The sequence below is a fragment of the Schistocerca cancellata genome, chromosome 6 (genome assembly GCF_023864275.1).
Source record: "Schistocerca cancellata isolate TAMUIC-IGC-003103 chromosome 6, iqSchCanc2.1, whole genome shotgun sequence".
Classification (NCBI taxonomy): domain Eukaryota; kingdom Metazoa; phylum Arthropoda; class Insecta; order Orthoptera; family Acrididae; genus Schistocerca; species Schistocerca cancellata.
This window is the reverse complement of record NC_064631.1, coordinates 12,376,280-12,448,368: the sequence shown is the minus strand read 5'-3', so window position 1 is coordinate 12,448,368 and position 72,089 is coordinate 12,376,280.

Sequence of the window (72,089 nt, the reverse complement as noted above, 5' to 3'; positions counted from 1 at the left end):
TTCTTCTTGATTTATAGCATTCTGTGGGAAGACGTAATGATTAATCGTTTACGTGTAACTTGGGAGGAACCGCAGCGGCCAAGTCATCGGTCTAACTGATTGTATCGGGAATCATCTGAATTTTGGCCTTATCATCCTGCTGCTTGCCTGAAAGTACTGCCAGACGTAACTGGGTTGTTGCTCTCATTTTGTGGGGAACTTGGGGGTTTTTATGGTGCCTCCAGCCTCCAGCGAGGTACTGACTCTAGTGAGTGTCGTTGGATGTACAGATGCTAGCAAGTTACGACCGTATTTGCTCGGATTCTTAATACTGACTTTGCCCACAACCATATGAGCTGATCGTGTCCGTGACAGTTGTTTAAATTAAAACACGGTAGAGAGGAGTCATCGAAAGAGCAGCACATAACGAAACTGAGACTAGACTGACTATTAAAACTGGGGTGCCAAATTTCATTTAAGGAAATGTTGTGAGTCAATAATCGCTTCGCCTCAAGATGGAGAACATTCTTGGATTCTATAATTTTCAGAGACCACAGACGCGGTAGCACATAGGATTCTTAGTTCTCTTTTCCGTGCTACCTTATCATTTGTCGGGGAAATTCTAGTTTTGTTGCTTGCACTCGCACACAAGCTACGTTTAACTGTATTGGAACACATTAAGTTAAAATAAAGGAACCTACGTGCGTTGCAGGAAAATAAGCTAAAATAAAGTGTGTGTTAATTCTTCATTTCAGGAGATAGTACAATTCCTGATCTCTGTTCGAAATGTTTTGATACTACATACTAGACAAACGTATTTTAGTGACGGAGAAACACAATTACAAATTGTACTTTCGCCTAGGAAAGCTAAAGTCTCGATTATTGATGATTTAATTTCGTTGACGGTGGGATACACATATAGGAAAGTAATTGTCTAGATGTGGCTAATGTCAAGTAAGGAGTTCTCATATCTTTGGTCGGTGAAAGGTCAGTTGGTCGCATATTTGCTGCTATCATAACCAAAGCAGGGAAGAGAAGTTAATTTCCTACTTAACGATTAACTAAAAAACAAAAATGGTTAAAAGAAAAGAAATGAAATAAGTGCCAATTGGGACTTGAGTTTTGTTTACAAAGCAAACATTCGTTTATATGATTCTCTTCCGTAGTTACTGAAAGTGATCACAGGTGACCAGAGGTTGCATTATCGCTACGGCAGATTACGAACAGCTAAGGGTGATGCTCGTTTCGCAACAGTTCCCGCAAACATGACGTCATTTTGACGTCACGCGCAATATTTAGAGCGGCATGATCGGCTGTCGACGTTTGTTAGCGTTCGATACGTGCCTGTCAGAAGTCTTGATGTATGCGTACCGGAGATTTGCAAAAATACATTGTTCTTAGAATGATTTATCATAATTAATGTTATAATAAAATGTTACACAGTGATTTATGGACGGTTAATGGCTTCATATAAGAATGGTCTCTCAGGAGTGAGTTATCATCGTCAATAATTTACAAATTAACCATAAAACACACTTGTTTTATAATTTGCAGTATGTCGTTTCAAGGTAACGGAGCACTGAATATTTATCACAGACACGTCGCCATTATTATTAAATGTCATTTAACAACGCACGAACGATATAAGCCTTCAAGGGAAATACGATAACCGAGACAGGAGACAAACAACACATGGTTAAGTGCTAGCTTAGTTTCGCATCCCACCACATGCAAATATTTCTTTTCATGTTAGCGTTGTTAACACATTCTGGGACTTTCTTATGAATGTAATACAACTATGTTCTACAATATTCAATGTTATTTATATTCCGTCTCATTTGAGAACGAAGGAAATGGAAATGTCGTGTGGCTAGGGCCTCCCGTCGGGTAGACCGTTCGCCTGGTGCAGGTCTTTCGATTTGACGCCACTTCGGCGACCTGCGCGTCGATGGGGATGAAATGATGATGATTAGGACAACACAACACCCAGTCCCTGAGCGGAGAAAATCTCCGACCCAGCCGGGAATCGAACCCGGGCCCTTAGGATTGACAATCTGTCACGCTGACCACTCAGCTACCGGGGCGGACTGAACGAAGGATCAAATATGTATTTACAAATCCCGAGTGTGTCGTTAGGCAAGAACTTAAGAGGACAGGTTAAAGTGCTTCAACGATGAAATCGATATTCTATCTGTTCACAAATATTTGGCTCTTCATTTCCGTATATCTGGCGATTTAGGAGTGTGTGGTTAGGCGGGGATCTAAGAATCCTGCTTCAAATTCTCCGACTAAAACGAGCTGCAGTGAAATTGATATCCTGCCTTTTCACAAATATTGGGCTCTTTATTTCCGAACAAAGGCGATTTCCAAGTGTATTCTTAGGCAGGAACCTAAGAGGACAGCTTAAATTGCTGGGAGTGAATCGAGAAGCAATAACATCCATACTCTTCCTCGTGAAGAAGTCGACAGCTAAACATGCAGTTGTCGATATAGCACGTGACGTCAGAATGACGTCATATTTGCGGGAATTGTGAAACGAGAATCACCCACTAGTTAACGAATTCACACATATTCCGAATTAAAGACAGATATTTTTAAAACGAAAGAAAATATATCCCTACGATCTGAATTACATCGTATTATAAAGAAGAGAGAAATTTTTCTCATGCCAATATTAAGAGAAAAACAATACGTATAAAATTAAATGTCCAATATTCTGTAGCAGCTGACTATTATCTCAGTCGATATGCTCTAAGACATCATTCAAGACGATTTGGCCTCTGAACATTAGTCTGTGCTGAGCCGATTCATTAAATGTTCATTAGTCACAGGTAGGACGTTTGATAACTGAGTTGTTGACATTAAGTATCTTAAACCTGCGTTGAGTATTGTAACGTACGGCATATTTATATGTTTTTAGAGCCTAACTAACTCCTTGTTACAAGAAACAATATATGCAATTAGTAAAAGTGAATGGGATTATGTAGTAGGGTATTACTTACTTTTGAACAATCCTGCAACCTAACGTGAATAGTCAGGCACAACAGTTTACGAAATCTTCTGTTTTAGTTACAGTACACATTCCTGGCTTACTGAACGGCAGGTGTACCGGACTAGTAGCGCAACGGGGCGCTAGCTAGACCTAGTGTGACGTCTTGTACAGTGGCTGACTCTGTTGTGACATCATAAACGTGAATAAGACACGGCACACGCGGTGCTCCACATGTCGTAGCTCTGTGTGCGGGTACATGTCTTACTGCAAACAAGCAGACGCTGTGTGCAGACTTCAGGCACGCAGTGTGACTGTACGATGTCGTACGGTCTTTCATTTACTTTTTGGGCGCTAGTCGCTCGGAGCCCCTGTCCACATTACTGGCTGGGCCTCAGTCCACATGACCGGCTTTACGGGCGGGAGTTGATATTAGTGAGTGGGGCCCCGCCTAGTCCCGTATGTTCTACATTCGTATGACAGTTGTAGATTCCGACTAAAACGAGCAGCAAGATCGCGGATTTATGCAGTCTGGATAAGCTTCGACTATACTGCTGTCCACTTCTGACAAGTTTCAACGTTACGCGTATGCAGGCGAGCGGTTTGTCCGCCTGGATTTGATGCGACGGGAGTTGGAGTTGGTTGCGCGGCCTCAGGAGTGAGGGCGCTCCGGCTGGGCGAACCAGGTTCGAAGACGAGCAGTGTGGCCGAACGTGGATAAAAGTCCCAGTAAGGGGAATTCTGGCGGCTGGCGCTCACGTGGCCGTTATGATGGAGACGTACCAAGCATGGAAGAGGGCTAAGTTACAACTCTTACAGAATCTAAAATACAGGCTGTTTCGACATGAATATACGGGTTTTATCACTTCGTTGCATTTATTATGTTCAACTTACAACTATAAATTGTACATCAAATGCAAGAGCAACTCAGTTTTGTTTGTATATTTTTGCGTAAAGCGAAGAGTACGGAATAACCAAGAGTTACTGAAGAATGCGTTGAACGAGTGAGAGTCATTCACGAAGATACCCAGGAAACCCCTTCGGAAGGCTAGTCGTGAATTAGCAATTCCAGTGAGTCTGAGCGGAAACTTTTAACGACACGCTAAAACTAAGTCATTATCGTTTTCAGTTATTACAAGTTCAAAAGCCTACAGACGTTTTGTATGTTTCCCCAGCTCTACTTAGGCGAAGTGTCGGTTCATCACTTAAGACGACACGATCCAGAAGGTCTTCATCGTCATGCAGCAACATTTCGTTTGCAAAGTTGGCACGTAAACTATAGTCTGTAGGCTTTACAATTTGTAAGAACTCAAAACTGTAAGGACATTGTTTAAGTGTCTCGTTAAAAGTTTCCACACAGACTCACTTGAATTGCTAATTCACGACTAGCCTCCCGAAGGGGTTTCCTGGGTCTCCGCGTGAAAGACTCTCACTCTTTCAAGGCGTTCTTCAGTTACTCTTGATTATTCCATACTCTTCTCTTCGCGCAAGGATATACAAACAAAACTATCTGAGTTGCTCTTTCATTTGATGTACAATTTATAGTTGTAAGTTGAATATAACAAATGCTACAAAGTGATAAAACCCGTATATTCATTTTGAAACACCCTGTAATTCACGGTCAAGTATTAAAACAAATCTGAATACATCGGCAGTCTCAGACATAAGAGGCGCATCCAGTGACACAACAATATTTCAATATCTTTAAAACTATAGAAACCAATATTTCACAGTGGCTAACATTTACACAATGAACATTTGAATTAACAGCTGTTAAACACTTCATGCAATTTTAACAAACGATATCTCAGATGAAAATATTGCGATACAGCTACATAACTGTTTATAATTTATTTATTGACTTATAAAGTCTTTTATATCTTTTTATGACACAAATGTTTGCCAGAACATCTAATGATCCGGAATAACACAGCAGCATGAATATCTCATATGTTGTCTCACTCAAGCATTTATTTAATGAACAGTTTACTATTTTGCGAGTACATTTATTTTAATATTAATTACAACTGATAATTGAAATCACAGTAATTTACGAAGTGGACGACGCCTGGTTAGCTGACACTTCTATTAAAAAGATAAAAAGAGTTCAAAAGACGTTTCTCTTAGGCACGCATAAATAATTATTTAAACAATATTTATCAAAAATCTGTTTTCAGTTAATGTAAGTGAATTCGCGCAAGGGGGCTGGTTGTTTATGGGCAAACCCCTATTTACATTTATTGTAAATGATCAGAGTGTGACTGAATGTTTATAACAACTCTTTATTTAAATACTGTTGTAATACTGTTTATTTTTTAGCCCTTGGAGTGGACAATATGAGTCATATCATGTCTGGAACTTAAAAACTGTGTAATTTTGGCACTGGAAAAGCAGACGGTAGTGCAAGACTACAGGAGCCAAGTGGAGACTGAGACTTTTCGATAAGAGCTCGAGGTAGCGACTCGGGACACTTTTGGGTCACGTCCTGCAGAGGGCATTTTTACGTCGAGATCTGGTGGAAGGCAGACGTTCCTGTGCCAAAGAGTGATATACGGGTGTGTCAGTGATAAAATCTAGGCAGCGAAGGCCACCACGGTACTCCAGCTTTTGAAGGGACATTTATTTCGATAGATCTGAACGTGCTTCAGTGTAGAACTCAAACTATTCCGCTCGTATTGTGGATTTCAGAGCAGATGGAATACGAATTACTACTCTTTGTACTTTGTGTGTTTTCTAAACTGTAGTGACTAACTCTGAATTATCTTAGCTGAGCTGGTGAATATTTATTTTATTTTTTATTTATTTATTGTTTTATTTAACCTGGCAAGATTAGGGCCATCAGGTCCTCTCTTCCATCTAACCAGCCATTCTACATGTTTTACTTTCATATGTTTTAGTAGGCATGTTAAACTACATCTAGTACAAAAGTGAAATAAACAACTATAGATTCATAGTTATAAAAATACATACATATACAGTTTATATTCGTAGATGATATGTACTGCTATAATTAGACATTATGAAAGAGACAGATTTTAGATAGGAGTGCTAGCAGCAGAGAGTATGAGGGAGACTGGTGGTGAAGGAAGGAGAAGAATAGAGACATGATGAAACATAATTAAGGAAATATAAAGGAAAAGAAGATTGCGTGGCTAATAGAGATAGATGAAGAGAAAGGCATCTCAGGAGCAAGATAGGAAACGCTAGCTTTGCTATTTGACAGATGAGAGGATTGGCCTTGTACATTAATTTTGTGGAAAACGTTATGAGGACGATAGTAGGAAATGCTTCAACTTCTTCGTAAAAGCAGCACGGGATTGAATTTTGCGCAAGGCAAGGGGCAGTTTGTTCCAGAGGCGGACAGTGGCAACTGATAAAGAGTTTGCAAAAGTTTTTGTTTTGTGAGTGGGCACAGTTAATACACCAAGTAACAGTGACCTCGTGTTTCGATTATGATGGCGTGAAAGGTGTTTAATCTCTGAAGCGAGGTACTGGGCTGTTTGCGCGACGAGGAGTCGGTGAAGTAGACATAGAGTGTGGTAGTCACGCAATTTGTCCGGCCGCAACCACCCTAGCTGGGAGTATGAAGCACTAACATGATCATATCGGCGAATTTTGCAGGTGTAACGCACACAGGCATTTATGGTTAGTTCTAACCGTCTTTTGTTTTCACTTCTCATGCCTTGTTGAATAACATCACAATAGTGTAGGTTCCGTAGAACGAGTGCTTGCACTAGCTGTCGTTTCACGTCCTGTGGAAATACGTTCCGAAACTTTTTAAGAACATAGAGACAAGCGGATGTCTTCCGGCACACTGCGACTGTATTCTCTGCCCAGTTCAGATGCTCATCCAATGTTACACCCACGTTCTTAACTGTTTTCTGATATGGCATTGGAATACCGTCGAGCAGAACAGGAGGCAACCGTTCGCGGAAATCTGAACTTATTAATTTCTGATGGGCTATTAAGATTACTTGTGTCCTTTTTGCATTTAGTTTCAGCCCCAGGTTTTTCGTCCATGTCACTACTGAAGACATATCATCATCTGAGCGATTGCAGTGTTTATATCTTCAGGTCTGGCGCTTAAGTAGAGCTAGAGGTCGTCGGCATAGAAATGATATTTACAGGACAGAAAGTAGGAAATATCATTGACATATAAAGAAAACAAAAGTGGTCCTAAGACTGATCCTTGTGGCTCTCCTGAGGAGATGTGTTTCCAGGAAGATTTTTCATTTACACAGACAACACATTGCTGTCTGTCTTTTAAGTAGCTTTCAAACCGTCTCAATGCACTATCTGAGAAATTAATCTGTTGTATTTTTCTGAGCAATATGTCAAAGTTAACAGTGTCGAAAGCTTTGCTGAAGTCTAGTAGCGTCAATATTGTTGCCTTTCGGCTGTCATAGCATATTTCAGGACATCAGTTACTTTAATCAGAGCAGTGTTTGTGCTGTGGTGTTTATGGAAACCGGATTGAAATTTGCCATATAGGTTGAATTCATGCAGGTGTTCTGTGATTTGATCATGAATTGTATATTCAAGTGCTTTGTTTGGAAACAGCAGGCAGTATGCTAACTGGTCGGTAATCACTAGGCAGCTCCGGGTTTTCGGTCATAGGGAGGGGTCTAATTATTTTCCATGCAGTGGGGTATATTCCGTTCACGAGGGAAAAATTAAATATGTCATTTAAGACAGGTACTAAGATATCGGCAACACTCTTAATCATGGTTATACTGATGTCATTGCCTATCGCATCAGAAGAGATTCTCAGTATTGCTTTTCTTTCCGTACTTATTGTTAGGTGTCTTAGATGGAAGGTATCGTTGTTAGTTATCCAGTTAGGAGATTCTTGTGGACGGTAATTATCACCCGTATGGGTATTCAGAGGTACAGAGAAGAATTCGTGTTATTCGTTAGCTGAGACATGAAAAGCAGTATCCGATTTTGCCTTTCCGATCCCCAAGCTAAGGAAAATTTTCCATAGAGTCGTGGGCGTCAGACAGCTGCATACAAGGAAGAGAGCGTGCCTGATTTTAGCATTGCGAATGCATTGTTTCACTCTGTTCGGTAGCTTTATATATTCTTCGAAACGCCTGTGGGCAGCATCCCTATTATTCATCATTTGACGTAAATCAGCTGTCAGCCATGGAGTAAGAGATTTTCTTACACGGGTTGTGTAAGATGCGTGTTTGTCATAGAGGGCGGTGAGTTTATCACGAAGTTCATTAATTTTGCCATCGATTTTAGGTTCTCTGATTATTTGATGCCATGAGATTTCCGAGAGCTGTTAGAGCGTCAAGATCAATACGTTTCATGTTCGTACAAGTTATGCAACGCAATTTGATCTCTGGGGCCTGAACAGAGTAGGCCAGGAGTATTACATTACGTGCTAGGAGGCCTGGGGCCAAGGTCTTACCAACATATCTTACTCTGTCAGTCTTTTTCATTGCGATTACGTCTATAACAGACGTATGATGTGTAGGTTGCAATGGAAGAATGTTCTTGCTATTGCATCCAAACAGTTTCCTTGAGTGTATTGCGGGGGGAGTGTCTCTTGGCAGGTTTATGTTCATGTCTGCCATTACGATGACATGCTCGTATTGACACTGAAGTGAATGTAATTCTGACTGAAAGGAACTCATTGAGCTTATTTTTGGCGGCTTGTACACGACACCAGTCAAGCACTTCCGTATTTGTGTATTTATTTTAGTGAACATGAATTCAGCCTCTTTATCTGAAGCAGGGTTTGACGTACATAAGACTTTCGCTTTGAGATCTGTTCGTATATACGCGCCGACCCCGCCACCTCGCTTTTTTTATCTGTTGCCCTAAGAAATGTGTACCCTGGGAGATGAATAGATCCAGAGAATATGTGTGGTTTTAACCACGTTTCGGATAAGAGGATTACGTGGTAGTTTAGTTGGTTGAAGAGGAGGCAAAGTTATTCGTAATGTGCAGACAGAGACTGGATGTTGCAGTACGCTACTAAAAGCTCTGACGTGCTCCACTGAGCAGCCTGGAGTAGGGTGGCAGACTGGTTTGTCCCTTTCTTTGGCACTACCTGCCGCGAGGGGCACCGGCCGCTGCTTCCGCCAAGTGTCATTCCACAGGGATGTCCGAGATTTTGTTCGCCCTGTTTGCGACTCTGCGAATGCAGAAAGAAAGGCGATCGCAAGATATTTGCTGAGGTTGCAGGGAAATAGAAAATGGAGTAGTGGTATTCGGTGCAAGGAGAATATTACCATAACAGTCACGGCTGTGTGTCACTGTGTATCCTCTGTCGTAAGAGATGAATTGTAATTACTGCATTTGAAACAGCTTAGGGTGAAAATAAGGAAAAGGGGAGTGATTAAAAGGCCGATTCTGCCAGCTGAGAGAAGTAAGCTATCGTAGGAAGCTAGAATTAAACTGAAATTTACTAAAGTGATAGTGATTCTTGTTATGAACAGTTTAAAGAGATGGGTGATTAATGAACTAAAAGAGAGACTGATAATTGCAATGGTACTATTACAGAATGGAACAGAACAAACTGAGGAATTAAAATAGTATTAGCAGTAATTAAAATTAAGTAAACGTTAGAGCTACAGGTGCAATTTTTATGGTGCCTCCAGCGAGGTACTGACTCTAGTGAGTGTCGTTGTAAAGTTATAAAGTTAATACAATTACAAAAGCAGTTAGTTGAAGGTACAAATATGCGGATAATTAAAAAGTTAATACAATTACAAGACAGAATATCTGAGTATAGGCGATGTTACAATTTGCAAATGGTGTTAATTTTGCACTTTTGGCTCGAATAGCTTCACTTAATACTATTCAGTTCTGTCATGTTTGTGAATGTCTTCTTTCCAGTTGCTGTCTTGATGGCTACTCTGCCATCCTGAGTCCACATATTCTGAAGACCGAAATGGGATATGGCACTGTTTAAAATCTTTAGCCGTCCCACCCGATAGCTCCTGTCAATGTCTGCCTTAGTCACTTCAACGCCTAAATGTTCACGTGCAACCTGTATGAGCAGTTTGTCTATGTCTTCTTCCTTATTTTCTGCTACACCAAACAGTCGAAGACTATTTTGCCTTTGGTACTGTTCTAGCTCGTCTCTTGGATCAGGTAGTTTTACTTCCAACTCTCGTGCCTTTTTCTCGTATTCAGACACGGACTTTCTCAATGCTGTAAAAATATGGGTCTGATCACTATGGGACTTAACTGCTGCGGTCATTAGTCCCCTAGAACTTAGAACTACTTAAGCCTAACCAACCTAAGAACATCACACTCATCCACTCCCGAGGCAGGATTCGAACCTGCGACCGTAGCGGTCGCGCAGCTCCAGACTGTAGCGCCTAGAACCGCTCGGCTACCCCGGCCGGCAATGCTGTAATTTCGGCATTATTGGCCTCAACTGTTTCACGCATTTTGGCTAATACTGCTGCCGTTACTGTATCTGACACAGTGTCTGCTATCAGATCGAGATTGTCTTTATCACGAAGCGCAGCGTTTACCTCAGAGCGGACCAGCTCCTCTATACCGGGAGCAGCGGCCACACCTTCCGCCAAGAGCAGGCCCGCCGCACCTGCTGCTTCCCCGCTGCTGTTGACTCTCCTGTTTACCATTTTCTCCAGCTTAGATATTGGTGGAGCCCAGAAGAATTAGCACTACTGCACAGGACACTGTTGTTTACACAATTTCCACCGGTACTAGACAACAACACTTTCGAGAGCACCTTCGAATTCAACTAAATTTCGCGAGCCGAACTTAACACATGTTACACTGCAGTCGCCATCTTACATCTTTCGTGTATTCAGATCACGAAATGGACTTAGTTTTCACGTATTTTTGATGATCATTTTGTTTCGGAATTTCGCGACCATGCTCCTAACGCTATCAACGTAACTTCACTGCGTATGACAAGGGAATCTTCTGTCTATATTTTATCCAGATATGGTGGGGCCATTTTCCGTTTATATGAGATGTGGTTTCTTGAATAAATATTATTAAACATAATTATCTGTTGTCTACATCAGTTGCAAACGATAGAATGGAACCATTTTATTAAATCATTCATTTATTTTTATTTCATGTTTCTGAATATTGTTTTTTAATTCGCGATTCTAGTCAATGGATAGGCTTCTTGACTGCAGGATAACAGCTTCATGCTATTATTTGCAGCGAGTCAGCTGCTGGCCGTGAAAGCAGACATGTGGGGCTTCTCCGTATGACAACATTGAGCTATTCTTTTTAGACAGAGGCATGCATAGCCCAACTACGTAAGGTGGGAGCAACATTAAATAATGTCGCAACTGGTTTGCTCGTATGGGATGCTGTTAGTAACAGAAACTACTCAGCAGAAAACCGAAGTAGCGTAGCAGAATGCTGCTGGACGTCTCTCCTTCTTATAACAGGATTATAAAGATTTCCTCACAAACAACTATCATTCATTTTTAATGCTTGAGGTTTCCTCTCTGTCTAAGATTTGACAGCAGTAACATACATGACAAACTGTGTACTAAGTTATGGGACATATTTCAGATGCTGTCATATTAACTCACATGCATGTCATGGTTATAGAAGTGCGTAGTGTAAGTAGACTTAAATTGCTGTGACCATATAGGCCTATATAATTATCATTTTGTAGAAATCGATGTACATACAGCTGTTTGTTCCTTTATATCAGATGCCACTGATGACAGGATATAGACCCAAAACACGGTTTCGGCAAATAAAACATATCTAGTGTAGCCCATGCTGTATAGGTGTCCCACAACAGCCATCAGTTAAATGCTCCTGAGTAACTGTATTAATTTTCTTTGTTTCTACACAGAACGAGCGAACCAGCAATGCTTTACAATTGCTGAATATGATGAGGGCTGGATCTGAGTCCTAGTCTCCTTATATCTCTATTTCCATTCCCCCCACCCCCTGCCATTCAGCCAATCCCTCGCTTCAGGTCTTGTTTATGGTTGATGCAAACGAAACTGTGATTGCAAACTGAAGTCGCTTAAAATGAATGGATAAATAGTTTCAGACTGTTAGAAAAGGGAGAGCAACAGACGTAACCTACTGCTGGATCTTTGAGGACAGTGGCCTCTGTGACAACATTCTTCTCAGTTTTAATCAGCGAGTTGACAGCATTACAAAGTTACGAGCAATTCATATTCTGTAGTAATGTATTCTCATCATAAGCCTATAGGCCACAAATACTCGTACAGTTCTCCTGTATTGTACACACACAAAAAAAGTTGTGCATCACCCTGGTTAACTGAACTCCTGCAGATAGATGTTGACTGTGGATATTGTATCACAGACACAGTCCCTTTGACTGTTCAGAGCTGTCACTAAACCCGCCCAAAGACATAAACAACCATGAATGCGCAGCACCTAGTAGACGAAGTGGGTCCGACAGCCGATCAGTTCCAGTCATTTCACCAGGAAGGAGGTACACGGCTCGTGTTGTCTGTAGTTCAACCATGCCTAGGAGGTCAACAAAGCCGTTCGATAGCGTCCGCATTGTTATTTTACGCCAGGAAGGTCTCTCGACAAGGGAAGTGTCCAGGCGTCTCGGAGTGAACCAAAGCGATGTTGTTCGGACATGGAGAAGATACAGAGAGACAGGAACTGTCGATGACATGCCTCGCTCAGGCGGCCCAAGTGCTACTACTGCAGTAGATGACCGCTACCTACGGATTATGGGTCGGAGGAACCCTGACGGCAACGCCACGTTGTTGAATAATGCTTTTCGTGCAGACGCAGGATGTCGTGTTACAACTCAAACTGCGCTCAATAGGCTGCATGATGCGCAACTTCACTCCCGAAGTTCATGGTGAGGTCCATCTTTGCAACCACGACACCACGCAGCGCGGTACAGATGCGCCCAACAACATGCCGGATGGACCGCTCAGGATTGGCATCACATTCTCTTCATCGATGAGTGTATCCTATGCATTCAACCAGACAATCGTCGGTGACGTGTTTGGAGGCAAGCTGGTCAGGCTGAATGCCTTAGACCCAGTCTCCAGCGAGTGCAGCAAGGTGGAGGTCCCCTGCTGTTTTGGGGTGGCATTATGTGGGGCCTACGTACGTCGCTGGTGGTCATGGAAGGCAACGTAACGACTGTACGATACGTGAACGCCGTGCTGCGACCGATAGTGCAACCATATCGGCAGCATATTAGCGAGGCATTCGTCTTCATGGACGATAATTCTCGCCCCCATCGTGCACGTCTTTTGAATGACTTACTTCAGGATAACCACATCGCTTGACTAGAGCGGCCGCCATGTTCTCCAGACATGAGCCCTATCGAACATGCCTGGGATAGATTGAAAACGGCTGTTTGTGGACGACGTGACCAGCCAACTGAGGAATCTATGCCGAATCACCGTTGATTATTGGGACAATCTGGACCAACAGTGCCTTGTGAGCCTGTCTATAGTGTGCCACGAGGAATGCAGACATGCATCAATGCAAGGGGACGTGTTGTTGCGTATTAGGGGTGCAGGTGTGTACAGCAACCTGTGTCACAGCCTCTGAGAGTCTCGCTGTACGGCGGGGTACAGCTTGCAATAAAGGGGGCTGAAATGATGTTTATATTGATCTCTGTTCTAGTTTTCAGTACAGGTTTCGGAAACACATAGAACCGAGGTGATGCAAAACTTCTTGTGATGTGTGTATCAAAACGGACTGCGAGAAAGCAAACAAAACAACACATTTATGTGTATTCTTTCTAGTTTAAAATTATATATGAGGAGGAAGTATATGTATGGGAAAAAACGGTATGTCTGATTCTTTTAACCCCCTGTAATTGTAGTTAAAACATACTACAAGAAAGAAAACAAAACCACAAATTTCCACATCATAAATTTTTTTCTCGCAGTCGTCTTCAACAGAAAACCCATGCATTGTTGTTTAAAAATATATATATAGTTTGTGCCTTTGTGATTGTTTATTACAGTATAGTGTAAAAATTGCAAGTACATTGGTGAAGTACTTTTAGAGATTTTTGTTGGAACGATTCCCTTCATGTATAATATATTTACAGACCACATGTATTAGAACAATATAGCCTACAAAGACTAACTAGAGCATCATGTAAAAATCTTAGTGAAATGGTTAATAAATTTTTAAAAAGTTTGGAAACAACGTTCAAGAACATCTTGGTTTCATGTAGTAGGATTTACTCCAAATTACTTTGTGCATTTGTCCTAGAATGCTAATTACTTCCGTTTACTGCTTGGGGCAAATAAAAGTGGGCAGGAGAACGAGTTGTAGACACTTATAAGAAGCGACACTTGTGAGAAACTGGAATGTGGCGACACTTCCGGGATACTGAGGGACCAGCACAGGGTGTGTCGCAAATGCTGCGCCTCTACCTGCTCGGCCACCACCTTGTGTGACTGAGCGCTCGGCTTGTGCCGGCCCGGGCAGCTGCCGAGGGACATCCACACTCCTCCACTGCAGCCAGGCTACACTATTTCAGAATTTGTTTGAGCAAGGAAGAGTGGCCTTAGTCAAATTAGAAATCGGAGCTGATTTTGCCCACAGGATATCATGTCAACCATTAGTTGTAGCACAGTTATGCATAAGACCTTTTGGAATTTTTGTTCTGATTAGTCTTACATAGGGCATAATTTCCGCTCAACCCCATACTTAACGATGTATTTTACAGAAACTATAGAAACCGAAAATGTTTTCCATCTTTCAACCTCTCACCCAAAATTTAATATGATAGGAGTGGAATAAACTTCAATTTTCCCGTACCACGCAGGGAAGTGTACTGAGGTCTAATGTGAGTCCTGCTAGCAATTAGCGTTAAGGAATGCAATTTATGTATTGAAACAAGATATATTCATCGTCCACTAAAAAACAGACATCGTTTCTAAAATTCTCTACACAAAAATGCTGACTGTGATTGTTAAAGCTATGAATTTTCAGACTTCATTAGTGAATCTTTTACAATTTGCAAGAGACATTTAGCCGACTTTGTGTCGTTTCAAGGGAACACCACGAGGAGGTAGTCTCTCTTCGTCCCCCATTATATTTATTCATAATATTTACAGGATGATTATTTATTTACAATTTTTACAATAGGGCCATCGGCGTGAACTGAACTCTTTTCAATATTTACAAGTGTTGCTCTGGCTTCAGCCATTTCCATTTCATTGTAATTTCTTTGCATAGGCCACGCAAGTAGGAAATGATTTTATATTGCCGTCAACTTGGAGTCTGGCAAGGGCCTTAGAAACTATCTCATCTGTCTTAATTGCGGACTTCTTTCTTCTTTTCCCACCTATATTTAAAACTAGTCTGTCAAATTTGTGCCCATGATATTTTGCGTCTTCTCTGAGAATTTTTACTAAGGAGTAAAAATTTCGATGAGCCATCGAAATTAAGGTATTTAGCCTCCGATTCCATCCTTCTGAAGCATTGTTGGTGCGGTGACGCCTTCCTGCGCAGTTCCATATATCCCTTGGCATGTCTTCATTATCCAGCCATTGTTCAACAAAATAGTCGTAAAAATCCTGCAGTTTTTCATTATTTGGCGTGCTCTCCTGAATGCATAGCCACCCATCACCTAACATGTCCAGGGAAATGTGAGTTAAAGCGGAACACAATCTTATGTGAAAACGAAAATCTTCGTTTCCCTTGTAGGCAGCAACAAGGCCGCAATTCTGCACTTTCCTCCACAAGCACTGATTGAAATAGTAGTTTCAGTCATTAATCTTTGCATCAGGAAACAAATGTGTTACTGACTAGGTGATTGCAGGTTCAAAATCCATCATGATAGCTGTAGGATTCCATCCAGCTGTGAAAAAGCGATCGTACGTTTCTCGCTTTTTATTGGATAGCAAGGCGTATACGATTGGAACTGTGTTTGTTTCCTCCTCAGAACTAGAAATATGGGCATGAACAATAAATAACTGTCCAAACTGCTTCCTGGAGCTTTTGAATGTTCCATCGACAAAGAACGAATTTCAGTCTGTTAAACAGCATTTTCCCCTTCCGCTGGCGAACACCAATATCCTATCATTTGGTCCTCTGTTGTCATCTGGAAGTCAAAATTTGCTCCCAGCCTTCATTAGCAAATGATGTTCTTGCAGAAATATTCCTGCAGCATCGGTCGGATCTTGTGTAGATCCCATGCTTTTTTGCCTGATGCGTTGTAGCGATCGTTTTGCACTACTGTGGGACGGCAGTGATGTGACGATGTCGTATCCTTGATTGAACAGCTGCCCTACTTTTTCGGCGTAAAAAGAAGAAATTGAAGTGTCCGTTTCTTTTGCAGGCCTTTTAGCGTTTGCCACGCGTTTTCGCCGCGACGTCCGGAATACACGCATGACTGCCTTTGCCTAAAACTAAGTTGTTTCTGATGGATAATCTTCCTTTACACTTCTTGTTCACTTTCACGCACCGCCAATAACTTATACCTTCATTGCTGGTATATTCCACTATATACTAGTAACTGTTACAAATCACTAGAGGCTTCCCTTTCGTTGTCGTGGTGAATTCCATCTTTACAACAGGGGCAGTACTGAACTGCGGTGCGATACCTGTCCGGTGTCCACGGCAGTGCTGAACTGCGGTGTGCTACCTGTTTGGTGTCCCTGCAGACCGCCCGCTACCTGTTCGGCCGGGTCTCCTCACAAATGTCGCTCCTCACAACTGTTGCTCCTCACAAGTGTCCCAACCCCAGGAGAACAGAGTTCCAATATACAAACAAACTAAGTAGTGGAAAGGAAATACAGAACTAACCTGACTATAGCAGATGTTGAAAGTGACCATATTTATCTCTTGGCACATTTGGCCCATGGCCTGAAAGTTGCTGAAGGCGGATCGAATTGCTGCAGTCTCATCCGAAGTGTACTGCTGCAGTTCTTTAAGACTGGGAGGCTTTTCGTGATGTACCTTAGACACGAGGACTCCCTACACAAAGTAGTCGCACACTGACAGATCAGGTGACCTGTGTGGCCAGCTAGCGCGGCGACCAGGCTGACCTCTGCTGTCAGCTCTGTCAAGCGTGAACATTGTGTATACGCGTTCCAAGTTGGAAGTATCTGTTGGTCTTTTCCTCCTCCATTAACGCTGCCATAAACGGTTGCAAAATGTTCGCAATGTAACGCTCCAGAGTCAGCGTTTGATGAAAGAAGATGGGACCAGGCACAGCACACCAAACCCAAACGTTCAGATCATACGATGGTGTTCCGTAAACAGAGCCACGTCCATGACATCCAGTGTTATCTCAGTGAGTAGCCACTCACAAAACTGGAGGCGCTGAGGAGCATCTGATGGTTCTACTGCATGAGCAACAGACATTCGATAGGGATGATTCTGGAGGTCCAGGTGGAATATTTGACAGCATCATCGACGTGATATGCCAGTCTGTTGCGAGAGCCGTCGGATTGATTTGGTAGGATTCTGAAACATTTTTTGGTGAACTGCAGCCGTATGCTTTGGTATCTCAGCACGTTTTGGAATTCTTTTTGATTTGTTCGAAACAGATCCTGTCTGACGCCATTTTCGGATTAAGCGTTGCATGGCACTCTTTTCTGGCATTATGACGTCTCAGCAAACAACTGACACAACGCTTTCAAGACATCGTTGTTAAATAACTTTCCACCACGAACACCCGCTGCTCCACTGTACTATATTTACTGCTCCACTCACACTGACACAGCCCCCACTACGCTCTGAACCGGTGTCCATCATATGGCGGGCGCTCACACTGTGTGGTTACATGCGTAGATTCACGTCTAATCCTATTCACTCGTCTGAGCCACTGTTATTTGCCCCACCCTGTTCGAGCATGTAGCGCACTTCACGTAAATTTTGATGCCGCCTCAATGGTGCTGAAGTTTGAATGTCGCATTGCGTATTAAAACAAGGATGTTGCACGTCAGTAGAACTGTGCGTGACACGGGATCCTGGGGTCCCGTTCTCGGCGCTGCTGCGGCAGCAGTCTGCTGTCGCTGCCCGCCTCACGCCGCACGCAGCCGCCGCCCGCCTCGCAGACTCGCCAGCTGACAGCAGGGGGGCGGCCCTTCGGCTCACCAGATCGCAGGTAGCGCTACGCAGCCAATCAGAGAACAGATCCCTCTGTCCGAAGCAGAATTCTCCGCTCGAGATAGTCATCTTTGGAGGCAATGTTTCTCCCTTTCATCGCCCCTGTGTCACGTGCAGCATCCGTAGGGATTGATTGAAAATGTAGCCACATTTCCGGCGACTTCTGTTATCCGCAGGACGGAAAATGCCTGTAAACATGATACAACAGTTAAGACGTGGTCTGATTTACAAGAAGATAGCTATGTGTCTTTCTTTACGACACCCACAGGAATCTAATTAAAAACTTTTCAGGAAGTTAATTAATAAGGGCATTAAAGTGTATTACAGAGCACTGAAAGTCGATGTGCATTACCTCATGAAAAAAAAATAGAATGTAAGGATTGTAATACCTAGGAGACGTGCTGAAAAGTTACGTCTTCAATTTTTTTTTTTTTTTGTTCTCAATAGCAGTTCGGCTATTACATGTCGTGCATGGTAGTGAGTTTCACTGACGGAAGTTACAACCCTTCTGCCGCTAGAGGCAGAACTAGTGCGTGTTACGTGGAAATATGCAAGGTAACAATCTCGGCGCATGAAAGACGATCAGAAAACTGAAAGCGTGAATCCTGGGAGTTCGTCCACCCATGGAGCACCCCTTCCTTCAGCATGACAACACCAAACGACACACGATGGCTGCGGCGACACCAATCCGACGCCTTGGCTTCACAGTCATCGCTCATCCTCCACCGAATCCCGACTAGGTCCCATCTGATTTTCATCTGTTTCTAGAACATATTGAAGTATAGAACAACTTCGAAGGCTTCACTTTGGTAGCGTTGCATCGGAACAAGCAGAGGTGAGGTAGCGCCTCCGTCAGTAAAGTCAAACATTCTGCAGTGACAGTATTAACTAACTGATCAAACGGTTCAAATGGCTCTGAGCACTATGGGGCTTAACTTCTAAGGTCATCAGTCCCCTAGAACTTAGAACTACCTAAACCTAACTAACCTAAGGACATCACACACATCCATGCCCGAGACAGGATTCGAACCTGCGACCGTAGCGGTCGCGTGGTTCCAGACTGTAGCGCCCAAAACCGCTCGGCCACCACGGCCGGCAACTAACTGATCTCTTGTTGGGTGAAATGTGTTCTTCACCATTGTGACTATGTTGAGAAATAAATATATAGACATAAAGAATAAAGGTGCAGAATGTTAACAAATTTTGCTTTGTTTAAAAAGCTTCAAGAAATTTGACACAAAAAAGTTGGGAGGCATACTTCTCAGCACGCCCTCGTAAACATTAAATGAAATTTATTCGATTGCAGGCTTCCTCGGCGTATTTCAGCTACGAAGTCTTCACGGGTTATCAGCCGAGTGGCGTCGTATTCTAGTCGCAACGTCTTAATGGATTGCTTATCCATCATCTTCGCCTGAAGGTGATGGATACGCAATCCATAGAAACGTTGCGACTAGAAGACGACCCCGCTCGGATGATAACCCGTGAACATTTCATAGATTAAATTAAATTATTTCCTAATCAAAGATTTTTCTTATTGATTTTATCTCTCATGCTTTGAGGAATGGAAAAGCTACAAGGAGAAATTACATCAAAGCGTCCACTCTGGAACTGTAATCGTTACCCTATGTATGTATCGCATCGTATTAGGTGTAGGTGTATCAGTTGGTACATGCTTCACTACTTGAACGTTACCTTTTTTTTTTTCAATTTCTCGCAACCTATTAATGTAGAGTCCCCACGAGGCCAAAAGCGCACGTTCAAATGGCTCTGAGCACTATGGGACTTAACATCTGAGGTCATCAGTCCCCTAGAACTTAGAACTACTTAAACCTAACTAACCTAAGGGCATCACACACATCCATGCCCGAGGCAGGATTCGAACCTGCGACCGTAGAGATCGCGCGGTTCCAGACTGAAGCGCCTAGAACGCTCGGCCACACCGGCCGGCAAAGCGCACGTGTTTTGCCCTCTGAATATGTTTCTATTCATGTACCGAGTAAGGAGAAAATGTCAGTCCGTATTAAGTGCACGTGTCCCAATCTCTCCTATCCTATTTTTGTGATTCCTAGGAGATCCATACAGTTGTATCAGTAAAATAGTCGCACACTCTTCTTCGAAAAGAGGTTCTCTGAAGTAATCCCGTGCGCCTAAGCGTTAACAATTAGTAACTAGAGCTTTAATACCCCTTCTGATTGCAGAAGCACGTGGTGAAAATGAGCACTGGCTCTTCACGAGATTAAATTTTTCCACAAGTTCTAAATAGAGAGGAATTCGAATTTGTTACCTGGGTTTGCCCGTAGAATGAAGAAGTGGGATAGCGATGGTCCAGGCACTTTGTAATTCTGGATGAAATTTAGCATCTACTACCGTGGGTAAGACGGGTGATGACAGAAAAATCAAATCTCTTAACATTTATCGCACAATATCATTGCACAACATTTTGAAGTTAGAAAGGAATTTTTGTTTATTTATAGTGTAAATGGGGTGGGAGACACGGAAGTTCTACTTACTTTCTGTTTTTGTCTTTCCTCAGGCTGTAATATCTCAAACACAAATTTGTTTGCTTGATGTACATAGATAATTTAATATGTTTAATATGTTTTCAAACACTTCCAATGTCAGAAAGAAATAAAACATTTCGTTTCCCACATAGTCATCGCATATAGGAATTCTGCAGCCTACGAAGAATACATTTCACTCAAATACGGCATCTTCACACTACTTCACTACGAAAACAGGAAGTATATTAAAATTTCAGTGGTCCCACTAGCTTAATATTTAAAATAAGAATTATTTTATAGTATTATTTTTACCTTCGTATTTAGCAAATTGTATCATCTAACACTTCTATACCTCTTTCTTCTTGGCCAGTAATCGTCAAACAGAAAGTAACTTGCGGGTAGAGTTGCGAGCTCTCCAAAATAAAATAAATACACTGATCAGCCAGAACAATATGATCACCGACCTACTATCGATAAAAGCCCGCCCAGGCGATAACAGCATCAAGTGGCAAGTAATCACTGCTAGTCAATCACACGGACGGAGCATGCAGTATCAGTGAGCAGTGGGAAAGGCGCTCGATTTATCTGGGACTGCCCGAGGGCAGATTGTGATGGCCCGGAAGTGCTGCACGCACATTTCGTAAATTGCACGACTTGTCGAGTGCTCAGGGAGTTCTGTGGTCAGTTTCTTCAAAACGTCCAGACGTCGTGGGGGTGGGCTGCCACACCTCTTTACAGATGTCGGACATCGAAGGCTGGAAAGACTGGTGAAACACGAGAGGTGGCAAAATGTGGCGGAAGTAACATCGGACTTTAATTGAAGAGTACAATTGTGTCTCCGCACACAGTGCAACGAACGCTCCCAACGATGGGCCTCCGCAGCCGACTACACTTGCACCTACGAATGTTAACATTACGACATCGGCATCTACGACTGACATGGTCACGTGACCACAGGCACTGGACGTTGGCGCAATGGCAGGGCGTTGCATGGTTTCATCAATTCAGATACCTTCTCCATCATGTCGCAGGGAGGTTGCGACCCGTCGTCTGCCAGGGAAACTGCTCCTTGACACCCGCACTGCTCCAGCCGGGCTGGCGGCGGCTCCGTCATGATCTGGGGAACACATACATGGGCGTCCACGGGTCCAGAGGAAGTCGAGCAAGGGACCATGGGGGCCAACGAGTATCATCCACTGATTGCAGATCACGTGCATTTAGAGCACTAAATGAATGGAAAACGCGATTAAGACTGTTTTCTTAATACTGAGTCAATTTATAGCAATCGCTGTTTCTCCAAAACCATGTTGTCCAAATTTTACAAGAAGATGATGGTCATTGCCCCAAGGAGTGTGATGGAGTAGTTCGAGGAACACAGTGGCGAGTTCCAATTGATGTGATGGCCCCCCCCATTCACTAGAGTTGAAACCGATCCAACACATCTGGGATGCGACTGAACGTGGCGTCAGTGCTCACCACCCCCCTTCCCGGAATTTACGGTGGTTAGGTGACTTGTGTGGGCAGATGCGCTGCCAACTCTGTCCAGTGACCTACCGAGGCCTCATTGCTTTCGGGCCGTGACGTGTCGCCGCTGTTACCCGTGCCAAAGGTGGACATACCAGCTGTTAGATAGCTGGCCATAATGTTCACCTTGATCAGTGTATGAGTTCGCTACGTCATAAAAAAGCTGAAATAAAAAGAGGAGTGATACGTAAGGTTTTATTTTTGCAAAATTATACTGTGTGAGAGACTAGTACGAATTTATATTTATATTTATTTTCTTAACGAGCCGGTGCCTTCCTAACCCCCCTCCCCCCCCCCACCTCAATTCCGTCGCACAAAACAAGACTGATGAATCTCTTAAGGATTAGCGTGGTTTAGTCAAAACATTCAAGAAATCAATATTGAAGTGGAAAACGAAAAAATTAAGAGAAAAATGAGCTTATTAATAGATCTGAGGTGATCACACAAATTATACTACAGATTCTGCAATCCATCGCTTTCTATAATTATAAATATATCTTTGAGTTACACTAAATGTTATTATTTTTACATAAAGAAAAGCCTAATCTTCTAAAAAGCCATGCCTTAATTTTTATATATGAATTAGTGAATTTACTCATAGAATTTTTGTTGCTTGAGCCTGTGTCACATTCATAAATCAGATTAATAATTACATTAATTAACTTAATAACAATGAATCAGTAATAGTATTGGAACAAGGTGGGCACCAGCAAAATGTACCGTTATCTGAGATGGCGGAGATGATGCCATCCAAGATGGCGGAGATGATGTCAATCAAGTTGGCGGATTTTGGTAGGAAGTTTCAATTTTGGCAGGAAAGTGCCACGCACCTCTCACACAGAAAAATGGAGGGAAGTTCAAATTCCAACATGATAATACTCACTCCCCAGTTATCTATACTAAGCAAACAAAATGACGGGAAAAAGGACTTGTCTTTATTATTTAACACATTTCAAACAGGTGTGTTCTCCACTGGGTCTGGACTCGAACTGCCTTAGTTTATATCCGTGCCAGCAGAAGGCGCCACCGTGACGTCAGATCATGACGCAAGTACCGTCATTCAAGATGCCTGCACCCTGTGTATCCGCCACGAGCTCCAAAGCCCAACTGACTTAGTTCATATCATGGCCACCAGAGGGCGGAACCGTGAAGTCGGGAGGTGACAATCGTCTGCTCTCTCGAGCGCGGGGGTTATAAGCGGACACACGCCGTCTAAGCGGCCCACGAGCGACCACTTACATCACAGCCTCAAGCCCTCGCCTTTATACTATCACCCGACATAGTCTTCTGCAAATATGCTAACTAGAGTAACACCCAAATCTTGCATCTAAACTATCAATTACCTAAGTATTTACTTCCATTTCAATTTCAATCGTATTCAATACGTCAATTTATAAGTTAAATGTTAAATTATCAAATGAGAAGTTCCACATTTTCGAACTATCAGCATGGTGTTCATTCATGACCTAGCAACCGCCACCCCTAGAATGCTGCACTACTTTTGCTTACTGCGTTAGTCAAATGATTCGACTTTATAGAATCTAGGACTTTGAATCAATTTTCACTGATGCCTCACCCACCCTGACTTGGAATCAAATAGTTAAATTCTCACCCACAATTCTCAACCCAACACCACGCTGCCATACTGACCCATGTTAGTGGGCTAACATGCACTAAACTATACTAACACATACTAACATGCATTGCGCATGACGTCATCCAAGATGGTGGGGCGAAATGGTGCGAAAACAGTCTTTATTTCGCAGACGGTGTCTCCACCACGAGGTTTACTGTTGAGCTGACATAGTACACATTAATGCCATCCGATCGTACTGCCATCCCTCCTATGACCTAATCCCAGATGGTGGTCAGTAGGGGCGAGAATTATGCTAAAATTACTCAGGCTGCGCTAGCCTGCTGGTGAGAGTAAGGAAAGAGTCTACTCTATTTACTTTCGAACATTTTCTTTAGCGATCGAGTATATTTATCAAACTGAGGCAAAACACTCTCCATCTTATGCTTGCGCTCACAATACACAGTCTGCAGTCATGCAAACAACTCCTAATTTACGCAAATAATTCAAGTATAGACATTCCAACTCCTCCTAAATAATTCAGCACACTTACGTCTAGACACGCTCAGTAGTCGCAAACTGTCCAAATAACTCATAGCACAACCAACAAAAATGTTCGCAAAATAATTCAATCAACGTGTGCAAGCACCCTCCGCCAACCCTCTCCATTAGAGCGAACAGACAGCCCAACGCCGAGGCGCAGCCGTCATCTGTGAAACCACGCACAGACCCCCGACCGGGTCCCGCAAACATGAGGCGGCGAGATCTCATTGATACTTCATTCCTGAGAAATTTCTATCCAACTACATGTTCACCGAGACACACGTGCTGACGTGATCGGGCGGGAGCGCAGCCGAGAGCTGCAGCCGAACGTAGGTGAAAGTTGTATGTAGGCGCCATTGAAGGACAGGGCTGGGGCTTATTTACAGAGCGTGCACTCCAAGCAGGACCGCACGTGTGGGGCGCTCCTCGCCACCCTCACTCTTGGCGAAGACGCTGCAGAAATCCATTCCAGAACAGCAGAACATGCTTTCTCCTTAGCCATTCTAGCGGACCATAAGTAACGTTTGACTGAAGCCTCGCCGCGCGTAGTTACATATCATTGCAAACGCATCTAGCAATGTTGCCAATCTTGTACTCAAGTCACATTCCTATCTAAAATAATAACCAAGTCTAACTCTAGTAAATTCCATAGTCCCCACAGAAATAGTTAACATGCGCTTTTGTACTAATTTTCGTCTTCTCGCAGCTTTTATGCATGGATATTCTTGCCCTAACAGAACCTCTTCACGAAAATAACGCACAATAACGTCCAATGTAGTCTTCCTCGTACCTAACCCCATCACGTTATGCCAATCCTGCTCTCAACATACGCAAATGTTCGCACAGCTATGTAGAGGCTCCCATACCCCAGCACAAGCATGTTAATCAATGCAACATTATCATTTTCTCTTATCGAATTTACTCGCCGAATTACTGATGACGCCGGTATCTAAGCACCATCCACCACTTCTTTCTGGGACTTTCAGCGGTAAAATTATTTTCCACAGATTGCTAAAGTTCATTACAACTAAGCCCTTAAACTTGTCTATGGATCATCATGCCCATACCACAATCCCAACGATATTGGAAGCCAGGAACATATTTACCATTGAAAACACAATTAAATATTACTGTTCATGCTATAGTGTGACACCCATCAATGTACAGTTAATGTCACCTCTTGACTACTCTGTTTCAGGATCTATAGCGCATATAACTTTCCACGAAAAGTCAGACAGGCTATGTCACGATGCTCCCCAGTCCTAGGAAATCACCGTCCACCTTTTCTTTCTTTCTACAGACGTCACATTCAGCCGCAACAAACTATTTTATACTGATCACCATTTCGCACCGACAACTAAACCTCGCAAAATTGTCAACAGATCATCAAATACATACCAGACTCACAAGAATACTGGATCGTGAAACTGATCACCATCCCAGCAATACATCACCGAGTAACATATCGATCTAGTAAACATACTATTCATATCCCCCACCATACAAAATCACTGCTTTTACATCAGTGGGCCGAAGTCACTCTCAGAACTGTTCTACAAATACGCGATCGTTTCCCCTCTACACAAACGCGTTACTGTCTCTGCTTCCTTTGAGAGGCACCCACATGCCTTGCTCATACTGTGGCATCAAGCAGTCAGGCCTGCAAGATGAGTAGTCTGCCAAGCGAGTGGATTCATTCTTATTTATCGAGTAACATGAACTCTCGTACTCACAATTAAGTTACAAATTATCCTCCTGTATGAATAATACGCAACGGAAACACGCATCTGACTATCAGTAATTTATAGAACTCTGACTGTACACTACGCACTGGCAATACCACATTTTCTTTCCATTTTTATTTAACTGCTTTTGTCTACACGTGGCCACCGCACTGAATATGAATGGCACACACCTCATAAATTCGGGACATTATGGCAACATACAATTCAATGGAAAAGTCCACCAATCTTTTTATTTCACTATCTTATTTATTCCGATAAATTCTCTAACCTAAACACACAAAATCTATAACCTACAACAATAACACATGAGAAATTCCGCCCAGTTGGCATGGCTTTACAATGGTGAATCTCTATATTATGGTCTCGTAATTATTAAACGCTACAGTGCACTTTCTGGATAGGATGGTGGATCCTTTATTATTTCTCACACTTCGACTCTCACAATCATCATCACGAAACTTTCCTCCAGGCCGAGCGGTACAGAAGGAACAAGCATAACCCACTAATCTTTTGAAACTACCTCGCTACTCTCCCATGCAAACCACACATACCCAAATTACATGACATACACCACACTACAATATGAAATACAAGACAGTGAATAGTCACAACATTATCACTTTCAGCTTTCCCACTTCAATTAATATTTATCCCAGTTTCACACGACACTGCCCCACTTTGTAATTCTACTTTCCTACTATGAACTCTGGAGATATATGCACGTCTTCCTGTGCAATGCAAGCCATGTGGCATTGCTGGATAGACGGCCGACACACCTTGCTTCTCTCTCAGAGTTTGAATCTAGCGTCGCATGGAATCGTATCATCTTACTGACCAATGCAAAGTAATATTAAGAACTTATTCATCACACACGCGAGTCCTCAACTGATACCATGGACGAGTACTTCTCTTTATCTTTTATCTCATACACTGTTTGAGACTCACACAGTACTCACCACGTGGAAGTACTCGCCTCTACTTTCAAGTCTGCACACGCCATTTCTTAAATATTTCAGCTTATGGTTCACACGATATTTCTTAAATATTTCAACTTATTGTACACACGCTAGTAATTCAGCTTAACTTAAGCACACGGAAGTATTTCAACTTATTGCTACACGTGGTTTCATTGTGACCGTTGGTCACTTCCGAAGATTACTACAATCGCATTAATATTACCTGCCTGACATTTAATTCTCCCCACATAAGTTCCTGAAATAGAGAAATTATTATTTCAAACTACTCTTAAATATTCCACATGCATACCATGTTTCCACTCTTTCGTCATTACGGAGCACAACTAAAACAGGTCATCACAGCACAAGATCCAGCGGCAGAGTGCTGAAACATGGCCGTTCTCGAGGTCCTCTCACACCTCTGTCGAAGTGGGGGAGCACCTTACTACCCTATTGGTCAGCCACATTTCAGGCACTCAAAGCTCTGGTAAATTTGATCTCTTTGGTTCCACCAAAGGTGGCCAAAGGATAGACTCAAAGATGATCATATATTCACATTCACTATCTGTGGTTAGCAGACGACCATACATTCATTCATTTCAAAAGGTCTCACCAAACTGGACGTAGGGATTTACTTTGTGGGAGTGCACATGTGATCAATTAAATAAATAAATTGTCATTCTTTCCCACACTGGTATCCGGCTTCGCTGTATTAATTGAAATTGAGTTATTTTACAAAAAAAATGTGTTGTTCTGACAAAAATAATGAAGTATGTTGTATCTATTTTCAATGTCGGGCGGTACTGTACCCTTGCACCACCGGCTACCCTTGCAGAAAAAAATGGCACGGTACTATCCTTGCAATGCGAGGGTAGTTCTGAACATTTTCTTTTTTTTAAGAAAACTGTATTAAAACAAACGTAGCAAGTCATCAAAATAACCAGGAGGAGACCTTAGCCCCTGGTGACCTCAAATATACGACCAAATGCTGTTACTTTACCAAATTATTGACACAGTTGTTGCATTATTGTACTCTCCACAATCCGGAGTAACGTACATATACAAATTTACAATAATCCACATGACAAATAAAACATTACATCATACAAATAAAAAATAATGTTGAGGTAAAAATTTGCTTAGTTATTGGGATCTTCGTTATTTTTATGAGTAATTCAAACTTCACTAATTCTATGACAAATAAATAAAAAAAGTACTAATTGTACTCATGAAATTTTAAATAGCTCACCGTCCAAACACAGAGCAAGTAATCTGATATTCATAAATTGTGTTGTAATAATCTTTTACACGGCAATGTCTAAATACAAAACAAAATCAACAAAAGAAAAAAATTGCGTACACTAGTTACATGTAGAATGTCAGGCTCCATACCATTACTCTAAAATATACATCAAACGTACAGAGAAATAAAACTGAGAAGAAAAACAATGAAATATACCACAAGTTACATACTGGTTACGTAATATAGTCAACCTAAGACATCATGTCATACCTCATTAACTATCATCACTTAAGCAATTGCCACAACTACTCGACAGTGAGTTTAACCTTATCCTTATCCACCAGTACAAATACCTGCTGCTGAGCCAGTCAGTCCATCAACTTTGATCAATACACGCAATAAGTGCTTGAATCCACCAGTAGCTCTTGTATCTTACTCTACTGCTCATTTCTCTGTTGTCACACATTTAGACGACAAGAACTTGCATTTCGACTAGCCTTCGTTACACTTTAATGTGAAATATCACCACTGTGATAATGAAAATAAGTGGCTTCAGTCAACACACCAACAAGATCATTACTGTCCACGACATCAAAATGCATCAATTAATCCCGATATTTGTTGTGCAATGCAAACTCTTGTCCCCTGTGACAACCTTACTGATCAATGCTACAAGAGCCGCTACGTTAGTATTACGCCACTGGCTAATAATTAAAGCATCATTGTACCAAATATTCTAATAAACATGCTACGTGAACTTGATTACCCAGAACAAAGAAAAACAAAAACACTAACTATTCTAAACACAAATGTTAATGAAATACAATTACACTTGCTGTCCCTTCAGGAATGAAACATATAAAAAAAAATTTACACAGTTACAAATACATTATTCCCTATCTTTCGAGTCACACGGAAACATTTCATTCTGTGATTTCCTTGGGGTCAAAAAAGTTGCTGACAGGTTCCCTAGAAACACTGTCTCAGTGTCAAAGCTCTCCCATGGTTACCCGGACGAAAGTATTTAAGTCACTCAAATCGGCATTTTGAACACGCACTGAACAGTAAACTGTATCTCACATTAAACACAAATGTCATAGTCACACTCAGCGTACCATCCACACGAATCTGGTCGTCCAGAAATGGCCCTACAACTACTATTACCCACGGTTCTGTCCTTTCAGTTCATGGTGTAATTAAAAGTCGTAAGTTCCAACAAACAGCACTTATTCCAGCACCAATTCAAGAAATGTCTCCTACTACAGATGCAAATGTCAGTGTCCCACTCCAGTTTCTTGCGTTCATTCAATAATTAGTCACCAAACGACAACTGTCCTCTTCAAGAATACCAAGCGTCCCACATGCAATTCACAAAGCACACTTAACAAGTCACTGCCAAAAGTTTATGGATCCCACTGTTCAGTGGTCAAGACAAAACAAAACAATCGTCCTGTCTGCTAAAGACAAAATCTTTTCCACCACTCACAACGTGGAAACACCAGTCCTTCACTTTCCACCTTATGGAGACATACGGGCAGTCATCTTGCTTCACGGCTCCACAGTCCAGTACTAGTTAATAGTTGCTGGTAAAAAATGCCCGCCGGGCTCTGCCGCGCGTCGTCCATTCTGCCGTGGCTCTGCTGCGCGCCCCGTTGAGCAGAAGAAACCACCCGCTGTTGCCTCCGCGGGATACTTTCCCCAGTCGTAAGGGTGGCGGAACTTATGAATGGCCAGTGGTACGTGCGTGTCGCCACAGGCCGTTGACCTGCTGTAGCGGGCGCGTGGAGCGTACTCCGACCGGCAGTGGAGTGGGGAGCGCACCGGCTCTGTTGCCGACGTCTGCTCGGCTTATGTGGTACGGGCGTGTTCGGTGTAGCCCTCAGCGCTACGACACCCAATCAGTCAGACAGACCCTTCCGTGCATCTCGCAACATTACAGACAAAAGGATATTCTTACAGTATTTAAATACTCATTGATTACATGTATGATCTATTAGATACATTAGTAATAAAAGAATCTTTGTTCTAAAAAACATAAAACTATACACCCTAGTTTTCTACACATACAACATCAACATTTATATCTTTTCTTTATACAGCCCACACTCGTGCTATTCATTGTACCTGTCGTCCCTCATACAAAACATGAAGGTGTAAAAAAAAACAAAAGGAGTAATAAGCAATCTATACTGCTCATAATTACAATATCAAAAGTAGGCTACTCTAACATCCAATCACAGTGAAAATATTAGAAACTGTTGATCCTAATACTACAATATACAACGCACCTTTGTGCTTGTGACAGGCTGAAATTAATACCCCTTGAAAGTGTTCTAACAAAAAAGTAAGAAATAATCTACACAGCTCACAATTACCTATCACATGTTATTAAGTAGTAAACTACTTTAACATCCTAACACAATAAACATTTTAGAAACTGATGACTCTAAATCTACAACATACAATGCACCTTTGTGCTTGTGGCAGACTGAAATTAATATCTCTTTATACATTTTACATTTTATTATATATAACAACATTTCTAGGACACTTATGTGCCATCCACATGTCAGATGCTGACCTGACATCGAGGTTCCTCCCAATCAAACAATACACAATAATGTTTTAGTTACCGATCGGTAGCATCCCCTTTACAGGAGTGTGCGCATTGATCACACTACTCTACGACTCTCACTCACCAGACATCACATTTTCCTTCTCATTCAATCCATTAATACACTAACAGAATCGGTCTAGAAGTCAGCTAACCTTAACACCACCACACTCACGACAACATACCATACCTTTGCTCCCTTATACTCGTAACACCACCACACTCACGACAACATACCATACCTTTCCTCCCTTATACTCAACCACATAACACATGAAGCTGTTTCGGAGATAGCATTCCAGTCTCCGAATTCGTCCTTTCACTTTGGCACCTCTCTCCATCGGCTTACCTCTGCATTCACTTTACTGATTATTCATCCTGCTAAATATCACTTTAGAATTTCGGCATTTCATCTAAGAACAAAAAATACACAAATTATTCATCCTGCAACATCACTGTACACATTCTTGGTACCGTTTTGTTAGTTATACTGGTACCAGGCTTCAACAACAACTGTTATGGTAAGAATTAGATTTACACTTATATTACATCTTACGTCAGTATTCCACAACGTTCACCATCTGGATCTCATACTCCCTTTATGTCCTTTCACATTGTGCAGATGTCCTCATCTCTTCATTCGTATTTCGGCTCTCCGTCCGTCCATTACTCCATCGTTTCCTGGTCTTCCTTCGCCATTGGCATCAATCTCTATTGCAGCATACACAGGCCTCTCTGTAACATACATCTAAAACATCTCCACATTATTCAATTCTACTCACCTTTATTTACCACTGTATCATCACGTCGAATCTCTCTTTCAATATCACCTTTATCCACTACTATTTATCACGTCGCTTCTCTATCTACCATCTTTATCCACTCATTAATCATCACGTCGTTTCTGCTTGATCCTTATTCATATGACAAAAAATACGTACATACACCACTCTGTCGACTCCTGTTCATGACTCATTCGACCAGTCTATTCCGTCATACTTCCTGACATCCCGCCTGAAAATTCTTATGTTCGATTTGACCCTGCACAACGTTACACACCACAAATAAATACACTGACTATCTACCATAAATTGCCTACTTTCGATCTATCCTTAACTTTTCCATAATTTGATGTTAGAAATGTGATGAAGCCCACGAGATTGTTTTCCCTTGATCGTCTCAATCAGTACAGCATTTTCATGGACAATCCGCCTCACTCTGAATGGTCCACTATACACCGTAAAGAATTCGCTAGTTAGGAATCTGAGCTCACATGAAAATTAAATATGTGCAGAGAATGAATATACAAGCTGGGAGAAAGATACACCACAAGTGTTAGAAACTTTGGTGCTAATGGCCTCTTTCCCTAACACCAGATTCCGAACAACCATACACAGCACTTCATTATAACTGTCACCACGACAATGACATCAGATGGCATCTAATTTAAAAACTTCGATCACAATGTTGCCTTTTTACATTACGTGTTAATTACCTGCCATAGTCAAATCACACTAATTAAACTGGACTCATTGGCATTATTACATAACATTTTTAGCAACTGGTTTCTTTGAGGAAACAGTCCTTTTACTTTAGTGTTCCAAATAAAAATTTGCAAATTTTGCTGAGATACCAGCCTAACAGATGCCATTACTGGTGTTTTATTCTTTGGTCAGAAGTATGGTATTTGCATTCCTACATATTAGTAGGATTTGTCTGCTACATAGACAATTTTCAGTGCCAGCTGCATGTGTTTTAAGGCAAGATGCTAAGGGCTGATATGTTGGATTAGTTTCTCCTATCCATCAATCTATTACGACAAGAAAGAAATGCCAGGATTCCATGCTCTCCTGTCATTCTGATAGTTTCTGCCGTTTCTACCCTCGACTCTGTCTGACCTATGAGTCGTGTCGCCGTTCACAACGTTGCTCTCATTACTCAGTACCTGTAACAAGTGCTGAAATGACGCGGAATCGTCTAAGCCTCTGCCTGCTATCACTATATCTCTGCGCAGTCTCACTGGCAACTTCGTTATACAGATCCTAATGAGCTCCCCAGTTTCGTATGGCACATCCAAATACCTACACTCCTGGAAATGGATAAAAGAACAAATTGACACCGGTGTGTCAGACCCACCATACTTGCTCCGGACACTGCGAGAGGGCTGTACAAGCAATGATCACACGCACGGCACAGCGGACACACCAGGAACCGCGGTGTTGGCCGTCGAATGGCGCTAGCTGCGCAGCATTTGTGCACCGCCGCCGTCAGTGTCAGCCAGTTTGCCGTGGCATACGGAGCTCCATCGCAGTCTTTAACACTGGTAGCATGCCGCGACAGCGTGGACGTGAACCGTATGTGCAGTTGACGGACTTTGAGCGAGGGCGTATAGTGGGCATGCGGGAGGCCGGGTGGACGTACCGCCGAATTGCTCAACACGTGGGGCGTGAGGTCTCCACAGTACATCGATGTTGTCGCCAGTGGTCGGCGGAAGGTGCACGTGCCCGTCGACCTGGGACCGGACCGCAGCGACGCACGGATGCACGCCAAGACCGTAGGATCCTACGCAGTGCCGTAGGGGACCGCACCGCCACTTCCCAGCAAATTAGGGACACTGTTGCTCCTGGGGTATCGGCGAGGACCATTCGCAACCGCCTCCATGAAGCTGGGCTACGGTCCCGCACACCGTTAGGCCGTCTTCCGCTCACGCCCCAACATCGTGCAGCCCGCCTCCAGTGGTGTCGCGACAGGCGTGAATGGAGGGACGAATGGAGACGTGTCGTCTTCAGCGATGAGAGTCGCTTCTGCCTTGGTGCCAATGATGGTCGTATGCGTGTTTGGCGCCGTGCAGGTGAGCGCCACAATCAGGACTGCATACGACCGAGGCACACAGGGCCAACACCAAGCATCATGGTGTGGGGAGCGATCTCCTACACTGGCTGTACACCACTGGTGATCGTCGAGGGGACACTGAATAGTGCACGGTACGTCCAAACCGTCATCGAACCCATCGTTCTACCATTCCTAGACCGGCAAGGGAACTTGCTGTTCCAACAGGACAGTGCACGTTCGCATGTATCCCGTGCCACCCAACGTGCTCTAGAAGGTGTAAGTCAACTACCCTGGCCAGCAAGATCTCCGGATCTGTCCCCCATTGAGCATGTTTGGGACTGGATGAAGCGTCGACTCACGCGGTCTGCACGTCCAGCACGAACGCTGGTCCAACTGAGGCGCCAGGTGGAAATGGCATGGCAAGCCGTTCCACAGGACTACATCCATCATCTCTACGATCGTCTCCATGGGAGAATAGCAGCCTGCATTGCTGCGAAAGGTACTAGTGCCGACATTGTGCATGCTCTGTTGCCTGTGTCTATGTGCCTGTGGTTCTGTAAGTGTGATCATGTGATGTATCTGACTCCAGGAATGTGTCAATAAAGTTTCCCCTTCCTGGGACAATGAATTCACAGTGTTCTTATTTCAATTTCCAGGAGTGTATTTCGTCTCAGCATTTCCTGATAGCACGACACTGGATCTCTTATACCACCTTCGTTACAATTTGGCATCATCAATATGCCTTGCGTAACCTGGTCCTGCTTACTTTTCGTCCATAATTCATTCAAATAGCTACTACAGTTTTTAATAACTTGCTGCATTTTTGATCTAGCCTCGTCCCTCAAATGGTTACACACAGACTTATTTTTGGGGAGCGGTCTCCACGATGAAGGTAATGAATCTTGAAATTGAGACAGCCACAGGCATGGATGTTGGTAATTATCAGGATCCGGAAAACAAGTGTACGTTTGTACCGACACTAAGTGCCTCCTACATTCTTCTTCCACATTTATGTTTTCCGTCCTTGGACTATACCCAGTTGGGTTTGCCACCTGTCTTATCCGACACAACCGTTCTTCTAACTCTCTGAGTTCGTCTTCCTCTTTCTGCCTATTTTCGTTTTTTGAGTTTATCTCACTCTCCCTCTGCAATCTAAATGATGGTGTGTCACCTTCGCTACTGCACGCTAATTGCAACTCTGCTAGTTCTTCACTGTGTTTCCTACTTATTTCTAATTGCGCCTCTTTAAGCTGTAATAGCGATTGTATCTCCCCCTGGTTGGCATAAACCTCTCGTTGCGTACTGTCAGAGCCTGTCTCGCCTCTTATACTGAGCTTTTCTACATCTGCACTAATCTTATTCATTCTGACCACTACTTCTTTGATTCACTCATCCGGCAACACGTCCCTACGTTCTGTAATATCGCTCTCTATTGCACTTATTCGTACCTCCAACTTATTGATTTTTTCTTTCACAGCATCCTGTACTTGCTTCGACGCACCCAGATTCTTCTCCCCCTTATCTAACCGATTATTAACTGCGGGCAGACGCTCATCGATAACTGTGTGTAGCTTCCTCATTGCCTCTTTATTTCCCTTATCCATTGCTTCCAATCTTCCCTTATTTGCCTCCAATCTTTCCTTACTTGCTTCAAATCTTTCCTTATTATCTCTATGCATCGCGTCCAATATTTCCTTAAACTCCCTATCTCTCTCCTTAATCTCCCTATCCATCGCTTCCCATCTTTCCTTATAATCTTTATCCATCTTCTGTAAAAACTGCAGTAGCACATTGTCATTTGCTACTTTCGACGCGCTCACCTCGTTCGCCTGTGAAACCGTAGCTTCCCTAAGGGTAGCTGCACTTTCACTGCATACCTGACCTAGTCCCAGCTCGCCCGCGTCGTCGGGAAAAGCCCCCGATTGTGAACAAAGCCCGCCGCATAAAGGATCACCTAGCCGCGGTCCACTGAACAATTCAGCCCCTTTCGAATGTTTGCCGTCCCCGCTCATTAACCGATGGTCAACAGCTACTTCCTGCTGCACTGCTACGTTCACCCCAGAATCGCTATTCTCCATGGTGGCTACGCTTTTCGACTGCGACCTAGTTACTACAGACATTACGCAAAAAAAATTATACCACGATCTTCCAGCCTTGGACGATATAGCAATTAATTACATAAAAAAATAAAAGCTCTTCACCAATCCAGAAAGAAATTGCAAACAAAAAAATTTTACTTCTAAGCGCTATCACAATATATTCCACCAAAAAAAAAAAAAAAAAAAAACTTAACAACTGACCCTAACAGCAGAATATCCTGGCAAAACAATCTGGCAAAAAATATCCTGGCAAAAATAAACTGGCAAAATATCCTGGCAAAAAAATATCCTGGCCAAACGATCCTGGCAGCAAAATATCCTGGCAGGGTCGAAATTATGAGAGGCACCCACATGCCTTGCTCATACTGTGGCATCAAGCAGTCAGGCCTGCAAGATGAGTGGTCTGCCAAGCGAGTGGATTCATTCTTATTTATCGAGTAACATGAACTCTCGTACTCACAACTAAGTTACAAATTATCCTCCTGTATGAATAATACGCAACAGAAACACGCATCTGACTATCAGTAATTTATAGAACTCTGACTGTACACTACGCACTGGCAATACCACATTTTCTTTCCATTTTTATTTAACTGCTTTTGTCTACACGTGGCCACCGCACTGAATATGAATGGCACACACCTCATAAATTCGGGACATTATGGCAACATACAATTCAATGGAAAAGTCCACCAATCTTTTTATTTCACTATCTTATTTATTCCGATAAATTCTCTAACCTAAACACACAAATTCTATAACCTACAACAATAACACATGTGAAATTCCGCCCAGTGGGCATGACTTTACATTGCTGAATCTCTATATTATGGTCTCGTAATTATTTAACGCTACAGTGCACTTTCTGGATAGGATGGTGGATCTTTTATTATTTCTCACACTTCGACTCTCACAATCATCATCACGAAACTTTCCTCCAGACCGAGCAGTACAGAAGGAACAAGCATAACCCACTAATCTTTTGAAACTACCTCGCTACTCTCCCATGCAAACCACACATACCCAAATTACATGACATACACCACACTACAATATGAAATACAAGACAGTGAATAGTCACAACATTATCACTTTCAGCTTTCCCACTTCAATTAATATTTATCCCAGTTTCACACGACACTGCCCCACTTTGTAATTCTACTTTCCTACTATGAACTCTGGAGATATATGCACGTCTTTCTGTGCAATGCAAGCCATGTGGCATTGCTGGATAGACGGCCGACTCACCTTGCTTCTCTCTCAGAGTTTGAATCTAGCGTCGCATGGAATCGTATCATCTTACTGACCAATGCAAAGTAATATTAAGAACTTATTCATCACACACGCGAGTCCTCAACTGATACCATGGACGAGTACTTCTCTTTATCTTTTATCTCATACACTGTTTGAGACTCACACAGTACTCACCACGTGGAAGTACTCGCCTCTACTTTCAAGTCCTGCACACGCCATTTCTTAAATATTTCAGCTTATGGTTCACACGATATTTCTTAAATATTTCAACTTATTGTACACACGCTAGTAATTCAGCTTAACTTAAGCACACGGAAGTATTTCAACTTATTGCTACACGTGGTTTCATTGTGACCGTTGGTCACTTCCGAAGATTACTACAATCGCATTAATATTACCTGCCTGACATTTAATTCTCCCCACATAAGTTCCTGAAATAGAGAAATTATTATTTCAAACTACTCTTAAATATTCCACATGCATACCATGTTTCCACTCTTTCGTCATTACGGAGCACAACTAAAACAGGTCATCACAGCACAAGATCCAGCGGCAGAGTGCTGAAACATGGCCGTTCTCGAGGTCCTCTCACACCTCTGTCGAAGTGGGGGAGCACCTTACTACCCTATTGGTCAGCCACATTTCAGGCACTCAAAGCTCTGGTAAATTTGATCTCTTTGGTTCCACCAAAGGTGGCCAAAGGATAGACTCAAAGATGATCATATATTCACATTCACTATCTGTGGTTAGCAGACGACCATACATTCATTCATTTCAAAAGGTCTCACCAAACTGGACGTAGTGATTTACTTTGTTGGAGTGCACATGTGATCAATTAAATAAATAAATTGTCATTCTTTCCCAAACTGGTATCCGGCTTCGCTGTATTAATTGAAATTGATTTATTTTACAAAAAAATGTGTTGTTCTGACAAAAATAATGAAGCATGTTGTACCTATTTTCAATGTCGGGCGGTACTGTACCCGTTCACCTTGCATGCTCGCTTTTCTATGCACATCGCCAGACGAGGCGATTACAAGAACAGACTTATTTGCGCCATAATACTATACCATTTCCGCGATATTTCACGATATCAGAGCACTAGGCGGCGTCCTACCGATCGGTAACGCAACATAATTCCCGACAAACAGACTCGAATCCACTTCTTTACAAACATGAAACTTTACCTACGTGGAGCGTGCTGTAGGTCACTGTCTAACCAGAAACAAAGACATTAAAAATCATATTTCCACCCGTCAATATAGAACTCGCTCATCTAACATACTCTAAATCATCCATATAATTTACATGCCAACTGAGGTCTTCCCATGTCTAGACAACAGGCAAACGTATCCTCCACATATCAGATGCACACACTACAATCGATCTTCCCTCAACTACATATAGACGCGAAATGTGCAGAAGCAGTCAACCGAACAATTTAAATGAGAGGGAATAACGCTCCAGTGCAAACACACAATCTTCTCAAATTTCCGCTTGATCATGAAAGCTGCCCATCTTATGACCTCGATCTCAATTGAACGTCATTTGACAACGAGCCAAGTATCATAAATACACTCTACTGAAGGCGGTGACTCTGGAAATGGAAATATCTGTACCTGCCTCACGACTGGATATAGTCTTCCCTTTGCTATCACAGAACTCCAAGTCAAATCCATACCCAACCTACGACTGGACATAGTCATTTCCTTTACACAAACAAACATACTTTATAAACATGATGCTCAAATGCGAACATATCATGCACCTAGCACTAATACTAAGTACAATATTTCATCAATTACTATTTGCCTATGACACGAAATAATACTGCCCCAAAATCAACGATTCGTGTGCATGTCTCCTACGTTCTTCTTGCGAGTCCTGCCATCATGTCAGAGACGTAATCGACCAGATGTTAAAAAAAAAAATTCTATCCCAACAGCTACTGCATGGTACTGTTAGCAACCTCGTGATGAACTTTGAAAGTGATTCAGCCAAGAAATGTGGAATGAAACAGGTATTTGCGACTCCCTCAAACGTATAATTCTGTACTATTTCCATTGCATTCTGTCTTGAGACCATATCAGATGTTCCACGATATATCCACTGAGTTATAGGCAATGACTGTTTGACAAGGAGCACAAACAGTAGTAGTAGATGATGCACCGATTGAGGTCCTAAGGGGAAAAATGTACACTAGCTTCCCAGATCTGTAGTGTTATGTTATATGTTAGAAATTATGTACAGCATTTGGAATCAAGTCTTTCCATTCAAGCACATACTTGCATAGCCTCACACCCACAAGTGAATCATATTTCAAGCACTCTAATATCTCTAAACATGTCAGCTTCCTCGAACCCGTTTGCTACACTAAAATTACAACCTCCTTTTAGTCACAGGGCAGCGGCCTTGCCGCAGTGGATACACCGGTTCCCGTCAGATCACCGAAGAGCACTGTCGGGCGTGGCAGGCACTTGGATGGGTGACCATCCGGGCCGCCGTGCGCTGATGCCATTTTTCGGGGTGCACTCAGCCTCATGATTCCAACTGAGGAGCTACTCGACCGAATAGTAGCGGCTCTGTTCAAAGAAAACCATCATAATGGCCGGGAGTGCGGTGTGCTGACCACATGCCCCGTCTATCCGCTTCCTCATCTGAGGATGACACGGCGGTCGGATGGTACCAATGGGCCACTTGTGGCCAGAAGACGGAGTGCTTTAGTCACACCCTACACATCTTGCAGTCACACCCATTTTTACAGCTTTCCACACATTCTGCATTCCATGTAGAAACAGAACGACCAGACTTACTGCAACGGGAGCCTGTTTTGGCCATTCGATACAAATGCGTGCAATGTCCTATGTCTCCAAACTACATACAAGTACTGCACATCCACGTCCATTCAAATCAATCAGCCAGACATAATATCATCATTATTCGCTACCCCTGCAACATAGAATGAATAGAGTTTTTCGAGTCCTAACCCATCCAAGTGAACCAGTTTTCTCGAGATGGGACCATGCTGAGGAACTTAGCACTCCTTATCTATGTATAGTAACAGATTTCAAAGTGCGATTATGAAATAGCAGTTAGTTAAGAAGAAGAACAAATAGGATTCTTTTTATACGTGATATAGTTCGAGGCATGGAGTTGGAACATTTTTACGTAAATCATCCAAGCTATCAACTGTAAACTATTGTTCTAGAGTGTAGGACCTGTACCTGGAATGTATTTGTAAGAGAGAGAAAGTAAACACACACACACCTAAGACTACAACGTTTTGCACTTTAAATCGGGCCTATAATGTTAGTTCGCCTACGTTTCCGACCTATCCGTCTTATGGAATCTAGCAGTGTTAATTTTGCATTGTGAGAAATAGATTTCAAGCGCAAGACATACATCCTTCTTCCAGGTTTCTCTACGATGAACTATCCTATCGAACCATAAAACGAAAAATATACTACTTCCGTAAAATGCTAGCTCTGCGTCATAGGAGTTTAATATAGCTTTGCGGAGACGTATAGCTCCCACTGTTCACATCCGATCAGGGTTCAGAAATTATACAATCCCTTCATAATATCTATATAAAATAATCGTTAGCAGCGGGGGATACATCCTACATGGAAACAGATAAACACATAGCAGCAGCGTCCTACATGTTAAAATTACAAGTCATTCTGTGACGAACTCTGTAAGCACCACATCTGTCGGGCAATTGTGTACCGAGGATTCAAAAATGGTTCAAATGGCTCTGAGCACTATGGCACTCAACTTCTAAGGTTATCAGTCCCCTAGAACTTAGAACTACTTAAACCTAACTAACCTAAGGACACCACAGGTACCCATGCCCGAGGCAGGACTCGAACCTGCAACCGTAGCGGTCGCGCGGTTCCAGACTGTAGCACCTAGAGCCGCTGGGCTACCCCGGCCGGCCACGAGGATTCCAGGGCCTCGAAAGTTCCTATCGAACTTAGTTATGACGCTCAAGTCTCGATTTTACACCCAAGACGGGATGGGGGGGGGGGGGGATCGTGTAGATCGAAGTTCGTTTAGAGGACTGTGTCAAGTTTCATCACATATGAGACAGACGTCCTCTGATGACCGACAGGTTTAAAGTTAACGATCGCAAGTAGACAATGTCTTAAACCACATACGGAACACGTGACTGTATATTAGTAGAACGCGGGCTGTGTCAAGTGACTGATGCATCCGGACAGAACACTGGAAAAAAAATGGACCTCGATCAACTTCTTCTTCTCTAGAATGAATCAGTCAACCATTACATCGTACTTCTTTACATCTCTGTCTCAATCGATCAAGCGAACCACTCACGGTTATCCTTTAGCGCAGATAAGTACGTGTAGAGGTAAACAGTTCTCTGTCCCGAAAAGCACCAAATACAGTAGTCAATTCGCGTGTATCCCTGGTACCTCAATAGACATAGAGTATAATATTACCTCAACGGAAAGAAATTGACTACCCCCTGATTCCCTTCCCTTCGATGTCAACGTTTTCCCAGATTGATCTTGCTGCGGCTTACTTGCGCCCATATATAAATTTTTCAGCGCGAAACAGAAGATACACAAGTACTTAGTCAATATCCCCGCATTTCGTTGTATATTCCGTCAATTTATACCTATTCCCTCGTCATTTTTCGCAATTCTATCGATTTTAGGTCAGATCTATCCATGCGATCATGACATGACTTAACATCTCGTTCTGTTTCTAAAACTAATTGTAAATGTAGCACAGCTGCCGACACCTAGCCCAGATGCACTGATCGGGAGGAGTAATATAGCACTGTACTCGACTGTATCCAGTCACCTCCACATTCGGAGAGCGTTTGCTCTGCTTTCTGTATGTCTGTGCATATGCAAAACAAAGACTTGTGTTCAGATCAGTTCTCCCGCCATTTCACCCCACCATCTTGGATGACGTCATGCACTGTGCATTCTATTACATGTTATTATAGGTTAGTGCACGTTAGCCCGCCTGCATGGGTCAGTAAGGGGGCTTGGTGCTGGGTTGAGGATTGTGGTTGAGAATTTAACCCTTTGATTCCAAGTCAGGGTGGGTGTGCCATTGGTGAAAATTTATTCCAAGTCCTAGGTTCTATATAGTCGAATCACATGACTAATGCAGTAACCAATAGGAGTGCAGCATTCTAGGGGTGGGGGTGCTAGGTCATGAATGAACACTGCGCTGATTGTGGGAAAATATGGAACTTCTCATTTGATCATTGAATATTGAACTTATAAATTGACTTATTGAATATGATTAAAATTGAAATGGATTGAAGTACTAATTTAATTGATAAATTATATTCATGATGTGGGTGTTACTTTAGTTAGCATATTTACAGAAGACTATGTCGAGCGTGAGTATAAACGTGCTGGCTGTGATGTAAGCAGTCACTCGAGGGCCGCTGACGCAGTACATGTCTGGTTATAACGCGCTCGTGCGAGGGAGCAGCCGATCTTGTGTAGTCACGCGACTTCATGGTAGCGCCCTCTGGTCGCCACGATATGAACTAAGACAGTTGCGGTCTGGAGCTCATGGCGGATACACCGCGTGCAGCCATCTTGAATGACGGTACTTTCGTCATGATCTGACGTCACGGTGGCGCCCTCTGCTGGCACGGATATGAACTAAGGCAGTTGGAGTCCAGACCCATTGGAGAACACATCTGCTTGAAATTGGTTAAATAATAAAGACAAGTTCTTTCTCCTGCCATTTTCTTTGCTTAGTAGAGATAACTGGGGTGTGATGCATTATCATGTTTTCTGGGCGAGGGTTTCGTGGCACTTTCCGTCCAAAATTCAAACTTCCCGCCACAACCCACGAACGTGATTGATGTCGTCACCGCCATCTTGGATGACGTCATTTCCGGCATCTCGGATAACAGTATTTTGGACTGGTGCCCACCTTTTTCCAATACTATAAATTGCATAGGTTTATTTATCTAGTATATGGCATTACATAAGAACAGCAGCTAAGAACTGTGGATTATGTAATTTTACAAAATTTACAAGAATATATTAATTTCATAATTTATAATTTAAAAATAAGTCTACAAATTATATCTGATTTTTCGAACCATTCAAGAGCTGTCTCTGTCACTTAAATGATATCTTCCAAGTTCCAAAGATAGGCTCTTCTGTTACAGCTTGTTACAATGTAATAGATCGTCTGGTGTTGATTTTCACAGTTACACAGAGAAGATGAAGCTCTTCACCATCTCCAGAGGTTTTCGGCAGATATACCGTGGCCTCTGCGGATCCAATTAATTGTTTCCTAGGCATGTCGCGTTAATTCCATACCGGCGGGTCTTGTGTCAAGTCTTTGGAGCGTTCGACACTCCTCATGGGCAACAGTGTTCCATATTTCTGTCTACTTTTTGACGATACTGGAAGTAGCTGCCTGTAGCGATTCTGCCAATAGGACATATAGTTGTCTAGATTTTAATTGGTTCATTTGGAATGCAGGAACATCAGAGTACATTGGAAGCTCAGCGATTTTAAGTAATTTTTGGTATTCATTCAGGAGGGCGTTCTGTGTTCGGTCTGATGGCACAGTGTTGCTTAGAGTTGGTAACCCGTATAGAGGAGTAGATTTGTTGCAGCCTGTTATTTTCCTCATTGCTGCATTTATAGTGTTTGTAGCCTTTCTCTCGTTCTTGTGGTTTTTCCTTCCTTTCAGTATTGTGCTCTACGTATTGTTTGTTTTATTCTTTCCCTTGTGGGATTGTATTTACAGGAATAAAGGAACGATGACCAAGCAGTTTGGTTCCTTCCCCCTCCCCCCTCCCCCCTTTTAAACCAACCAACCAACCAACCAACTTCGCATTGGCCATTCTGTAATTAAGATACTGACATACCACAACAATAAAATAAAAACAGTGAATAGTTGAGGAACTAAGAATGAGAACAATGGCGTATTTATGTTTACAAAATAGTGACGAGTTTTATTACTACATTAGTAACCACAACTAGCTGATTAATCTTACACAAAATGATAAATGCAAATCAGAAAATGAGTTATGTTTGATGGGAAAAACGTAGACTGGGGTGGAAGCATTCGAATTCTCCCAATCTCCCATTCTGCTGTTACAACTCAATCTGACATCATTTGCACGAATCCACTGTGAGGACCAACTGTATTCAAATGGAATCAACTACGACTAAGGATATCACGAACTGTGATTCATTTGAGAATATGTAGCTGTGAATATTGGTTAACAACACACCGCCGGTGCAGCAGTATCTTACCCTTTCACCCTCATTCAGGCAGCAGCAGAAAACAGCTCGCTGTGGGCAAGGAGCGGTGAGCTGCGACAGGACGCGCCCGTGAAAATTTGCAAACTACTCCGTCTAGTGTTCTGAATAACAGAAAGCGCGAAACTTCCCTATCAGAGCCCTGAAACCGCCGCAGATGTCACTGTGGGATGCACCCGTTCGCTGACCTGGCCAGACCAGTTTGACTCGCAGGCACGGAACGGGCTGGAAATTTCAGACGTCAGACGGCCGACTCAGTTCATTCTTATATGTCCAAGATGATATGGTGTTCCACTATCGGTACAGTGGGGAACTTCCACTGGCTCTTAGTCCACCACAAGATACAGACCACAATTGTCACCTACGAGGGAAAGACCTCAAGTTCTCCACCAGGGGAGGACCAGAAAATGAAGAAGGCAAATAATCACAACCGCTTTCCACCAAGCCTCGGTACGGGAGCCAAATTAGCAAAAACGAAACCGCTCCCAATGTACTCCTTGAGTCTCCCCTCTTGACTGTTCTGTTGGCGTGGTAGCCAATCCAGACACAGCACGGGGGTTCCAACGCAGAGAGAGCTAACCTCCACTTTGCATATCCTCAGAGTCGTTAATCAGCGATTTCAAATCTCTCTTGTCTAAAAAAAAAGAAGGTTTTAGGCTTGGGAGGCATCGTTCTTACAGTAAGGATGACCATGTTTTGACAAAGAACATCCACCTAGATGGGATTGCAGATGGGGCTCATTACGGAGAGGTCTAATCTTTCCAAGCCGACCATTTCCAGTTTCTGAAAGAAGGCTGTAAGCTTCCCAGAGAGTGGTGGCCATGAAATAATATGTGTTCGCTGATCGCTTAAAGAGCCTAGCGAGTTCCTGGCATCGGGGCAGGGGGATTTACAGTCATGCCTTCACTAAACACGTGCACCAGCCACTCTGCCCTCATTGTCCCAGCTTCTAACATGAGAATGCACGCAGTTTTATGACCCGAGGTTCGGTTTATAACAGTCTGTCTTAAATTGCTTCCTCTATCCACTGTCCACCAACTTGCCGCCCTCGCGATGGACAGGCGCTTCGCCAAGGTAAAATGTTTTGTAGACCGGTGCCTGTCTGCCCGACCCTAAGCGGAAGGAGGAGAGGATTTCGGCCAGAAAGCCTCTGCAGCTACGACCCCTTTAGCGCTGCTTCCCAGAATCGCTCACACGGCGCTGACTCTGTACTCAGCATTTATGCCTCGCCAGTTCAACTCTTTCCCCGTTCTCCGTCGCCTCCACTACGGCTAGTTGGGGACAAGTGCTCTACAGGTTACACATGCAGTTATATGATCGTTCTACCTACTATTTTCTTGTGTAAAAAACTCATAAACCATACATACCAAATGTAATACTGAGGAACATGGAGATCATGACCTAATATATGAACGTTAATATGACTGACAATGTTTTTAAAGTGAGAGAGTGTTGTGCCACTTTTTAATTGCAGAGGTCATTTATTATACTTTAAGAGTATTAGCTTAGAACTGACGAAGATGTTTCCGTCAGATACTGAATATATGTAAAATAAACTTTTTCTAAGGTATTAATTACACTCAGTTGACAAAGTATGTGTTGATTAAATGCAGACATAAAAACTGAGACGTTTCATATGCAACCAATGTGACAAAGTTTTCAGTTTTAGCAGATATAAATATTCTGCCCACAGCCAAAAACGACCGTCGGTAAATGTGAAACTGCAATCCCAGGTAGCACATTTATTGTAAAAATTACCACAAAAAATATGAAGAACCACTGGAAGGTGAGGACAAACATTTGTCTGTAGCGTCGCAGGTCCCGTCCGAGTTCACATATTTCGAAATACGATCATCATTTATAGTGGAGTCTGCTTGTTCTGTCTTTCTGATGCGAATTAATAAAGAGCAGCAGTTGCCAGCAGTTAGCACTTTGCTTGCAAGTACAGCCTGGAATGTAGTGTACGTGATGTTGTTAAGTGCAGCAGTGCAGCGAAATTGCCGGCCATTAGCAGTGCTCACGCCTGAGAGATCGACGAGAAGCATTATCTTCTCAACCAAATACAACAGCTAATCTCGACACTTAGTTGAAACAAACGAAACACAGCGTGCTCTAAGACTGCAGAACTCAAAAACTGTATGTTCCGTTAAATATTAGATACGTAATATTACGACCGGGTTATCTATGTCCATTTGTCTTGACATTTCCCGTAAAATCAGATGTCCTTTCAATGGTGAAGCCTGCAGATGGTATTATAATGGATTTCACGGCCGTATCACGGTTTTCAGTAGACTTGATAATAAAGGCTAGAAAAAGGAGACAACAGGTAAGTTCTACGAAAACATTTTAATTCAGTACACTCATTCAACGGTACAAGTGTTATCTTAGAGAAGCTAACAATCCCTCCATACGTATGACTGGAAATATCCAGGTCTGGTATTATAAAGAAAAGAGTCAATGAACACCTCCTTATAATCGCTGTATTTAAACGTTATCCAACCTGCAAATCTTGCACAAGAAGAAAAGGAAAACCGTTTGAGGAAGACAATTAAATCAGTTCTCGAAATAATATTGTACAGAATTAAAATGCTTCGTCCGCAGCGAGGGCTGATACTAATTACGTAATGTGTAAACTGCATGCATTGATTGTTGCAGTCGTATTTTATATTTGGTCTACTGCGCGTTTCGAAGGGCACCATCATCATCTTCAGCGTCATCATTGTTCATTGTCAGGTTACTTTCCACATGATTGATTATATTTTTGGTGTGCACATGAATCATGGTTTTTGTAGCCAGTGATGGGGCAGTATGATAATGTCTAGCATTACATTGTAACTGAATAAAACATTTGCTGTATGCTACCACAGGGGACCCCGTGTATTTGTCGTAACCCATGGAAAAGAATGTCTTCCATAACAACTTCTCCGGTCCGTGGTTGACCACTCGAAAGTAGCTTTCATCAGGCTGTTGTATATGAAAAGTTATTCATATGTGAGCCGTGGTAAAAATTTGCTGTTTTGAAGAGCGCACCGCAGGGCGTAGTGTGAAGCAGTGGCCCTCCGTTTTTGGCGGTGGCGCCGCTGTGGCAATCGCAGCTTTGGTGTCTCCTGCTGGTGGGAAAGCGGAAAGGTTGCCGGTTTAACGTGCATTTACGGGGCGCTATGAGCTCGCTAGGCTGCGAGTCTGGTCAGTTGGTCAGTCGGAGTGAGGCTGGGTCAGTCTCGCGTCACCAATTGCTGGTCTGTCTCTCGTTCGCATTTCTGCGGCAGTTAGTGTCTGTCTGTCGTCGGAGTGGTAGTATGTCTGTCGTTTGGATCAAACTCTAAGCCCGGCAAATGAGAGTCTTGGTACTCCGCCAGTAACAGAACTCAGCTAGTGGTCGCCCGGTCGGGGCTGAGTTCCTGCATCTGAGTCTGCGCGTTAGGCCGCCAGTCTGCTCGAGTTGCTCGGGCAACGGTCATTGGCGGTTGGATCGATTGGTTTGTCGGTCGCGCACTGAGACACAAGATGACTTGTCCGCCTTGAGCGTCGGCGCATGTGTGGTCGCCACATGAGTCCAGCGGGCCGCGCCGTATAGTGAGGGGTAATGGCATCGCGGTTGACACGAGAGCAACAGGAGTGGAACCACGACATCGGGCTGGCCGGGGCGAGCTGCGACGCCGTGAGACGGGAGATTGGCACGCCCCACTGCGTCCGTTGAAGCGGCTGGCAACGGACGATTCGGGAGAGCGTTGGGGGTGCTGCGCCAGGTCTTCGCCAGAAATCGCAGTTTATTAGAAATTAAATGATTGGAGATATGTTGTTCCATTAATTGTTAAATTCTACTTGTTTTTCTTTCTTGGTGAGGTCACCAGCCGCTTTGGTTTGGTGTCCTCCTACCAGTCTTCTCTGTTTGCCCACCCGCGGGAAGGTGGTTATTTATGAATTGGGTGGTTCGTTTTTCCCTTGTGGAGTAGGGGCGGGTTAGAGCAACCTGCGGTTCGGGTTGTTCAATAATCTCCCAGCCAATCTGCCATACGTTAATAGCTGCCTCTGTCATGTTTGGCCTGCCGGGGTGGCCGAGCGGTTCTAGACGCTACAGTCTGAAGCTGTGCGACCGCTACGGTCGCAGGTTCGAATCGAGCCTCGGGCATGGATGTGTGTGATGTCCTTAGGTTAGTTAGGTTTAAGTAGTACTAAGTTTTAGGGGACTGATGACCTCAGAAGTTATGTCCCATTGTGCTCAGAGCCACTTGAACCATTTGTCATGTTTGTCGGATTTGGTGTTAACGAATTTATTCCTGAAATACGTTTTTATCTTGCGTATCATATTTAGAGGCGGTATATGTGTAATGTAGAGCATGTATGTATATTTTATGTAAGACTGCATTTCATGTTCTTTTTTTTTTGTAATTTAAATGATCATTTTACTATATGAAGTTGCCGCCCTTCCACCGTAAGAGTTTTTTTTTAATCAAGTTGCACCTACGGTGGCAAGTTAATTTTTTTGATGTTAGTATTTTGCACCATTTCCATCCCTCCTACGGGGTGCATAGTTTATGTGCTTATGTGAGTTTTTAAAATGTTTAGTTTAAAGTAACCTGGTGTGTTGCAGATTTGCACCAGTGTAGTCTTTCAGAGGTTGTTGTGAGCGGTCGTGACTACGGCCATCTCAAAATGGAGCGGCAAAGTTCTCAGACCGAAAACTCATACTATCAAAATTTGTTGTTTCTGTCTCTGAATAAATTGTAACTTGATATTTAGAGGGTGCTTTCTGATTATAATTTTAAATCTGTTTTTAAAAAAAGGGGCTTTTAGGAATAAAATTTCCATTTGTTGAAAGAAATTTAATTTGTTTTCATCAGCTACCCACTGGCAACTACTTCCACGCTCACATAGTGTGATTAAATGTTCTTGATGAATCGCTAGTAAATAATTCTTAAGAAAAGGTTTTGAAAGTAAATTCACGGTTCAATAAGCATCTCCGAAATTTCGAAAGATGTGTGATTGAAAACTACGAGATGTAAATAAAAATGACAGACAGTAGTGCATGCAGCACCTTCCCAAGTGTCAGTGGGTAGTACGCGCTAAAGTGTAGTAGCAGAGCACCTCCCTAGAGCGTAGGCTGTGTACTTTTGTAGGTGGGAGACAGCTTTCAAGCTCGCTCTGATCTCACCATTGTCTTCGTGCTTTTTACTATCTTTTCCAATCTTTCGTCCCGTTTCATGTAGATTGTTTTCTTCTGTTTAGCTTCCATTCTTAGCCCACCTAATTAATGCACACGCTGAATTTGCTGCTTCTCCTTTCATTCACCGAATTACGTCACTGATTTGTTACTAATTTTGCGGAACTAGCGCTCTACAACGTCGGTCTTTCGCTGACACCGTTTGTAGCAACTCCAAAGGCTGATAAGGTTTTCTTCATTTTCCAACCATCTATCTACGAAGTAGTCAAAACTCAGAAAGCCTGGGATATCCTGTGCCTGTTAATGTATCTCCAGCCAGCAGCCGTAGAAAAGCCAGTACAGTACACATGCGAATTTGTCGTCTTACTTCTTCATTTTCTTTGTGTTCACGAGTAAGTCCCAGATCTTGCATTTTTCTTCAGAGACACATTTTCATGTGGAAATAACACCCGTGTACTTTGGCTGTTGGTAGTACAACTTCAACCGCAGAAATCGTTGCTGATTCGAAATATATGGTCACGTTTGCAGGTTTCCATTCTGAAATATTTTCCACCAAATTTCGGAAAAGACGGATGTATGTCTCTCTCCTTTTGTTTGCCAGTAATGCAAAGGCAACTGTATAGATGTTTGTCGTGTTATTTATGCTCCAAGAGTCGGCGTGACTTGTGTATATTTGTGAAAATTGTTTGCTGCAGCAAGAACGTTCCATCAAATGGTTCAAACGGCTCTGAGCACTATGGGACTCAACTGCTGAGGTCATTAGTCCCCTAGAACCTAGAACTAGTTAAACCTAACTAACCTAAGGACATCACAAACATCCATGCCCGAGGCAGGATTCGAACCTGCGACCGTAGCGGCCTTGCGGTTCCAGACTGCAGCGCCTTTACCCGCACGGCCACTTCGGCCGGCTAACGTTCCATCCATAAAGTATTGTTTACTTCTTACAGCCACTCTATCTGCTTCTCCGCTAAAAGCCGTTATTCTTTCTCCTAATATGTTGTCGCTTAACAGAAAACTGCTGCCATGATTCATAGCTAATAACTGCTTTGAGATCAATTTCTTCTCTTGTCTGCGGATCTCTCTCATTCCCCTGTGATTTTCTCCAGTGGCAGTACAAAGTTCTCTTCTTTGCTTACTGCTTGGACGTTTCAGTGAGAAAATCATACCCTCGACTACGCAAGCAACCCAGCTCCTCTGAATACATTTTGGAAATATAAGTCTCCTCCTTTTGTGCCCTCTTCTTCGCCCACTTCAGAACCTTCCTTACTTCCTGTGGTGTCACCGCCAGACACCACACTTGCTAGGTGGTAGCTTAAATCGGCCGCGGTCCATTAGTACATGTCGGACCCGCGTGTCGCCACTGTCAGTACTTGCAGACCTAGCGCCACCACATGGCAGGTCTAGAAAGACGGACTAGCACTCGCCCCAGTTGTACGACGACTTTGCTAGCGACTACACTGACGAAGCCTTTCTCTCATTTGCCGAGAGACCGTTAGAATAGCCTTCAGCTAAGTCCATGACTACGACCTAGCAAGGCGCCATTATCCTTACAGTGCTTGTATAACCAATAGTGATGTACCACAAGGATAAAGTAAAAGTTGAGTATTAATTTATATACATACTTTTCTTTAGTGCCTTCTAAAGTATCCTGTTCCAGACTGCGCGCCAGTCGGCGTGTGTGTGACGCGTGCCCCTCGGTAACCTCACCCTGTGTCTAGACTGTCTTGTCTAGACACAACAAAAGTTGCCGACGAGTCTTAAAAGAGATTTTCGCGTTCGTATTGCTCTGATTTGATTTGCTTGTCATGGCTTCGCCACATTCTCCAGATGTACTGTCCGAATTTTATCGCTTGCTGAATCAGCAGACGCAGGCGTTATTGGATGCCCTTGGACAGCTCGTCCAGGGTCAACGTGCGCTGCAAAACGATGCGGCCGCCGCCGCTTCATCGCTACCGCAGCCACAACACGCAGTTGCACCCCCCTTCCGTCAATTTCGTCCTGACGACAAAAGCTGGACGGAGTGGTCACGCCAATTTGGATTGCATCTCGCTGCCTACAGAATTCAAGGTAATGAGCGGCAGCCGTTTTTGCTTTCGTGTGTAGATGTGTCCACCTACCGTGTGATAGTGAAATTGTTTCCCCGACGAGACGTAGCAACTCTGTCCTACGACGAAATTGTGTCGGCTTTAGATGCCTATTTCAAAGAAACAGTTAATGTAGTTGCAAAAAGGTATACGTTCTTTCGTACAAAACGTACGGCCGGTCAAACTAATCGGGAGTGGGTTGCAACTTTGCAAGGCCTTACTAGGGATTGTGTGTTTCAATGCGGCTGTGGCCTTCCTTATTCAGATACTATGGTGCGTGATGCAATAGCACAGAACGTTTCTGATGTTCGTATACGGGAACAGATTTTGACACTATTCAATCCCTCCCTTCAACAACTGATAGACATATTGGATAGGCAAGACACACTTGACTTTGCTCACGAAGCATTTGAAACTTCGCCAGCAGTGTGTCGCATTAACCGGCCCGCCGGGCGCGCTGCAAGGAACTGTAAACAGCCTTCGCGCACGTCCGCACCACAACGTGTCCCGCGAAAGCGAGCAAATGCAGTGCTGAAATCATGCCCGCGGTGTGCAACTCGACATTCGCGTGAGAATTGCCCGTCACGCCAAGCTATTTGCTTTTTCTGTAATAAGAAAGGACATGTTCAAAGTGTTTGCCAGAAAAAGCTTAGATCGGACACTACCACCCATTCCAGGCCCTTTGCTTCGCGCCGGAATCGAACCAAGGACACTCAGGCTCGGGAACCTTCGCCCATGGACATTCAGGTAGTTAATGCCACTCCGCCCAGTGTTCCTCTCTCTAACTGTCACTGTGTTCGTCCCACAAAAAGTGTGCGTCGACGTCGACGGCAATCCCGTCACGTCGCAAGTGATTCTGTACCAGTGTCTGTTCAAGTTGCACAAAACAGTCGCTCTTGTCGTCAGCAGGACAATAAACTCTTTGTAGATTTGGACTTTGCCGGACACGTGATACCATTCCAGCTCGATACCGGAACTGCAGTTTCATTGCTCAATCACGCCACGTATAAACAACTGGGCGCCCCGCCGTTGCATGCCGCAAAAATTCAGCTCACTAGTTATTCAGGACAGAATATCCCTGTGTTAGGACAGTGCAGCCTTCTTGCAACATACAAGGGACAAACAAAACTTGTGCCATTTTACGTTCTTCGTTCTTCTGCTGCAGTGAACTTGTTTGGTTTAGATTTATTTCAGTTGTTTAACTTGTCTATCGTAAATCAGGTCCTATCAGTGAACCGGACTGTGCCTTCAGCCAGTGTTTCTCGTCTATGTGGAGAATTTGCAGTCATTTTTGCACCGGGCGTTGGTTGCGCTAAGAACTACAAAGCACATTTGGAACTCAAAGTCAACGCGCAACCGAAATTTTTCAGAGCGCGCAATGTTCCCCACGCATTGCGTGATGAGGTCGCAAGAACATACACGATTTAGAATCCCAAGGTGTAATTGAACGTGTGCAGGCTTCTCTCTGGGCCTCACCCTTAGTAATTTTGCAAAAACCTTCCGGAAAATTGAGACTTTGCGTGGACTTCAAGGCAACAGTGAATCCACAACTAGTGACTGCTACTTTTCCTTTGCCCCGCCCGGAAGATCTTTTTGACAAACAGTGCCCGGGAAAATATTTTTCAAAGTTGGACCTAGCAGATGCGTACTTGCAAATACCGGTGGACGAAGAATCCCAGCGCGTATTGGTGGTTAACACGCATCTTGGATTGTACAGATTCAAAAGACTGCCATTCGGGTGTGCATCAGCCCCTGCATTGTTTCAGCAATATTTACAAACTGTTTGTGCGTCGGTCCCTACTGCAGCAAACTATCTGGACGATATAGTGATCTCCGTAAAGACAGAAGCGGAACATTTACAAAATCTCCGAACATTATTTCAGGTCTTGCGACAGAATGGTCTTCGCTTGAGGAAGGACAAATGTGTGTTTTTTGCTCGTGACTTGCCATATCTGGGACATGTAATCAATGCTCACGGCATACATCCGAGTCCAGAGCACCTCCGTGCCATACAGGACTTGCCTTCGCCGCAGAATCTGAAGCAGCTACAGAGTGTGTTGGGGAAAATAAATTACTACCATAACTTTATTCCGCATGCCTCTTCCATTTCAGCTCCGCTTCATCGCTTACGCCGTAAGGGTGTTCCGTTCGTCTGGTCGACGGAATGCGAACGCGCCTTTCGCCAATTGAAATCGGCGTTGCTTTCAAATACTTGCCTTACGCCATTCGATCCCCAGAAACCCTTTTTGTTGATGGCAGATGCATCGGATTTCGGGATCGGTGCTGGGCTTGCGCACAAAGATGGTTCGCATGATCGCCCTATTGCCTTTGCGTCCAAATTGCTCTCGTCAGCGCAAAGAAATTATTCCCAGATAGAGAAAGAAGCTTTGGCTCTCGTGTTTGGTGTTACAAAGTTTCACGATTTTTTGTATGGTCGTCACTTTACCATCATCACAGACCACAAACCGTTGACATCGCTTTTTCATCCGCACAAGCCTGTACCTCCACGTACAGCGCAGAAATTCATTCGCTGGTCTATTTTCCTCTCGCAGTACCGCTACGATATCTTGTATCGGTCCACTGCTCAGCACGGAAACGCCGATGCGTTGTCCCGTTTGCCTGTTGCTGAGGATAAAGCATTCGGTTCTTCCGAACTAGCTTGCATGTTCATTGATGCGGAAACTGATGACGTGGTCGAATCGTTTCCGATTGATTTTCGTCGTGTAGCTACAGCCACAGCTGCTGACCCTGTCCTTGCTACCGTTTTGCGTTTTGTTGCTACGCAATGGCCCTTGTCGAAGTCGCGGATCGAGGATCCGATGGTTCGCAGATTTTTTGCTCACAAGGAGAGACTTTTTGTACGACGTGGTGTTTTGTTGTTGCGTTCTGATAATGATCAGTCTCGGGTCGTGGTCCCACGTTCGTTACAGTCCTCTGTCTTACAGCTTCTCCACCAAGGACATTGGGGTATAGTGCGTACGAAACAACTTGCTCGTCAGCACTGTACTTGGTTCGGAATCGATGCTGCGATTACGAATATGTGCTCTTCTTGCAGGGCGTGTGCCGAACAACAATCCGCACCGCCGCGGAAATTCTTTGCATGGCCGAAAGCCACTTCCCCTTGGCAATGCTTACACGAAGATTTTGCTGGTCCATTCTGGAATGCTCGATGGTTGGTTGTTGTCGATTCCTTCAGTAATTTTCCTTTTGTTATCCGGATGTCTTCCACGACGTCATCTGCCACCATAAAAGCGTTGTCTGCTATCTTTTGCATTGAAGGTCTACCACAGACAATTGTTTCCGACAATGGCCCACAATTCATGTCCGCAGAATTTCAGTCATTCTGCAAGGCCAATGGTATTCAACATCTGACATCTGCGCCGTTTTCGCCTCAGTCAAACGGTGCCGCTGAACGTTTGGTCCGGACTTTTAAGTCACAGATGTTGAAGTTGAAAGAGTCGCATTCCCGGGAGGACGCTTTGTTGCTCTTTTTGTCTTCGTATCGCTCTCAGCCCCGCCATGGTCGCTCGCCGGCTGAGTTGCTTCACGGTCGTCCTCATCGAACCTTGATGTCTTTGCTGCATCCGCCGCATCAGGTTCCTGTGCAGCGGCAGACTCCTGCTTTTGCTACTGGCAACGTGGTATTCTATCGTAACTATCGCGGTTCACGGCGTTGGCTCGCGGGGCGCATTCTTCGCTGCCTCGGCCGCGCGATGTATTTGGTTTTGGGGGCCTCTGGTGAGGTGCGTCGGCATCTCAATCAGCTGCGCCTCTGTCGTCGCCTGGGTTCTGCCGCTTCCCGTCTGCTTTCAGCGACGGAGCCGTCCGGTCAGCGCCCTGGGGACCCATCTACTGGCTCGCCTCATCCCCAGGTGTTACCGACGATGCCTTCCATTTTGCCTCATGGCGTCGCGCAGCCGCCGTCGCCGCCGCAGCCGCCGCCGGCGCAGCCCGCAGAGGACGCTTCGCTGCAGCCGCCAACCGCCTCCCTGGGTCACGCGCCGCCGATCGCTTCCCGTGACCAGCTGTCCTCCGCCATGGAACACTTGCCCGCTCCGGACCACATGGCGTCATCGCGCGTCGGATACCCCGACGCAATGGAGGCCGACCCTTCGGCCCCTCCTGTCTCATTACGGGCGCATACGCCGCATGTTGACGTGCACCCTGGAGTAGGTTTCCAGGCGTTTCCTAGCTCCCCTCGGACCGAATGGCCGGGTGCAGGTGGCACAGCCTCGCCTGTTGTTAGGCTCCCCACCTCATCGCATACGTCAACATGGGGCCCTCCCCACGGCGGGCGGAAGCCTTATAACACGACCGTTCGCCGATTTGCGGAGGAGGAATGTGGTGTCACCGCCAGACACCACACTTGCTAGGTGGTAGCTTAAATCGGCCGCGGTCCATTAGTACATGTCGGACCCGCGTGTCGCCACTGTCAGTACTTGCAGACCTAGCGCCACCACATGGCAGGTCTAGAAAGACGGACTAGCACTCGCTCCAGTTGTACGACGACTTTGCTAGCGACTACACTGACGAAGCCTTTCTCTCATTTGCCGAGAGACCGTTAGAATAGCCTTCAGCTAAGTCCATGACTACGACCTAGCAAGGCGCCATTAGCCTTACAGTGCTTGTATAACCAATAGTGATGTACCACAAGGATAAAGTAAAAGTTGAGTATTAATTTATATACATACTTTTCTTTAGTGCCTTCTAAAGTATCCTGTTCCAGACTGCGCGCCAGTCGGCGTGTGTGTGACGCGTGCCCCTCGGTAACCTCACCCTGTGTCTAGACTGTCTTGTCTAGACACAACACTTCCTACAGAGCTTCATCTGGAGCTCTACATTGATGCTAGAGCGAAGAAATCACCGTCGGATCGTTGGTTTTAAGCATTCCCTGGCAGTGGTTTGCTTTCTATCTTGAGCAGCGCCACGTCACGTCACAGTGCCGTCTTTCGTCGTTCTCTTCACTATGTAAGGATAAACCTTCGTAGTAGCAACCTGGATCACCGCGAATGGTCATTGAAACTTCCATATCGGAAATATTGAGACGAAAATATGCAAGTCGTACGATGTCAACTCTACGACAGCCACAGCGATAGTAAAGCTATTTGTGCAGACAGTCGGCTTGTGTTCTAGAGGAGGTCTATGGGAGCGCAGTTCGACTGTGTCTGGGAAGCAGGCAATTTAGGGTCATTACAACGGTCCGATCGCAAGTAAGACGTGACACAAAGGGAGTAGGTACTGGTCGCAAATTTCACAGATTTCTGGTTGGGCACAAATTTCATTGGGCGCAGTTTTCATGGATTCGAGCCCAGGACACTGTTGGTAATGGACAGGGTGTTCCAGAAGTAGGATACTCCGGCCTGCCGGCCGCTACCTGCGACGTATTCTGGTGAAGGCCAAAGCCAATTTCTTGCACAAAGTTCCCTGTCCCTGTTCCAGTCTTGATTTTTCTAAGTAGAAATCTACTTAAAGTCTTCTTGAGGACGCGCAGTGGTTGGCATATCTGATTCTAAGATAGCGTACATTTCGTTGGAGCTTCTTGATTGTACTGAAAAGCAGTCAGTGTGTTCCTTAAATTTATATTTACAGAGTCAACAGGCAACTTTACTGATTTCCAACGATTGTCTGCCAAATGTTTCGTTTTAGTTTTCCTGCAAATCTTGTAATTTGTTTTTCCCACTTCAAGTTTGTACCGTCGGAGTTCAAATGGTTCAAATGGTTCCAAGCACTGTGAGACTTAACATCTGAGATCATAAGTCCCCTAGACTTAGAACTACTTAAACCTAACTGACCTAAGCACATAACACATGCCCATGCCCGAGGCAGGATTCGAACCTGCGACTGTATCAGTAGCGCGGTTACGGTCTGAAGCGCCTATAACCGCTCGGCCACAGCGGCCGGCACAGTCGGCTTCTTCTGTTTGATGGTGATGGATATCAAAAATTATCTTTGGCATTTTTCAATGTGCTACAGTCCCTTGCCTAGTCCGTATTTCAAACATTTCTTAGACAGACTTGTTACTGGAACAGAGACAAATCGTTTTGGGATCTAAGAGTAAGCACTCCAAAGATGTGAAACAGCATTTAATTTTTTTTAAGAATGGAGTCTTAGGGTGGAGTCTCCCCCGAAATGGAAAGTACCCGTTTTTAAAGAGACGGAAAGTAGCATGATGTTCGTGTTATGACCTTCAAAACGGTCAGACACATCAGCGTTAAAGGATCAGCGCAAGATGCCAAGGCTATATGTTTGTTGTATGCATGATGTCTTGATATGCTCACTGTTCTATTAATATGCTACAAAACTTTGAATACAACGAAAAACTTCTGATTACAACAACATTACAATAGATTTCCTGTAAAGATTATGGACACTCTGAAGGAGAACAGAAAGAAGCCGTTGTAAAAATACTTTTTTTATAAAGATAAAAAAGGGGCCGCTCTTAAGCGATATGACAGAAAAAAGTATTCATCATATGGGAGCAGAGAAATAAACGTACCAATAATTTTCCAAACATTATCACTGTGAAAATACATTTTTGTACTCAGGAGGAACACCGAACGAATGAATCTGCAGTTAGACCAAGTTTCCTTACTGTTTTTCAGCTTGCAAAGAGTTGCGCAGTTTCATTGATTTCGGGTTATGCTGACAGTGTGGAAACTCGGCTACAGCTAGGACTTACACACGTATAGTGTGACGTCTGCGGACTAGTTTCTTAGCAAAATTAATCTCTTAGACATTTGTTTCCTCAGTTTAAATTTTCAAGACCTTACAAGTCCGTAGCTGCGATTATGTCGATGTTTAGACTTACATGTTCAAGCTGCTTTTTTACGCAATGAAGAGAATGAAATCCAGCACAGGACTCACCGACCGACTTCAGCTTAAGAGCATGTCCTCGAATTAGCAATACTCGCAAAGTAGTGCCAGACATTGAGTCATTAGTGACAAGCAAAAATAATAATATTCATGCACATACTGTGATTTTATGATTAAGGTTTAAATACACTGAACCACCAAAGAAACTGGTAGAGGCATGCGTATTCAAATACAGAGAGGAATACAGCGCTGCAGTCGGCAACAAGTGCCTGTCGCAGTTTTTAACTAGGTTACTGCTGCTACAATGGCAGGTTACCAAGATTTAAGCGAGTTTGAAATTGGTATTGTAGTCGGCGCACGAGCAATGGGACACAGCATCTCCGAGGTAACGATGTACCGTGAATATCATCAGTTTGGTAAAACATCAAACCTCCGACATCGCTGCGGCCGGAAAAAGATCCTGGAGGAACGGGACGAACGACGACTGAAGAGAATCGTTCAACGTGACAGAAGTGCAACCCTTCAGCAAATTGCTGCAAAATTCAATGCTGGGCCGTAAACAAGTATCAGCGTGCGAATCATTCAACGAAACATCTTCGGTATGTGCGTAAAGCTTTACGCCTCGCCTGGGCACGTCAACGACATTGGACTATTGATGACTGGAAACATGTTGCCTGGTCGGACGAATCTCGTTTCATATTGTATCGAGGAGATGGACGTGTACGTGTATGGAGACCGTTAATGCATGTACCATGCATGTGAGAAGATGACTATTCAGGCTGGTGGAAGGTCTGTAATGGTGTGGAGCGTGTGCAGTTCCAATGATATGGGATCCCTGATACTTCTAGATACGACTGATACGTGACAGTACGTAAGCACCCTGTCTGATCACCTGTATCCGTTGATGTTCACTGTGCATTCCTATGGACTCGGGTAATTCCAGTATGTCAAGTCGGCACCCCACGCTTCCAGAATTGCTACAGAGCGGTTCCAGGAACACTCATCCGTGTTTAAACACTTCCACTGGCCACCGAACTCCCCAGACATGAACATTATGGAGAATATCTGTGATGTCTTGCAATATGCTGTTCAGAATAAATCTCCGTCCCATCGCACTTTATGGACAGCCGTGCAGGATTGACAGGTCAGCTCCTCTGACATCAGTGAAGTCCATGCCACTTTGTGTTGCGGCGCTTCTCAGAGCTACACCATATTAGGCAGGTGTACCAGTTTCAGTGGTTAATGGTTGAACTGTGTAAGCATTCACTTGAACACGAACAACTGCCACAATTCCGCACTGCGTTCATAATGACCTGACACAGGTCGAAATCTGATCTGCCTTGTGACTATAAATGTCATAATAAAGCAACTTAATTCTACGAGTGATTGCTGCTCTATCTAACGCAAAATGTCTTATTGTCAATGATTGGCACTCTAGATTGCAACTAGATCCACATCACAGCATCCCGAACAGCTGTCTCCCGATGAGTGGGAACGAACCTTATAGCATTTTTTGACGGAATACATTTTTCCAAAATATGCTTCTTCAGAAAGTATATTTCGCTCACTGTTTTAAATGAAGGTATTTCCTATGTAAATATTGTTGCATACCATGCATATCGAATTAATGGTGTGGGAACTGGAGCACTGAGTTGCTACAGTGTATTGTAATAGCATCTTGCCTTGACGTTAATTCTCGCTGTTGTAGCAAATCAGCATCAGTTTGTAATCTTTCAGTTTGCTTTTTGGTCTAGTGATAGAAAATTGAGCAATAGGAGTACATTTGGGTGGAATGCACTTCTCAGTAGACCTTACTTCTCATTCCTTATTGCTGAACGTCTCATCATATACTGTAAAATCTGGTTGGACGCTCCACGAATCCACCAATAGAACGAATTTGTTGTTAGCAAGTTATGGTTTCAATCAGCAGCAGTTTGTAATCTTTCAGTTTGCTTTTTGGTCTAGTGATAGAAAGATGAGCAATAGGAGTACATTTGGGTGGAATGCACTTCTCAGTAGACGTTACTTCTCATTCCTTATTGCTGAACGTCTCATCATATACTGTAAAATCTGGTTGGACGCTCCACGAATCCACCAATAGGACGAATTTGTTGTTAGCAAGTTATGGTTTCAACGTTGCTCCTTAAAATTTTGCATTAAGTTCTTTCGTTAGTTCTCCGAACTTGGACAAAGTAACGACATTCTTGTATTCTTCTAATTTCTTCACTGTACCAGAAACTCGAGGACTAAATTTATTGCCAGGCTGCGGCGTACATAAAAATACAAGGCCTTGCAGTTTTCCTAAAGCTGTTAAGCTGTACTGCACTGCTAAGAGTGGGTGGTTTTGGAAACACTTAGTTTTTACTCCAAAATGCTTTTTGAACCTTTGTGTTCTAGGCGCTCCAGTCCGGAACCGCGCTCCTGCTGCGGTCGCAGGTTCGAATCCTACCTCGGTCATGGATATGTGTGATGTCCTTAGATTGGTTAGGTTTAAGTAGTTCTAAGTTCTAGGGGACTGATGACCTGAGATGTTAAGTCCCATGGTGCTGGGAGCCATTTGAAGCAAGTGCGGAGTTTCCACGCCCGAGGGAGAGCCAGCCTGGGGCTGTACCAACGTGTTGACAGGCGCCCTGCCGAGCGAGCGTCAGGGCGGCTTACTGACGCGGCGCGGAAAGGAGCCAGCTGGCGGACCGTGTGGCCGCGCCACACCTGGGCGCGTGCCTGCTGTCCGCGGCGGCAGACTGCGCGGCGCCCCGGGACTGCTCTTCGCAGGAGTGGGAAACGACTAGTAGCAGGCGCACCCGTATGGCGACAGTGGCACCGACCTCACACTACACTCTTTAGTGACTCAGTCCTCGAGCAATCGGCCGGACTGCAAGCACCACGCAGTTCGTGCTAAGGAGTGTGGACACCCGTATCCTCATTCAGTTTCTCCTCTCCTAGATAGACTAAAAGGTAAGGTTCTTGTCGCTGACTAACAAATCAGTGGTACCACACCCCATGCAGACCATTCCATTCCTTGCTAGCCCTGAACTAACCATTTTCTTTCCTCTCGTCAGACAGCTGTTTCATAATTCTGCCATTAGGCCCCTTGAGGTGAGGTCCACACAGGGGATGAGGTACACGCCTGCGACATTTACAGAGACTTCTTGCGATGGCCGGCGCAACCTCTTGCACGAGTAGATCAATCAATCTGTGAGTTTAAAAAAATTGTTCAAATGTGTGTGAAATCTTATGGGACTTAACTGCTAAGGTCGTCAGTCCCTAAACTTACACACTACTGAACCTAAATTTATCTAAGGACAAACAGACACACCCATGCCCGAGGGAGGACTCGAACCTCCGCCGGGACCAGCCGCACAGTCCATGACTGTAGCGCCTGAGCCCCTCGGCTAATCCCGCGCGGCAATCTGTGCTTAGATGCCTTACCATGACATGAGCCACCTGGTCCTAGTGCCGCCATTTCTATCGACGTGGAAGGATGTCTGCTGCTGTCCACTGGTACACAGCCCTGCTGTGCCTTCTACACCTGGCTGATGGCCCTTGCCACTAGCCGCACTTCTCCTGAGAGTGCATTAACCAAACTAATAGGGACTTCTTTAATGAATCTGGGTGACATGTCCACCTCTCAACCCCGACACCTTGTATGTTGATTCACATATGTAACACTAAGACTACTTCAGAAGATGCTGTGACAACGATTGACAGATCTACTGACTACAGTTACAGAAAGAGTAGCTTGTGACAATCCTGAAATTCAGGCTGGTCATTTAGCTCAACAGAAAATTCGTATGAATATTTGAAAGTTACTTTCCTAAAAAAATATCCAATAGATCCATTAAAGAAACAAGTAAACCGTGAAAAAGTAATGGAGCTAAAATTTCATGTAAGAGGAATAAGGAAATTTACGTAAAGGTCAAAGTAAGTCAAAATGCGCCATTACTTGCAGACTAGAAAACATACTGTTGACTATAACGAGATTCATTAAAACGTGCAGAAGTAGGCATGTACTGACAGAAAAAAACAATGCAGGTAATGAGACAGAAACTGTATGGTACATTTGAAACGGGCGCCAGAGAACCCACTCATTGTACAAGATTCCATAACAGTTAAACTGAATGACCGTATCATGGCTGATAATTCACAAGTTGCAACTACTTTTAAGAATCACTTTCTAAGCGTAGCAGGAAATATAAGATCAAATTACTGAGTTGAAGAAGCAAGAAAACATATTAAAAATGCCATTTCACAAAACATTATGTGACTAGAAGTAGCAATTAATACAATTAATAATTCTAAGAAACAAGAGCTCTTCTGGGGTTGATGGAATTTCAGACACAATCCTGCAAATGTGAATTCTGAATGTCATTAGTGATGTATGTAGTCCATCGCTGGCATAGGCTATTTTCCAGACAAGTTAAAATATCCAGTTTTTAAACCACTTCATAAGAAAGCTGACGAGGCAAACAAACAATTATCGCCTGACATCTTTTTGCTAAATTTTGGAAAAAGTATTATATTCAAGGGCAGTCGTACACTGAAATGGAAACAATCTACTTCGCACATCACAGTTTAGATCGCAGAAAAGTTGCTTGAGTGAGAATACTATGTATACATACACTCATCATATAGTACTAGCCTCAGTTAATAACATGTTGCTTGTCGGTACTTTTTGTCATCTCTCCAGGGCCTTCGACTGTGTACATAATGAAACTCACTTAGAAAAACTCAAGTTTAATGGAGCTGACGGCTGTACACACAGCTGGTTTGACTCATATTTGACAAACAGAATGCACAAGGTTGTGCTGAATAATTCACACACTATCGGAAAGTAGAAAAATTTACAATGGAAGTCCCACAAGGTTCAATTCTGTTCCACTCCTATTGCTTATATATGTGAATGATATTCCACTTGACATTCAATAGGCAAAATTGATACTTTGTAAATCGATACAATTGTTATAATAAATGCTGTTAGAGAGAAAGCAACTGAGGAGCTAGTAAACGATATTTTCCAAAGAATTATTAAATGGTTCTCTGTGAATGGACTGTCACTAAATTTTGGAAAAAGCACATTACATTCAATTCTGTACTAGAAATCGAGTCATACTAGCAGCTGATGTAGTACATGAGCTGGAGCTAGGAAGTAGCATAGAATGCTCCAAATTTTTGGGCGTACATATTGATGAAAACGTGAAATGGAAAAAGCATAGTACTGACCTTCTCAAACAATTAACTTCAGCTACTTTTGCTTCTTATATAACTGATAATCTTGGAAACAAACGTGTCAACTTACTGACATATTTTGCATATATGAACTCAGTAATGTCTAACGAAATAATTTTCTGGGGTAGGTCATCACTTATAAAGAAAGCATTAATTGCACAAAAGCGAGCAGTAAGAATGATACGCGGCGTTCACCCACGGGCGTCGTTTTGGCACCTCTTCAAAGAGCTGAGGATTATAACTGTGTCGACACAGTACATATTTCCGCTAATGAAATCCGTTATAAATAGTACATCACGACTTGAGAAGAACAGTGATGTAGATATCTATAGCACCAGAGGAAAAAATTACCTTTGTTACTCAATGTTAAAGCTGTCAGTAGCTCATAGACGAGCTTAATATGCAGCAGTAAAAATTTTTGATTACTTGCCCAATAACACAACATGTCTGAGAGATAGTGAAGCAAGTTTTAAATATAATTTAAAACTATTTCTACTCGACAACTCCTTCTATTCCACTGCACTGCCCGCTTATATAGGTGAGGAGTGACCTTGATTGCGTAATGCGCTGATAACGGACTTGGACTGTGCAGGCACCAGCAGGCGGGAGTTATCCCATACGCGTGCTGTAGTCGCTTTAAAACAGCACGCATACCCTGGCGCTGAGCCTAGTCGGGCGGGTTGCATCACCGACTCGCAAGGCGCTCAGCGGGCGGTGCGGCACTATGTTTTGGAATTTTTTCAAACTGTTGCATCCTCGAGTCCCCGGTTTGCGATGTACGCTCCCCAGTTACAGGGCTCACGGATCAAAATTTATTAATAATTGCAGTACATTCTAATGTCCCTGCATCCTCGAAAGAATATAGGTCCATTCAGTATGACTGCTTGTGCTGTTCCATTTTCTCCAAGTTTATTCTCAAGGCTGATAATGTGTTTGTAGACGGGAATGCGGTGGCGCCGTTGACGATACACACGTCGACGAGGCATAGTTCAAATGGCTCTGAGCATTATGGGACTTAACATCTGTGGTCATCAGTCCCCTAGAACTTAGAACCACTTAAACCTAACTAACCTAAGGACATCACACACATCCATGCCCGAGGCAGGATTCGAACCTGCGACCGTAGCGGTCGCGTGGTTCCAGACTGGAACGCCTAGAACCGCTTGGCCACACCAGCCTGCCACGAGGCATAGAGTGCTTCAGTGCTCTTGCTGATAGAGCTCACAGTGGAACAGCATAAGCAGTCATACTGAATGGACCTATATTCTTTCGAGGATGCAGGGTTATGTTATGTTGGCAGAAGAGCCAACACCGTGTTATTAGAGGAGGCTGAAATGCACGCTTTTTAGCTCACGCAGGCTGGCGTGAGGAGGGAAGGACTATACTGACGTGAGGTCTGGAACATGACAAGGAATTACAATTCAGAAAGCGGACGTAATTAGTTTGACACTTAACATTAATCCATTAATGACGAACGTTGCTCTTGACGTTACATGATTCACAATATTATCAGTTCAGAATACATTCTTGAAGAATATGGCGCCTTGCTAGGTCGTAGCAAATGACGTAGCTGAAGGCTATGCTAAACTGTCGTGTCTGCAACTGAGAGCGTCTGTAGTCAGTGAACCATCGCTAGCAACGTCGGCTGTACAACTGGGGTGAGTGCTAGGGAGTCTCCCTAGACTAGACCTGCCGTGTGGCGGTGCTCGGTCTGCAATCACTGATAGTGGCGACACGCGGGTCCGACGTATACTAACGGACCGCGGCCGATTTAAAGGCTACCACCTATCAAGTGTGGTGTCTGGCGGTGACACCACAGGTTAATTTTACTCTGGACGTCACTTCCGGAAATTCTGGTAGTGGTTGGTTTACCCTAGCCATCGTACGTTGTGAAAACGCTTCCCTTCCTGGACTTGAATCTTTCGCCGACAGAGATGTCATCGCCTACAAGACATGGCATTGTGAAATTGACCTGAAGACTCAAAGTAGACTTAGTTATGTTTATAGTAATATGGCATTTACATCGTATACACGCTCTTGTAGAAAAGTTAGTAATGATGAAAAAAGTCATGTATGGATGAAAGAACTCGGTGTACTTGCAGTAAATGTAACTGTAGCTGGAGACATTACTTTGTACTACAATTATTAATAAAGTTTGATCCGTGACCTCTGTAACTGGGAAGCGGACATCGTGAACCGGGGGCTCGAGGATGCAACAGTTTGAAAAAATTCCAAAACATATTGCCGCGCGCCGGCCGATGTGACCGTGCGGTTCCAGGCGCTTCAGTCTGTAACCGCGTGACCGCTACGATCGCAGGTTCGAATCCTGCCTCGGGCATGGATGTGTGTGATGTCCTTAGGTTAGTTAGGTTTAAGTAGTTCTAAGTTCTAGGGGACTGATGACCGCAAAAGTTAAGTCGCATAGTGCTCAGAGCCATTTGAACCATAGTGCCGCACCGCCAGCTGAGCGCCTCGCGAGTCGGTGATGCAACCCGCCCGACTTGGTTCAGCGCCAGGCCGGCGCACCAGGGTATGCGTGCTGTTTTAAAGCGACCACAGCACGCGTACGGGATAACTCCCGCCTGCTGGTGCCTGCAGAGTCTAAAGTTACGTTGTGCAAGACGCGACAGTTGGCTGCGACTGCGACGCTGCCCCCTCCTCTTTTGCCACCCTGGCAGTCGGCGACACGGCCGCAACACGACTGGAGTCGTCGCTGTTTCCCAAGCTCCGGTCGGTGGCGGCGGATACAATGCGGATTCAAATACATAAGAAAAATAAGAATTCCGATTTTCTCGCTGTAAAAAATACTGTATGTTAATGCAACAAAGTTACATCGGCTCCCAGAGTTAGATTTTCGATACAGATTCTCCTTTTACTTTAAAAAATTGAAAAGTATCTCTTCCGGTTTTGCGTGTTTTTTTTTTTTTCGCTGTATATTACCTCTCTATCAATTGTCAGGAAAGTAAAAGGCACAAAAAATTGATGTTTGCGTATCTTACAGTTTCACATCACAGCTTGATAATGAGGTATCTATTTTTCCGATATTCGTCACAGTTGTTCCGATACTTAATTTACAAGTAACCTACTGCATAAAATTTGAATTGTGTACAGTGAAAAATGTGGTCGCTGGCTACTTTACGTATGGTTCACGTTAGGTCATACATCGTTGCCGATGAAAAGAAGCTAACATATCGAAATTATTTTTAAAGTTGAGATCAGAATGATATCGATCTCCGTTTCCGAGATTTGGGCTCATATATCTCCGGGGAGCGTCGCGACTAGCCGCCAGTTCTGTCGACGCGCAACGAGAATCGTGTGGTCATCACACGATAGAGAATGCATTTGTTTTGTTTCGCTGGCACATTTGGACCTAATGAAACCATTTTATGTCATATATTTCTCCGGTATGAGTTACTAATATTTCTCCATATGCTCTTGACAATTTCATTTAAAATGGCACGAAATGTAGGTTTCTTAAAGCCAAGTGATGAAGCAGAACCCATTTTCTTGGTTTTGCTAGGCATCTGAACCTGTTCCAAGCTTTCTTTCTCGTTTATTTCTCTGATACGAGTCCCTAATATTCCTCCATCCGGTTTTGCACATTTCACCTAAAATTCCAATGAAAGACAAGTTTATTAACAATAAGCGCACGATAGCGTCATTGCATTGTTTCAAGTTCTTGACAACAAGATAGGGTTACACCTTAAAGATCTCTAGGTTTTTCATTCTGAACGTCTACAGTATACAGTGGCAGAAATGTGGAAGAAATAATGTCCGCGCTTGCTCACAAAATTTCCCCAAATTATACTTGTCAGTTTCTCCCATGCGGAAACTTTTGGAACAAGCTAAGGCAACTTTCATAGCCGACTGACTCTTTATTCCCGTCCAAATGAACTTCCATATTCTTACATTCTGACAGCATACATCGTTATGGATGACATGAACATTAAATCTTGCCAAGCTGCACTCAAAAGATGACTCCAGGATTTACAAAAGACGAATTTCAATTGTGAACCGTGTCAGACCAGAAGGGCCTTGTAAAACAGTAGTGCACTTTTGCACATGTTTTTTGAGCTCCATCTTCTACCAATGAATTGAAGTAAATGTGATAAATTACTTATTGCAGCATACTGTTTGCACAGTCTGTTGAGAAACGCCTTCCTCAAAAAAGAACATCTATTGTTTACAGAAAGCTGTACAACAATCCGGTGGTGGTTTTTCACAACTAGAATGTATCATCAAGACACCAATCTACCGTTTACTTTCAAAGTGAAGGTATTGTAAAATGTAACTTTCTCGTTGTACTTTAGATTGTTAATTTTATAATGTACTTGCCGTTTTCAATTTTTATCGTCACAAAAAAGAGTAATGCGAAAACTGACCTTCAAGTTCATTTTCATCATTCTAATTCTACATCTGCATGGACTATACTGATTTTTATAACAGGCCTGAAAAATTTGCATTAATGGGAAAATATTATATATTTCACTCACCTGCCAGTTTCAACTGTGCGCCAATTTCTTCCCAAATTATGTCTCTGAACATAGTGTCTCTATATTTAGGGTTCTTCAAATCGTAAAGGCAAGGACGTCGCGAGACCAGCTCACAGAGCATCACATCCTGTGAGTGGCTCATTTCAGTTTTCCTTGACTGGCTCGACATCTTTCTGGTAGCCGTACGTCTTTGTGTCGTCCGACTTCCGTCGCAACACTGCTCACTGTTGCAGTGCTGCGGCAGCTGCCACAACAGTCGCGCGTCGCATCCCAAACTGGAACTGCGCATGCGCCAGCAGGTAACTTCTGACGTCACGTAACGACCCGTCGCAGTCGCTAGTCTGCATCACGTCTTGGACAACGTACCTTAAGTCCGTTAGACTCTAAGTGGTGAAAAAAAAAAGAAACTTGTTTTTAAGTTTAGTGACATGAGTAGGAATAAAATGCTAATGTGTTCATTAATGTTAACAATAATCATGTATACATGTCACGTAAACTGACCCATTCCATATCATTTTGAGAAAATGATCTATGGAACGTCTAACTAACTAACTCGGTTCTACACTTCATGTTTTTGTCGGCAAATTACAACAATTTCAAAAATGATACTCTGGTGATGCTTAGAAAAGTAGGAGACAATTTTCACCATCTGGGACTAAATAAACACTCAAATAAATTAAAACAATTTATTATTTCCTCGTGGATGGATGCAGGTGTTTCGAACCGAACATCTCCCTGGGGTGGCTTTCCAACGCATGTGTGTCTCCGGGTTGTTTGGAACCCACACGGAGATGTCACGATGTGCAGCAGCGTCGCGCACATGGAGCTGTAGCGTAGGGTGAGACGACTTGAAAAGACCAGCGGTGCAGCGCGGAACCAAACAACGGCGGCTGCTGGACGCGGATCGACAGCGAGCGGAGCAGCACGTTCACGGGTCGTGACGTGGTGTAGCCTGCTAGTCTGTAGTCAGACAGAGTTACAGCTAGAGTGGGATATCGGATATCTGAGAGCGTTGTCTCGCGTTTCGAGGAACAAGGGGCTGCTCTGACTTCATTGCAGCGTTCAGATGAAATAATATTAATTATCCGTAATCGAATAATCATTCAGTTGTCATTTCATCACCTCCTCTCCAAAATTGTAGATTTTTGTGAGTTTGCGATCACGATGGTGACTTCATTAGAACAGCAATGGTCGGAAGTTGTACTTTACATTTCGGAACGCTGCTGCATCACAGAAAGCGAGTGGTACACTAACACGCAAGAAGGTAAGAGGAAGAGACAACACAAGCAGCCGAAAGAGATCCGTGTTCATCATGACAAACAGCAATGGCACATGTTTATGGATGTAAATAAACTGAAGCGTGAAAGAAACTGATATAGGCATGCGTGTTCAAATACAGAGATATATAAACAGGCAGTATAAGGGGCTGCGGTCGGTAACGCCTCTAAAAAAATTTAAAAATGCATTGCTTCTACAATGGCGTGTTATGAAGATTTAAGTGAGTTTGAACGTCGTGTTATAGCGGGCCATGAACGATGGGACGCAGCCTCTCTGAGGCATCGATGCAGTGGGGATTTTCCCGTACGACCACTTCACGACTGTAACCCGAATATCACAGATCCGGTGAAACATCAAATCTTTGGCATCGCTGGGGCCGGGAAAAGCTGCTGCAAGTGCGTCACCAACGACGACTAAAGGGAATCGTTCAACGTGACAGAAGGTGCAACCCCTCCACAATTTGCTACAGATTTCAATGCTGGGTCATAAACAAGTGTCTGCTTGACAACCATTCAACGAAACATGATCGATATGGGCTATCGTTTTCCCTTGATGACATCACGACACAAATCTTTATGCCTCTCCTGGGCCCGTCAACACCGACGTTGGACTGTTGATGACTGGTAACGTCATGAATCCATGGACCCTGCATGGCAGTAGAGGACTGTTCAAGCTGGTGCAGGCTGTGTAATGGCGTAGGGCGTATGCAGTTGGAGTAATATGGGTCCCTTGATACGTCTAGATTCGACTCTGACAGGTGACACATTCGAAAGCATCCTGTCTGATCACCTGCATCCGTTCATTTCCGTTGTGCATTCGGGCGGACTTGGGAAATTCGAGCAGGACAATGCGATACCCCACACGTCCAGAATTGCTAACGAGTGGTTGCAGGAACACTCTTCTGAGTTTAAACACTTCCGATGGCCACCAAACTCCCCAGACATGAACACTGTTGAGCGTGTCTGTAATGCCTTGCAGTGTATGTTCAGAAGAGATCTCCACTCCCTCGTACTCTTACGGATTTATGGACAGCTTTGCAAGATTCGTGGTGTTAGTTTCGACCAGCACTATTTCATGCATTAGTCGAATCCATGCCACGTCGTGTTGCGGCACTTCTGCGTGCTCATGGGGCCCCGCAGGATATTAGGAAATTGTACCGCTTTGTTTGGCTCTACAGTGTAAGATGATTCGCAAATTGTGTTGGTCTGTGGTCCAGAATCTGTCGCACCATGACGTGCATTTGACCCACTGTATTTCAGACTTCGAGATCTATTGTTATGGCACACTTGAGGTGAAAATGGCTATGGAGAATTATGACTTTCTCAAGCAGGGTTAAAGAGATAGGAAGATTCGGCCCAGTACTTTTGCTATACATGTTTTTGACGGGGTATTTGCGATAGAATAAGCCTCACTGTCATCACGCGTGTTTATTTGATGGTACTCGTTAGCTAATTAAGACACTGCGACCACATTAACATTACTTATGGTGCAGCCTTTAAACTATGAATACATCATCTATTTTTGCTTGCGTTTACAGATGGCTTTCTCCACCTGTGTTTAGATATATGAGTTTCTTTGTTTTTACATCACTGTTAGACCAGTGTAGATATGTCATACGTTCGTTATTCGTGCCAGCAGCAGTTTTCACATGTACCTCGAGAATCTATAGCAACCGCTATGTTGCGCAACTGTACAAATCTTTGATTTTCAGACATATAATTCTGTGAACAGTCGAGTCCCCTCCCAACCACACATTACATTCTCTTAAATAGTTGCTGCGACTCGGGTCTACACGTTGACTTAGAAATATATGCAGAACAGAAGTGCTACAAACACATGTAGATACACAACGTCGTATCGGATAACTATTTTAAAAATGGTCTCAAATACAGAAACATATGTTACGGAACACTTCACACATAGAGTCAACAATTCTCAGAGCATCACACGAAGAGGAAAGAAACGTGGGAAACAGAAGCAGCATCACAGCAAGAGTAATTCATCTCACGGAAGGAAATTTGGAAACCGAAAGCAACCCCAGTATGTGTACCTGTGAACTCTACATCTACATGGGTACACGCGGCACACCACCTTCCGGTGAGTGACGTTCTTTGCGTACCGTAGCCACTTCTCCCGTTTTTTGTTCCAGTCGCTGGTGGTAAGTGTCCGTGTGGGCTCGAATCCCTCTGATTTTATTTTCTTGGCCGAGATATACGCAGGAGGAAGCAAACCATTTGTCGCCCCTTCTAGGGACGGACACTCTCGGAACATTACCAGTGAACCACGCCGTGACGCGGAAAGTCTCTGTTCCACTGTCTGCTACCGGCGTTAGTCGACTACCTCTGTGATGCATGCGTGCCAACTGGATGAAGCTATAAGGAAATGCGCTGCTCTTCTCTGGACCGTCTCTATTTCCTATATGAAACCTATTTTGTATGGATCCAATACTGACGAGCGATGTTCAAGCACTTGTCGAACGAGGGTTTTGTAAGGTATCTTTATTGTTACGTTTTCTGAGGATACTTCCCGCGATTAGTTTTATTGTGCCGTTCCACTCCGACCGCATACTCCTAGGTATATTATGGAAGTATGTGCTTCCAGTAATTGTTCTGAAATCGTGTAATCACATAATAATGGTTCTTTATGTTTATATACACGCAATACGTAACATTTGTTCATGTTGAGGGTCAATGACCAATCGTTGCACCAAGGTCGTTCCTCCACAAATCTTTCTTCATTTCAGTACAATTTTCTGTCGTTGCGAGTTCTCTGTACAGAACAGCATCATTCGCGATGTCGTCTTCTTTATAAATATATTTAATATGAGAGGTAATGAACTTATAACACACCCTAG